Raw genomic sequence first — 71592 nt, forward strand, 5'->3', positions numbered from 1 at the left:
CCAAGGAGAATGCATGTTACAAAAGATCAAATGTAGGTACACGAAATAGGTTTTCCACGTGTCTGACGTAAAGAGATAGAAAATCTCATTCTAAGATCCCAATCAGAGACTTTTCAAATCAGATGTCAGAGCTATCTCGCCGAGGACCAATCACACGAAGGAAAAGAGAAGATATGAGCAAAGGAAGGGATACTCACACGAAGATTCGAAGGACCAGATGGGAGTACCCAGAAAGTCACCAAGGACGAAGTCAGGAAAAGCGAAGTAGGATTACTTGGTTGAAAAGACAGGTCACGAAGTAGATAAATTATGGAGCAAGAAAAGAGACAGGTGTTCCGACAAGTCCATGTGAGAATAGCGAAAGAGTAGAAAATGATCCGGACGAAGTAAAGGACACCTCCGCGAGAATGTGGCGAAGTAAAATGAGTTGTACTCCATTAAGGTTAGTTGGCCTATAAGTTGAGGTCCTTGGGCAAGATGTAGAGGAGAGATTTTTTGGTTGAGTGGGAGAGTTTTGCTTAGAGGAGATTAGAGTTTCCTTGTTTAAGAATTTGTACTTAGATTTCTTTGTATGATTCATCGATAAAGATTTTGGGTTCATATTACTAAACATGTCTTAGATCTTAGTTACTTTTCTTTTGGGGTGTACTATTGGATTTCCGGTAGTTACAGCCTTAATACATTAGAGATCCACAAATTCACACGACATTCACTCGAATGCTCAGATGATCCATAGAAGTGGTGCAATGTCCCATTCACAAATTTTGTCCACAAATGATTATTTGAGAAAGAATGAGGATGCAATGTCCCACCCACAAATTGTCCACAAAATGGAGGAATTAGGTAAAAGAAGGCAACTGCACTGGGCAGGATCACCGTATGTGTCTATTTCTTTGTCCCATCAAAGACTTGTCTTTCTTTCATCAACTTTAATTTAGTCATCCATGCACAACCACATTTTTTTTATCGATGACTAACATTAAATTGAGTCAATGGGAAAACAAGAAAAAAGAAAGAAAGAAATGCTTATTAATTCTGATTGCTAGGAGTATATTTTATTTTGTTTTTTGTGTATGGTCTGCCTGATTCTTGCTTGTATAAAGAATGGATACCATAAGAAACAACTAAAGCCAAGCACTATGGTGTCCCTTTTCAATTCCCTGTCCCTCATTTATAAGAAAATCGGTTTTGCCAACCATTATGGTTTCCCATGTTCCTATTTGAATAGGGATATCCCTTTCCTATTTAGCAAAGTGGATCAGATTTGATTTATCTAGTAGGAAAGGGAAATTACACGAAAACTATAAAATCATGCTTTACGAATTCTCAGTTTTCGTTTTTAATAGAAAGGGATACTGAGCATCTGTGACATTTTTCATAGAAACTAAGTATCTGTTTCTGGTTTTTTAAGTTTTACCTTAAAACTTTTCTTTTTCACATTTTTTTAAAACTCTTTTTTTACCTATTATAACTCTTTTTTACCTATTATATCTACTTTTTGACTCTAAATTATATTTTTTTACCTATATAAATATTTCAACTGAAAAAAAATTAGCAAAAAAATAACGGATACTAAGTTTCCGTTTGACACTATTCACAGTTTCCATGTCATCTACGAAAGTGATAAAAGGACACCATAGTGAGGCTGTCTTGTGATCCGTTTCTCTTCCCTACAAATGAGGGATAGGGAAGGGATGCCCTGCATCATAGTGCTTGGCGTAATGGCTTTTTCTTTGTGTCGTAGCTTTTGGTTTTGTCATGTGCAATAAACCCCATCATAGAACTGCCCCGGATACAATTTCTTTTGGTGATTCTCTAACGGGAGATCGAACTGTTATATCAGGGGGTGATAATTTTGCGTTGGAGATCAAACTGTTATTTATCGATGACTAACATTAAACTGTTATTTCAAGGGGTGATCAAAATTCAAACATGATATGAATGAGATATATTGGTCTTCGCTTATATTAGATTCCACATCAAAATACCAAAAAAAAGAAGAAAAAAAAAACAACAATTCGGGGATACGATACAACAACTTTTTTAAAATTTTCTGAACGGAGGATAGGACTTTAAATACCCATAATTTATTAAATGGTGTTGAAACTTTTTCAAAATGCAACAACCATACAAAATGATTGATCAAAGAGATAAATGACGTAAGTGTTGTAGGAGTTAAATATCGCACAAGTTAATAACTGCGCGAGGTGAAGAATACAACATATGCGAGGAGAATCGCACACAACAAATTGAGATGACACATCAGATGATGTCAGCAAAGTCACGGGAAAAGTGTGAAGAATTATGCGAATAAGTAAGTTATGCGAAGATGAGCGATTGTATATGAGCGAATATGTCGCACAGTGATCCCGAAAATAAAGGAATTCTTAGCTGTCATCCACTATGTAAAATCCTATATAAAGGAGAGAGTCATTGTTTCTGTGAGGATCCTAGGACAAATCTTGTAAGAGAGATTGAAAGAGAAAGAAAGTGAGTTTATGTTACAAGAAGTGTTGTTGTAAATTTCCATCTATCTTGTAAGTAATCTGAATATTCAATCAATAAAATAATTGTTCATGATGATTACATAGAAAGATAACCAGATTAAGTGGAGTGTAGTTGTAAGAAATCTTACAAATGCAAGTGTAACCTCAAATAAAGTTTGTTGGTTTTCTATAAGAGCAACTGCAGTGGTGCGATCAAAACCAAAGATCAAAGATCAAAAAAAAGACCAAAATTTGGGTTTAGTCCGTGTTGTGACGCAACGGTACATGATTAAAATTTCGTCAGGCGGACTTTAAAAGTCCGCCCCATTTTTATTTTGTAAAATTTCATCAGGCGGACTTTAAAAGTCCGCCCCATTTTTTGTAAATTTCATCAGGCGGACTTTAAAAGTCCGCCCCATTAAAATTTCATCAGGCGGACTTTAAAAGTCCGCCTCATTCTTTTTTTTTTATTATTTAATTAAAATTTCATCGGGCGTAATTTAAATCTCCGCCCGTTAACAAGCGTAATTTAAATTTACGCCCAGCAACAAGCGTACTTTAAATTTACGCCCGACTATATTAGAATTTGGGATTTGGTCGCGACCATATTTGGTCTGGAATTTGATCTTTGGTTGGGATTTGATCTTTTCTCCGTCCCACTATGTTACGATCTCATCCCAAATTTTTGGTTATACTCGCCCACTGTGAATGCTCTAATACTACTACGAAAATTAGCTAAAATATTCTCGTGGGGACTTTCATATATGTGTCTTCTTTTTCTTCGAGCTACCAACCACAAAAAAGTAATCCACATGACTTACTGTTTCGTTTTTATTTATTCAATGAGAAGATAAACCTTATTGTAATTGCTTTCCTGATATTTTCCTGATTACTAAAAGATGGATGCAATAAGAAATAATTCAGGGATTTTTCTCTGTGTTGTACTTTTTAGTTTTGCCATGTGCAGTAAACCCCATCATATAATTGCTGCGGATACAATTTCTTCTGGTGATTCTCTAACTGGAAATCAAACTATTATATCAAAGCGTGATAGATTTGTATTGGGTTTCTTCAGACCAGGTACGTCTCAGAATTACTATATAGGTATTTGGTACTCATACAATAGAGTCTCAGTTCAAACTGTTGTCTGGGTTGCTAACAGAGATGCACCTCTTCGTGATCCAACTTCTTCAATGTTAACACTTTTAGATGGAAACTTAGTTTTACTTAGTGGTTTTAGTAATACTCCAATTTGGTCTACTAATTTAGCTTCAAGGACTCTGAATACAACTCAAGTAGTTCTTGGCGACGATGGAAATCTTGTTTTAAGAGATGGGTCGAATCCATCAGTTGTAATTTGGCAGAGTTTTGACTATCCAGCATATACTTGGTTACCTGGTGCAAAAATTGGGTTTAATAAAAAAACTAACCAAAGCCAAACGCTTACTTCATGGAGAAGTCGAGAAGATCCAGCCATGGGACTTTACAGCTTTGAATCAGGGCCAAGTGGAACAAGTCAGTATGCTTTATACTGGAACAACTCCATAATATACTGGAACAGTGGGGAGTGGCATGAAAAATCAAAATTTTTTGTTTCGGCTCCTGAGATGAGATTAAATTACATTTTTAATTATAGTTGCGTTTCAAATGTAAATGAGAGTTATTTTACTTATTCACTTTACAACAATTCTATTATTTCTAGATTTGTTATGGATTTTACTGGACGAGTCCAGCAACTTACATGGTCACAGACAACGCAAAGGTGGGATTTGTTTTGGTCTGTACCCAAACGACCATGTGAGGCTTTTGGTAATTGTGGACCTTTTGGCTACTGCAACCAGGATACTTGGAGTTGTGAGTGTTTACCGGGTTTCGTCCCACGATCTCCTCCGGATTGGAGTCTCCAGGATTCAACTGGCGGGTGTGTTAGGAGCACGCCGTTGAAATGTAGGAGTAAAGATAGTTTCTCACCAGTGCCAGTATCAAATTTGCCTATCCCCCGGTTTGATCAACGAATGCTTACCGCTGAAATATGCAAGTCAGCTTGCGAGGATACATGTTCTTGTTATGCTTACGCTTTTGACTATGGGTGTGAATTGTGGGAGGATGGAGATATAATAAATTTAATTAATATTACATCATCTCGCACTCCACAACTTTTCTATCTCAGACGTGCAGCTACCAAAATCTACAGTCTCTCACCTGTCTCTAGCAGCCTCGAACCCGTTTCTACTTTTGAAGGTAAGTAATATGCCATGAGAAGAAGATATATACCAACAATATAGTCAACTATCACACTTTCACATGGGTTTCCTCAATACATAGATTGATATAATCTCCCTGCATCTCAGACTTAAAAACTTATATAACCAAGTGCAGAACCACGTAACATTTTAGCTACTTGCAATGTTGATAGCACATCATGAACTGACTATAAAAACTGACATCGTCTTCATCTGTGATGGCACTTAAATTACCATCCAAGGAGATCCCACCCGAGCTCCTCAAAGTTTTGTCTTACCATGTATGCCTATGTGAATTTGTGCTTACTACGTCTTCAAAATTTCCAGTCAGAAAGTCGATAGTTTGGAAGATCGTCGTACCTGTTTTCCTTTTGGTGGGAGTCTCAGGATACATTTATCTGTTCAAGAGAAATAAGGCTAATAAAAGAGGTGAAAATACTTTTTCTTTTCTTTTGGCAGGGGCTACTGCATCGTGTTAAGACGACACCGTTAATGTTGTACTCACGACTGTCACCAAGCCTAGTTGTATTTGTGGAGTAGGTTGCCTAATCATCTCTTCACTTTTTTCCTCTCTTCATGAATACCCAGGAAGTTTGAAAGGACTCCACGGCGTGCTGACTGATTTGTTGAAATTCAATCCTACATACAACGGCGTTCCAATTGCAAACATGTTTGATGATGGTAAAACAAAAGGAGAAACACAAGACTTGCAAATATTTAACCTTGCTTGTTTAGCCAATGCTACAAACAACTTTAGCTTGAAAAATAAGTTGGGAGAAGGAGGTTTTGGACCAGTTTACAAGGTAATTTTACGTGTGCTTTACTATTATAACAAAAGTGATTATTGTACATTCTTAATTGCTATATCCCCATTGGAGGATGGTTTTCAGGGTAAACTACCAAACGAGAAGGAAATAGCAGTGAAAAGATTGTCTAAAAGCTCTGGGCAGGGGATTGAAGAGTTCAAGAATGAAGTTTTGTTGATCTCAAAACTTCAACACCGTAACCTTGTAAAATTGTTGGGTTGCTGCGTTGAAGGAGAAGAATACATGTTAATATATGAGTACATGTCCAAGGGAAGCCTGGATGCATTTCTATTTGGTTTGTTTCTATTCTACCTTTCTATCAAATCTTCTTGAAGGCTGCAGGTGTAGGCCTTGCATGTGAAATATGCTGCAAATTTCTTTCAATTTAGCTCTATCCTCCAAATATTTTTACATCTCATCACGAATCAACTTTCTACTGCTGCCATTGTAAGGATGTCTGTTTTTTATGGTAGATCCAAAGAAGAAAGCACAGCTAGATTGGGATAAACGCTTCAATATTATTGGAGGGATTGCTCATGGTCTTCTTTACCTTCACCGTGATTCTCGTTTAAGAGTTATTCATAGAGATCTCAAAGTCAGTAACATTCTATTAGATGAAAACATGAACCCAAAGATATCAGACTTTGGAATGGCACGGATATTTGGTGGTGACCAAGCTATAGATAATACCAACAGGGTCGTTGGTACATTGTGAGTTCCATGTTTTCTTAATCGTGTTCTTAAATTTGAACAACACGCTTTATTTCCTCTATATTGTCTAACGTATCTTCACAATCAAATGCAGTGGTTACATGTCTCCGGAGTATATAACGAAAGGCACATTTTCGGAAAAGTCAGATGTCTTTAGTTTCGGAGTGTTGATACTAGAAATTGTTAGCAGTAAGAGTAATAACAGCTTTGATAACCCTGAACAACCCTTAGACAACCTTCTGCTTCATGTAAGTATTTACTCATTAGTATATTAGTGCGTATGGGTTATTAGTTTATAAAATTTGAAATTTGTGTTTCAGACTTGGAGACTCTGGAGTGAAGGAAAATGGTCAGAGGTTGTTGATGAGGGTTTGGGTGATTTATATTGTCCAATAGAAGTGATGAAATGTGTACATATTGGTCTGTTATGTGTTCAGAATGGTGCAATTAATAGGCCAACCATGGCTGAAGTGGATTTCATGCTCACCGGTGAAACTGATCGTCCAATTCCCAAAGAACCTCCATATACTTTCACAACATCATCAGATAAGCCAGGATCCTCAAATAACAATGTCACTTTAAGTTCGATTGAAGGTCGATAGGATGACAGATTTGTTGTTCAAACCTTGGAATATACTAGGTAACAACAGCAAAATTGTTACTTTGGAATTGCACACCATATTTTGAAACCAAGGTAGTCAGTAAACTAATGGATGCATTCAACACATATACCTCTCTATTAATGAATGATGTTAATTAGGTGTTAAGTTATTGGATTATTTGCAAAACAATGTCAAGTGTATTTTCTTTAATTCCTATTCACCTTGACCTGGATTTTCAGACAACCTCTTCACAGCTATTTATTGTCTAGATATGACTGTACCCTGAGTGACAACCACAAGATCAAAAGAAATGAATTGTAGATCCAGGGAAGGATATAAAATGATGTTGCAGTATCCTAATTTGTTTACACACTCATCACAATCCTAGCTCAGAGTACAAAGATTTGGTTTGTAAAAAATATATGATTTACATGTCTGCCATTAGTTAAAAATATCTTAGTCATTCTGTCAAGGTCGAATGCACTTAAAATGGTTGATTGTAATCAAATCAAATAAACTGTTTAAGATCAGGAAATTCCACGAAGATATCAAGGCATCTCATATATATATTATGTCAACCAGCAGCTTATATAGCCCTACCTGGTGGGCAAACTGATAATCATTCGGTGAGTGATACAGGTGCAACGCATCACATGACTTCAGATGTGAGAAACTTGACAATTCCATTCCACATGAGTATGATGGTACTGAGCAAGTTCATGTTGGTAATGGTAATGCCTTGAACATTGCCAATATTGGTAATGCCTCTTTCACATATAAATCAAGAGCATTTCTATTAAACAATATCTTTGGAGGAGTGGACATCAGCAAATCAATCAAAACACAGTCATGTCTCATCAACTTTCCCACTTTGGCACCAGCCACTAGGTCATCCTATGCTACTCACTGTTTCTAAGATTTGTCATGAGTTTTCCCTTCCTGTTTCCAATAAACAATTTGATTATTGTCACTCTTGTCACATTAGCAAGAGCAAAAAGTTACCTCCGTTTCACAAAGACAGTCCGTTTTGACTTTCTCAAAATATTAAGGAGACCATATTATTTTACTAGACTCCCTCTCATCTGAGATGCTACAAAACTTTTTGTTTCATGATTTTGGTGCATGCAAGGACAACTCGTTTTGCTTTAAAATTGGTCCAAATCGATAAAATTGTCCGCCTTAACCGCTAAAAATCGGAAATGACTTGGAATTGGAAATCACCTCGTCATATAGCTAATAGCGATTAGTCGGCAATCGGCCATGAAGAGCGATTTTAACTACCCTGGTCAAGTTCCAAGGCTGCATAATACGTTAAGATATAAAGCCATATTATTGAACAGAAAAAGAAAAGAGAAAAATACAATTAGTTCATAGACCTGAGTAAATTCATATCTGAGCTCACAGATTTAACACTTTTTATGCTATTTAAAGCGTTAAATACGTTATTATTGTAATACCTATTGTTGGACGGAATAAAAAGAGAAAGAAAAGAAAAGAGAACTTACTTGAGCATCTCTGCAAAACTCATAGCTTCATCAATTCCAAGTATGGCTTTTTAAGGCTCAAATACGAAATTATCGGATATAAGTGGAAAAAAGCAAAACGCAGTACCGTCAAATGCAATGTTAGCAATTGAGTTTCCTGTAACCATAGTGTTTCAAGTGAGCAACAAACATATATACACACCTGTGGGCAGCTATGTAGATCCTTATTTTTATTCAAAAACGCTCAAATTCATTTCGTTAAGCATGTATAAATTGTTATCAATGCTCAAACAACGTCCTGGTAGTATGGTGTTCTAAGTAATTCCTACTAATATGCAGCTACCAATAATTGCCTATTCGAGAAATCAAGACCATAACCAAGTAATTCCTACTAATATGCGGCTACCAATAATTGCCTATTTGAGAAATCAAGACCATTAACCTACAAACTGCAAACCCGCCAATACAGTTATTTTTTTCCCATAAGCTAAGACGGTTAGCCCATCCTGTTAATATACCCATTTTTTCCCATCTTCAAAGCATCAGTAAAAAAAGGTAAAAATTACACCCGACACATGCTTGAGAAAAGTTGGACTTCAATGTTTCAACTCGAGCTTTTAAAATCTTAATTCAAAGCAATAAACCATGCTTTAATTACCTACATAAAGTATGAATTAGAACTGCATTTTTTTTGTTTTGTATGCTTCATATATGAAATCTACTGAATCTCATCAAAAAGTAAAACTCGAAGCTGGCAGTTTGGTGATCTAACTCTCAACTAAGATTCATAAGAACCAATTCGGAGGTTCTGGAACCCCCCCAAATAGTGATCACCTCGTTGTTTTCAGTTCATGCAGTTTGTACCTTCATATTAAAGACATCGTCGTCACTTCGTATCGGCCATTATTGCTCTGTGTCATTCAATTACCGGGCGATACAGAGGGATAGGGAGAATTCTGGTACAGAGGATCTGCACCCGTAGACTGGAATCTAAAAAAAAAGTGAATGCCCCTGCAACTTTCAAGTTAACCCAATATATATGGAAACTGAAATGAATAACTGCCACACAAAAAAGCATGACTTAGTTACCTTTACTTGAAGCTTACTTAGCTGACTTTACGCAAGCTAACCAAGCAGCAATATAAAGTGGAACAATATTTAGTTCTCCTAGCTTGAAGCATTATACATCTGACGTGATAAGTTTTTTTAATGCAAAGAACCATATATGTAGAAATGCTAACCAAGTTCAGCTATGAACATCAGTTTTTTCCTCAATAGCATAGAGAATTCAATAATTTTTCCTTCTTCTTTCATCGAAATCAATTGACAGTGATTCAAAGTTTTCATATGAGCACACCATCGACCAAACCAATATAAAATACGCATACCTTAGTGCTACCCCACATGTGAAGATACTAATTATTAACTCGTTGGCTTCAACTCCATGAGATTCAAACTTCAGAAGGCCACATTTTGAGCACTGACACATAAACATTCTATAAAAAATAAAATAATGCCCATGATATAATTTTTCATGTTAACGATTTAAGGCAAAAAAAAAAAACATGTTTTATTTCTACCCGAGGTTCTGCAATTGTGTGATTACCTACCATTACTCCATTTATCGAGTTGAGATGGGGAAACAACATAAAAACCATTGCGGCATAACCTAAAATTTCTGGTTTGTTTTCTTGGAACTTGAACTTCCGAGGCTTCACTTCTTAGAGCTCGAGCAACGCAATTGCTGACAACACGTCCGTCAATAATATTCAATCTAAGGGTTGTATGTAATGAAGATCCGAGCAACTATGACCTGCTGCTTATAACAATCAAAAATCAAAGATTTTTCTACAGTTCCTCTCATCTTAGAAACTCCTAACATCAGTTGTATGATGTATCCCTTCACAATATTCGCTCTTCCTGATTCCGCTACCACTAACATTTTCCTTTCCATGCTTTCCGTGCCAATTCATGACCACTATTCTTTTTACCAAACACAAAGTAGTTGCTGATTAAGTGCCAAAAAACCCTAAATATTTTGGGAACACCAATATTTTTGTTACTGAATTAAAAGATCGGGAAACAAATTGCTAGTTAATTATACAACTTGTAAATATCAAAGGCAGGAGAATCAGTGTACGAAGCCATTAAACCAAGCATAGAACGAAAGCCAAAAATGATACACCTATGAGTATTATCTGCCACTGCTACTGCAAACATAGCAAGGAGCATAAAATTAGGGGCTTGCTATTAAAATTCAAACCATTAACTGAGATTATCTCTGTATTTGTCGTAAGACTTGCTTCCGATGCCACCACTACAAAGGCACTCTTATAAATTAATCAATAATTGTATAGAAGTGCGCTTACCGTCTTCATGTAGTTATTAGTGTTGGAGCAATTGTCGAAATCCTCCTGCAAAACAATCATAAAAAACAAAAAAAAAAAAAAAACGTTATGGCTGAGTCACGACCAGGTCGCTCTTTTTAAGACGTTTCGCGGCTCTGCCCAAATTGTGCAAACAGTTCTTCCATGTCGCGTCCTCCCCAGGATAAAACAGCCGATTAAATTCTCTTTCACAATCGCTCTTGCACTTGAGAGTATGTGATACTTGTACACTTCTATTCTTACTCATAATCACTAATTTTCTTTCTCTCAAAATTCTTTTTCTTTTAAACTCAAAAACATATAGAAAAAGTCTCCTTATTGTCTTCCTACCAAAAATTGATTTTTGTACTCAAGAATTTCAATAATTAATGACACTTAATTATTATAAAATTAACACCATTAACTTCCTAAATAAAAACGGTCAAGAGATTAATGACAAAATAAATTCCTTTATTAAAGACAATTATGACTATTAAAAATAATTTTAATAAGAATGGTAAATGGAAATAAATTTTATTTTAAAGAATATATTTCCAACAATCCCCCACTTATATTTTTTAAAACATTGAGCAAGATCATCTATATAGTGATGTGCATAAGTAAAGGTATATTTCGACTTTGTACCTTTACATAGTGCTAGACTCTCTAAAACTCTGACCATAAAGTGAACGTAAGTATTTGAACTCTAGGAGATAAGAAGATTGTCTAACACACACAAAACTATACTAGTGTAAAGTCTAAAGCCATCACATTACGGCCCTGTGCTTGAATCTCGGTTTAATGAATGATCTAGAGAACTGCCCATAATCTCATAGAAAGCGGCCACACTTTCACATCCATATAGGTGAGTCTATCAAGAGAACTCTTGTAGCTAAGTACCCCACTCTAAATAGAGATATAAATATCATTAAGAGTTTTAGAAACAAAAACTCAACCTTAACTCGCTTCAGAATATCATGCATGGGATGAATTCATAAAAGCATGATTCTGTGTCTACATATAATCCGCGACTTAGCCTCATTTGAACCTACATTTTGGGATCTCCATTCATAGGTAGGGATTACCTTTTGAACATATTTCTGGAATCTTGAGTTATAGGTTGGGATTCCATCACGAACAACTATGTTCATATCATTTGTCAATCGTTATTCCCTTTGAACCTATTTCTAGGTGGGTATCCAGCACAAATGACTCAATTCTCAATGGGATCAACATCATCCCTAAGATGTATTCACACCGTCTTATTAATCCTTTCGTCAAAGGGTCAACGATAACTCTTTTCAGACCATATATAATCCATTCTCATAGCATCAAAAATGCTTTCTATCACGTATATATGTTGACTCTACCGTTGTAATTAACGGTTCTCAACTCTTGCAATAGCCGCGGTACTATCGCATTGGATTTATATGTCTGTTCTTCCTTTATCTACTAGAGGACTGAATCACTACATCCCTTAGAGGAATCACTCCATCCCTTAGAGGATTCTAATATACATATAGTCTATCACGTAGCAGGAAGCAATGCCATGCTACCATACTCATTTCTAGGGAAATCACACACAATCTCAAAGAAAATTGGCACTAAATTAAATGAGTGAAAACTAGTTTACAGTTAGACTATATATATTTCTATATATTTCCATTGTATTAAATATATTCAAGAGAAGAACAAATTCAATTCAAGTATATACACTATCTTCCTTCGAGTCTTTCATGTCAAGTAGTAAACTAAGCATGTTCTCATTTTCATTAACATCATATAAGTTAGAATTTAAATTCCAAAAATCACTTATGCGTATACAACAACGAGCGTTATGCATTTCATTTTCAAAAATTCTGAAATTCTTCAAACTGATCAAAAAATTAATTTCGTCTCATTCAATTGTTTCAAAGTTTGCTTCAGAATATATATGATGATGACTTATCTAACTTATATCCATTTTGTTCTTGTAGAAACTACACAATTTTTCATGCTTGGTCTACATAGATTCTCATCTTTTATACATTCCATATATTTTTCTACATATGATACACAACAAATAACGCATCGTAGAAACAACATCACCAATCAAGAATGTAAATCAAGCGACATGAAAGCAAGTATTGAAATTAATTACCCTTTCTTTATTTTTCAAACTAAAATATTCGGTTCTTAAAACCTTTTTCCAAAGATTAAAATTATGAGGAAATAAGTATCTCAAACAAGATAATAATTATGACTAAAGTTTGTTTTAGTCTTACTACTTACACATCAATTCTTAATGATCTTGTGATCTCCATTTCTATCTAGATCTTTAATCTAAGTTTAGCAATCAAACATACATAAGGTAGAGTACCCCCACTATTTCTCGACCAAAGGAAACTTCAAATCAATACCAAAATATAAAATTGAGAAGTTACTTATGCAAATTCCATTTCTAGCCACGTTCATGCAAAAATTTCTATAGACTACGGTAGACGTCATATTTTGGTGTTTAATACCAATTCAAAAACTAGAAAAAGTATCCTCATTCATACAAAAATTAGAAATAATTTTTTTAAGCGCAAATAATTTCTCTAAATTCATATTTGACGTGTTATGTGTTCTTGCTCATTACTAATAAAGTAATTATCCAATTTCAAAATCCTTTTGGCACAATATAGAGGACGACCAAACAACATTTTTCATGAAGATATCATTTCATTATTCACTACTCAAAAGATCAATTTTAGTCACCAAGTTAGACTTCATGAAACACCAAAATAATCTTATAAAACTCTCAAACATTTTATTTCATCCGATGCTTTTGTAAACTAGCAAGATTGGGAGTTTACATGCTTTGAAGACTTGGATAAAATTTGATACATGTCACTTAAAAAATTCTAAGAAATTTTAGAGGAAAACACAGCATGCTCACTAACTCAAAAAATTTCATAGAAGCAGGATAAAATCACATATTTCAAGCACTTCAAAGCTTCAGTCATATCAGATAGATAATACACTAGTCCAGAAACGGCAATTAATCACGCTTTTAAACAACAGATTGATTACGTGATTAAAATTTTACAAACAAATTCCATTATATTATATGAAAATATATTGGACCCACCATTCAACGCAAACAACCTGTCATTCTCAAACGTTGTATTTATTAGGCGTGTGATTTAACGATGACCCATTAAATCACGTAATATATTTGTTAAATATTATATGTTTATATGCGCCCACCACCGTCTTCTGTTGCGCGCTCAAAGTGGCTCGCTATTAGTACATGCCTACGTTTCTAAAAGATTTAAACCGGTTAGCCTGTGTGCCATAGAAACCTTTCACCGGTTCGGTCCCATTTTAACCAGCCACAAAACAACGCTTAAAGATAAGAAAGTTCACGGCAAAAAGGGTAATTATATTTCTCCTTCCTCTCTTGAACTTCTCTGCTTCGGTCCCATTCTTCTCCCACAACCCAGATTTCTCAATGAATCCAAAGATGGTTAGCAGTGTTTTTCTCATTAAAAAAGACCCTTACTTCAAGTATGATTCTTCTTCGTTTTCTCTTGTTTAATTTGGATTTGATTAGATTTTTTTTGGTAAAATTCTAGGGTTTTCATAGAAAAATCAGATTTGATGTATAATTCCAGGTTTGTTTATGATTACATTGTGTTCTCGATTTTAATTTTCGGTTTTTTCTGGATTCGTAAATTGAATTTGGGATATCTTTTTTGGATTGGTTGAATTTAGGCGGAAATAATAATGAGGATTGTTCAAGAAGGAGCTTTTGAAGCAAAGATGTTGCTTCTACTGCTGCTGTTGTTGAATCGGTTGACCTAGATCTCAGTGCTTCAACTTCTAGTCTCCGTAGAAACGCCCTACTTGAGAAACTCAATTGAGGAGGTTAGTCAATTAGTATTTCTCAAATAGATAATGGTAGTGTTCATTTTTGTCTGAGTCAATCGGGTTCATTTATTAATTAGGAGCTCAGTCTAGGTTTTGGATTAGTTATGTTATTTTACTCAATCTGGCTCATCTGTTAATTGGAAGGCTAGTTTAGGTTTGATTAGTCATATTTTCTGACTCAAATATAGCACAATCAACATTATACTCAAATTAGTCATATATTTTAATTGGAAGGCTATTCAGTGACCTGACCTGGCTGAATAGGAGCAAGGTTTTGTATCAAAAACGGCCATGAAAAATGTTTTCAAACCTTGTAGAGGAATTGCAGGGGCGGATGTATGCACAGGCTTCCCCTGGCTTAAGCCAGGGGTCAATCAAACAAATTTTTTTTTGAAGGTAGTAGATAATAGCTTAGCCCAGCTACACATAGAGTCGAGCCAGGGTAGGAATTTCTGTCAAGCCAGGGTAGGAAATTCTGTAAAGCCAGGGTAAGAAATTATGCGACTATGCATAAGAGAAGTTATTTTTCTTTTCTTTTTTTCAATTAATTCCACTGGAACTCAGTATATGTGGTAATGGTTTTGTGAGTGATGTTTTCTATTGAATGCACTTATAGTGTTTGATAAAATTACTCATCCAACTGATTTTTCTTTGATGTGTAAATTTTTTTAAGTGAATTGCTCATCTGAATTACAATTAAAATGGCTCTTTATGCCTAAAGTAGCATCATTGGTTTTTTTTTTCTTTCTTCGTAGTGGTGTTTGAAAGATTATCAGTTGAGTGGATGTTACCGTTTTTGTTTTCTTTGTCTTAACTAGCTAGTAGATTTTGAAATTTATGTTTCTAAGGATGAAGTAGTGCAACATAGTGGGTCATTGAAGTTGCGTATGTCTAATTTTGGAGATCTCTGCTTAGATGACGGACATTATATCATGAAAGTAAGATGTTTCTGTCGTTTGTGCTAAAGCCAATGCCAACAGGACTTCTAGTGCCCTCTTGGACAGACGATTACAACCTAAATTATGAGCTTAAATTATAATTGCAGTTATATCTCCTTTTAAACATTATCTAAAACTTCAATCCATGCTTATTTATGAATCATGTGGTGTATGATTCAGTTGGAATCATCCGAGAGCTGATCAAGATCTGAAAAGTGGACACTGAACGTTTCTTCTGCGTTTTTCCTAGTCTTGGCACATGATAAAGTGAATTTAAAGGCTATTTGTCGATGGAGACAAGCTTAACGTACGGTTTCACGTGACCATAAATGTTGAAATGTTTAGGTTATGTCTACATATTGCCATATCTTGGTTAGTACATGAGTCGCCTAGTGGATTCTAAAGTTTCTCAGCTGAAGAACTATTAGTTTATGTTGTTGCAAACACATCGGCTGATATCTATTTGTTTATTACTTGTTTTTTTAACAGGTCATTTCAGAATATTTCACAAGTTGATCCCGACAGTCTGGTGGCTTTTGGTGGTTCAAGTGCCGAAGGTGTGTTACTAGACATGATTAAGACTGCCTCAAGCATGATTGGCCAGATATCACCCGAAGAGCTTTAGAAGATGACCCAACTGGCTACCTCATTTCAAGGTAAAGTTCCATTTCCATCTGTTACTTCATCTCAAGCCAAATCCAATGCCAACAAATACTTCCACCACCCTCTTAGATAGACACAAAAAAGTGATCTTTGCATTTCGAATTTTTAATAGAGAAAAAATGAAGACAGTGTAAGGTTTAGTAAGGAACTCATGTGTCTATTATTGCCCTTAGGACTTCCGATGTTCTTTTAGTGGCTAAATTTTGATTCCCATGGCATGTATCAGATAGCTGATGAGGTTTGTGATGTACTTTCAGGAGGCATAATTTAGAAGGGAAGGGGTTTTGCTGCAATATGCCAGCTAAAGCTTATGTATCCGATTTTCCTTGTTTACTTCATGGTGATGGTCGAGCTGCCAACAGCACGTTCGTCTTTTTAAGTTTGCTTTTTGAGGAACTTCAGGAAAGAACCGGCTGCATGTGCATATGTTGATAGAGCAAAGCCACCAAATGATGCCGAATATGACTGCAAGATTGATGAATCATGAATGGAGTACTTGCATATGTTTGAGGGTGTGGTGTGATTAAATGGCCAAAAGCTAACATAACTCCAGGAGCAGAGTGACCAAATTAGAGTGGCTAGGTGATAGTAGATTGAATTCAGTTTTAGTGTTCAATATGTGATTTCGGGTAGCCAGAATTTATTTTTAAAATTGTACCAGAGATTCTACTTTTTTGAAAATTAATAAAAATGTTATTTTGATTGAACTGTTGTTTTAGGATTTATTTTTTAATCACCTCAAGATTCAGCTGAACCAAATATAAGTTTTAAATAGACCACATCTCAGAATTCAGATCTGAAACTGAATGAACATCAGATTACCAAAATCTGAATTAATAACCGCGACACTAAACGCCTCCTTTATAATAGGCATCAACCGTTATTATATTTGACATACAATAACCGTGGTATTAAATAACAGTTTTTGTGTGTGACTTTAAACCACAAATATTATTCGTCATACTTAATAACGTTTTCTATTCGTCATTTATAAAAAGTCACACCAAATAAATAACACTTCGAGTAACAGATGAAAACCGTGATAAATCATGTTATATAACAGACTTCAATCATCATTTATAGCCCCTTCTGGACTAGTGATACAATATTTGGTTCAAACATTCCATTGATAACATATTTATTCTAGTAGTGCAATGATCAAGTTCAACAAAAATCTTAATCTCAATATTGTTAAAAACAAGATAGGCGGAAACTAGATTCTTTCTCATTTTGATGGTGTGAACATCTTTAACAAGATAGTTCTACCGGAAGCAAACTTTTCAGACCATACCAATACCAAGAATCCTAAAGATGTGAGTATAACTCAACACCACTTTCTTTCGAACGATTCCGTTCAACTTTTGAACCATAACCTATCAAACCAAAATGGTGTAAAACACCAATATATACCGACCTCTCACCATATCCACAATTCACATCAACTTAGCTTGAAAAGCATTGTTAATAATATTTGATATTCTTGCAATGCCCTGTCGTAAGGCTTGGTTTAATGCAAGCGTAGCAAATAACTTCATGATTAAAATTATGTTCATTTCTTGGTGAGATTTGGTATTCATATTTATTTTGACTACGGTTTGTTATTCTTTCGGTTTTGGTTTGGTATCAAGTTCTATCTCATAAGTTCCAAACTTGTATGAGTCACTCATTTATTGTCATAAACAATAATTCTCAATATTTAGTTTCCGTACAACTCATTCTAACATTGAAGAATCAATTCATTCTCAATGTAGAATGCAACTATTTGATCACTACAATAGCTACAAATTGTTCATCAAACATACCTCATTTTCTTTGAAATCTCAACTGGTCATAAATCAACGTCCATTCTTTCCACACCAACAAAAAAATCAGCAAACCATTGCTCCTTACGTCGATTAATCTCTAGTATTTACTCGCAAATTTTGTTTTCATTGGGAAACAAAAAACTTGCTCAAGTAAGTGAAATTATCACCTGTCACAATCATTTAAATGTGAGCATTTGTAAACCAAAATAAGTAAGGTATGCACTTATGTAAGTACTTAAAAATCAAATAAAAGTTAGAACTCCAAATATCAAACAAAGTAAAGTTTTATAGTTATAACGTCATAGATTATAACTTTCTACTAAACATTTTATCAAACATTTGTCGCACACTAGTTTGATTTCCAATAATGATGTTATATTTTCATTCCCAAAACAAAAGTAAAGTAATAAAACAAAACATTATTTTTATTCTAAGTTCTTACATCTCTAATCTCTAAACTCAAGCATCACATCTCATATTTTTAGACAAACAACGACTTTGAAATCACCACAACTCTCAAAATAAAAATTCAAATGGAAAATTTCAAAATTTGTTTCCAACATACGCTCATGATTTAAAACTTTCATGTTACACGCTAACCCAAAATATCAGCACAAAGATCAGAAAAACTAAATTAATCAATACTGAATTTCTAAAGGTATCATTTCATACGAGAATGCATCGAGAAGGAGGTCATTAACGTATCATTTTCGAGAATGCATCGAGAAGGAACTCACTAAAAATCCAATGTTTCATGGGAAGACGAAACACATTCACAAAAGGTATCATTTCATACGAGAATGCATCGAGAAGGAGGTCATTAACGTAGAACACATACCAGGAACTGAGAAGAAAGCAGATATATTGACAAAGGCATTAGCTCGGATCAAGTTTGAAGAAATCAGACAATTGATTGGAGTACAAGATATGTCACGGGTAAGGTTGAAGCTTAATGGGGAGAATGTTGGTTAATCTTCAATATAGAAATCACTAACAAGTTGGTTAGGATAAGAATAGGAAATACATGAAGTTCTAAGAATTAGGAGCTAGCTAAGTTCTAAGAAAAGGAAAGACATGTAATAAGGTAATAGGACTAGGAAAAGGAATTCATAGTTCTATATATATATATGATCACCAAAGTTGTGGTTGATCATATGAGCAAGATTAGAGCTTGTGTTTAGTTTTGAGAGATTTTCTAAACATCAATAAAGAGAGTTGTCTTTATATAAGCTAAGTTTCATCTTGCAGTTGCCATTAAGGCTAAGTTACCACGTATAGAAATCATATAATGTTTTCTGCCTATTTAATCTACTTGAGGGTGTGACTGTTTCAGATTATGAGTGAGTTTCAACACACGATTATGTTTCCAGTATTTTTTACTATTGGTGCGCATTAAGCAACTTTTGCACCAGTATTCATCTGTAGCTTCATGTCTCTTTTATAAATTTCATTAGATTGATGATTTTACATATCCTCTGTACTATTGATGGAAAATTAAAAATAGTTACGAAGTGTGCCGGTTAACCATTTTTTTCCTTGTATGGAGTGCTTTGCTTTACATATTCTGCATTACATATAAACCGTACTTTGCTTAATATTTTTTAACTGATACCGTGTTTCTCCCAGACACTCACACTTTCCCGATATTTTTTGGTTTCCTAGAGTAGTTTATAATTTAAAAGCGATTTTTTTTTATGATTTTCGGAATATGGATTTTCATAGAATTCTAAACAAGGTAAATCAGGCTTTCCTAAAAAAATTTTAACCAATCATACATTGCCAAGTGTCCTCACCACAATGCTCGTTTCACAAAACTCAAAAAAGACTTGTTTCGGCTAATAAGAAGCGATGATTTCCTCACCATTCAATGTGAGAGCTTTATTTGTCTAGGCCTTTAAGTCTTTAGATAGTATTTCTCAAGTGGGCTGCTATTGCCGGTAGGCTTGCTCAATGAAATCAAATGGGCTAATCAGTTTATGCATTGGGCTAAGTATAAAAATTAGGGGTGAGAAAAAAAGTCCGGAACTGCGGGATTTATCCGTATCCGTCCGCAAAATTGCAGGTGAAACCCAATCCGCAAGTTCTATGGGCCGGACACAGGTGGAATTCTCAAATCCGCACTATGCGGTTTGGCTACGGTTGGACTTTGAATCGACGAATATATCCGCACCGTATGGCAATAAGGTTTTATAAAAGCATCAGTAATAGGATTTCCTTGTTTTGTTTGTAACCACAACAATCTCCATGAACTACCAATGGCAATAACCTAATTTTGAGATAAACAGGTTCAGCATGATCAAAATTTTGCTGAGGAGGGTTATAGCCACCAGCATTGTTTGGTGGACAAAACTTTGTTACGGTGACAGTAATAGATCCCTTCAAATAATTTGGACTATCAACACATTATATCTCATAAAAAAATCCACAAGTTGAACAAAGCAGTATTTAGAGCTGGTGTGTTAGTCCCATAACCTTGAGTACATAAATTTTCATATCCACAAGCTCCGCCTGATGGAACCAAGCGCAATAAAGAACGTTGTTACTAATAATTAAGATTAGTAACTCTCGAAATACAACAAATGACAATTTGTCCAGCCCAATCACCCACAAATTTGACATTCGCGGATCAGTGGTTTATACGAGATGGATTCAAATTTGGCCTGTAATCCGCGGATTTAATCGGGACCAACCGCATTTTTGCGGATGGTTGCCCGAACCGTTCACAACTGGGTTGTGTGCAGATGGGATTTTTTGAATAAAACAATAGGCACAACCAATCCGTAATATTTTCGGTTTCCCGTAATAATTTTAGAGATTGCGTGAAAAAAATGAAAATTGAGCAAAACGAGTAGATTTACGCGGAGAAAATACAACAAAATACAACAAGAAATAAAAAATAAAAAAAATAAAAAAATAGAGAATTGCTCATGCTTCTCAAAACTATTTTTGTTTTCATCTCGTCTCCTCTCCAAAGGGAAAAAAAAAGCCGAACAGTAAACCCTAGATTAAGAAAGCTCCTAACGACGGCTATAGAGTGAACCCTCAGGGGTTTACTCTGGGGTCTCACATGGGGGTGATGAAGGAACAAGGGGAAGGATATATAGTTGATTCCAGATAGTTTTATAACTTAAAATGACTGATTTTTTTTGATTTTTCGGTTGGCTCCTTTCATGGTAATTAGATTTGATCTTGTTCTTTCATCTATTGATTTTTCTGATTAGACAATGGATACTGTTTGGGACTCTTGATCCCCTTGTTTGATTTGATTTTGGTGATGACCGTTGCAGTAAATCCCGATCTGGATTTTCTACAAAAAGAGAAAGAGGAAAAAAAAAATCTCTTATGTTCTAGTTTTTATTCACCATGTTGTTGAAAACCCTTACTCTGCTTTTGTCTAAAATTTAGCTTTCAAAATCACGATTTCAGATCGATTTGAAAATCCTTTTTCATATCGTATTCAAAGGAAAAAAAAAAAAGGAAAGGAAGAAAGAAAGAAAGGAAAAAAAAATCGTTTACTCTTTCTTCTTCCTGTTTGTCAAAAATAAATTCTTTAAGTCTTTATCCCCTTATTAGAGTTCAAGGTTTGTATTTTCTTGGTTTATGAAAAAAAATAAAAAATGTTTGAGTTAGTATCCATTTTCTAGAACGATTAGTTTTTCTTTCCTTGGATCTTTTTTATTAGTTGTGAATAATCCTAGCTTCAATCTTCATAATCAGCCTAACATCAAACCTGGTTGACCTATCAATTTATATCCTACCTCCTAACCTATTTGAACCCCCGATGTGCGACCTCAGGTAAACTCTATTTAATTTATGTTATTGTCTTAATTTGTAGTAGCAATAGTTTATTTGCTCTTTGTTAGTAGCTCTTTGGTATTATTAAAACTCTGTTGCTTGTTTCTTATTTCTAGCCATAGGTTTTACTTTCCCTTATTTCAGTGTATTACGGTGTTAATTTACGCTTAAGTGTAATAGATTCTTAGATTTAGCTCTTCAGTTCGGGCAGAAAAACAAAAGGGAACTCAATTTATAAGATTCACAATGGATGAAGCAGAAACAAAAGGAAATAGGATGGTAATATACAAGCAGTATGCTACAACAGCCGGATACAAATTTTTTTCTAGCATCTCAGGTCAATCGCTTCAGACCCCTCTACCATCATCTAAGTTCTTATGGGCACATTGTGTCTATCAAAAACACATCTTTTCTTGTGGAAAGCATTCACCGAAGGCCTTTCGACCTTTGACTCCCTCATCTTCCTCCGATGCAGCTCCGATTTGAAGATTGTTATTCAATTTATGTTCCAATATCATGTTACCAATCTAATTGTAATTCACGAATCTTGGAGTATCTTATACCCTCTTGTAATAGCCCTTTAGTTTTTAATGAATTTTCATGCTTCAAAAAAATAAAATAATAATAAATTCTGTTCTGGAAAAAATTACTTTTCATGTGATACTTAGAAAACCGCTAGTAAAAGTTATCTTACTTAAAGATTTATACTGGGATTTTTTTGGGAACATCAACTCCTAATGGAAGAGCGGCCTTCAAATTACGGTATCCTTGGAAAGGTGCTTGGTAGCTGTAATGCCGAACTCAACACACACCATCCCGTCCCAGCTCCTTCGGTAACACCCAACTCTCTAAAACCGTCCAGGTGTATGCTCGTATATCGAATATCCGTTGGATGAAATAATTCACCAAAACAAAACCCTAATAAACTTTATAAGATGTACAGTAGCGTTCTTCTGTCACTCTATCCATTTGTGCCGCCTCCCTTATTATTAGGAACAAAAACAGATCTGTCTATCATCTCATACACGGAAGACGAAGATCATGGTCGACTCCGTTGTTTACTCATTATCACAGACCACAAACGCATTTTTTTATCACAATGATTTCTCCTCTCAAAAATTGATTTTATTTTCTCTATTTTAGGTTTTGGTGTTTATTCATGGTTTCCTTAGACAGGAGTTTGAAATGTTAGTCTGGAAGTACTCATTTCAACTCTACAAGGAAAAATCGAATCTGTAGATGCATAGGTAGAAAAACAAAAAGAAAGACAAAATGTCTAATTAGGGAAGTTCTTTTCATTTCAAGAAAATATATGTAATCTGCGTGTAATTGTTTTTTCTAATGAGAAATATGGGTCTTCTTGTTGTAATCCATGTCTCTACTTGTTATTTGCAGAAGATATCTTTTTGTAATGTATGTGGGAGTTACAATTAAACAAGAAGAGGGTATCAATTTGGAAGTGGTTAAAATTTTGTTTGTTAGACCGAACAGCTTGTATTATTATACAAGATACGTGCACCAAAGAAGACCAAGTCAATAACAAATCTACCATTAGTGTAGAACCACTAGATCTTCAGTAAGACTGCTTCCGCTGAATGGATCAACTGGGAACCTGGAAAGATGACTTCGGATAACGGCACGATCCACTCTAACATCTGAAAAAGATAAGATGAGATCAATGGGTTTTCGCATGAAAGTGCGAAGACGTCCTGCGATTTCATCGCAAGACGACAATGTCATGGGGCTTTATTTTCGCAAGAATATTTAGGACTGTCATATTGTTGCAATATTCCTGAAGAGGCCATAATACAGAAGAAAAAGTTAAGGCAAGATCAAGGGGTTATTGCATGAAAATGCAAGGACGTCCTGCGATTTTGTCGCAATGACAAGAGGTGGCATAATAAGACCTTTAATTAGGAAGGCAAAATAAGACCACACGGGAATGAGATTTTGAAAAGAAACAAAATTTACTTCTCAAAAGGTTGCGAAATTATACAATAAGAAAAAGTTTATGATATCTCTCATTTGGACTCAAATAACAGAGGCAAGTATGGGAATGTATGAAACTAGAAAATGTTATTTGTCTACATATGAGAGATTTACTCAAAAATTCAAGAATTAATGATTATATTGATTAACTGTATTGCAAAGAAGAATTGTTTTAATTTACGCAGGTCAAAATGAAAGAAACACAAGTATACAGAAAGAAGAAATAAATGTACAAGTGTTACAAAGAATCAAAGAAGAAATAAAGATTATTTCTTGGTTAATCCTTCATTATCTTCATCAGAATTATTTCCTTCTTCACCTACGTCATAATCCTCATCACCATCAGAACTTCTATCACTATCAGATTCTTCATCGTCAGCTTCACTATCAGAGATAATCAAACTGGGAGTATTCTGTGGGATTTCTTCTAAAAGACAAGGGTAATCAGAATGTGGGATATTATGGTCATCACAAACCATCTGGATGGTTTGATTGCGAAAATGCATAGCGTCATTCTTAAAATTCTCAATGGTGATTTTGATTTGATTCTTCAATCTAGAATACTTGTCGTTACGAGAAGAAAGATTCTTTGCGAGTTCCTCCTTTTCAGCTACAAGTTCTTCAATCTTTTCACGATATTTATTTTCAGAATCTGCGAACAAAAGACAACCAATTATTAACTTGATGAAAATCCATAAGAAGCAAAAGATTAGTAAAGAAGAGCAATTAACAACCTTCTCTGTCAGAAATCATGTCTCTAATCAAGGCTGTATGTTCAACTTGGAGACTAACATTTACGCCTAAACCTTTTCTAGCATCATCTAAAATTTTCGCAGCCCAGACAAATTCATCCTCACTACTTATGAGAAGACGAGAACGAATTTGATTTTCCCTTTCGCAGAGTTCAGTATTATTGCGGTTAGCTTCATCTCGCTCAAGTTGAACTTCAAGAAGAGCCTCTTAGAATTTCGCTAAAGCCTTGGCACCTTGATCAGAGATACGATCTTTATCATCTATGAGACCGCTGATTTTGGTTCTTAATTCATTGGTTTTCTCTTTGGAATCAATAAGGAGACGCTTAAATCTGTTGGCTAATCCTAAACTGGATCTATGATCAATTTCTAAGAGGCGAAATTTCGATCTAAGTTCATCTAGATAAAGAGATGAAATTCTATCATTTGAAAAGATATTTAAGGAATTGTTAAGACGTTCAAGAAGGGTATCATTATCGAAGGCATTAGGAAATGAGCGAAGAAGGGTGGCTTCATCAGAAACACCATAGATGTCTGTAAAAAGGATTATTTAAATAAGATAAAACAACAGGATGAATGAATAAAGAGAAAAGAGAAAAGTAACATACCATAAAGCTGATTATTAGCTTGTTGAAGACTAGAAATTTTATTCTTATACGAGGAAGAATCAATTTCTAATTGTCTATTTTTCTCACGAAGACTTTTAACTTCAGCTTCCAATTCTTCATTCTTTTTGCGAAATTAAAGATTTTTCTTTTCAAGATTTTCGCGTCTTCTCTCCAGATCTGAGGCAACAGCAAAAGAAGCTTTTCCAGCCTGCGAAAAGAAATAAAAAATATTAATATAGAAAGAGATTTTGAGTTATAGCAATGAAAAAGTAAAAAGATAAAAGTATACCAGACTATTGAGAGAATGCAAAAAGTCGGGAGTCACGGATCTAGAAACTCCGCGAAGAGAATTATCGCCATCCAGCAAAGGGACATCACAAAGAGTAGCGAGAGCTTTGCAGGTATTTGCGAATTGGCTATCTCCCATCCCTTGTAGAGAATCAGAAAAGAGGCCAGAAATCTTAGCCATAGAAGATTCAGGTGGAGAATCTTCAGGTGCAGCAAGATTATCGTTATCATCATCACCCTTATCATTTTCAGAACTTTCGTTAGGAAGATCATTTGAAGGAGAAGGAGAACGAACTTTTATTTTCTTTGGAGGAGGACCACTTGATTTTTCCCTGCAAAGAGTACCTTTACCCTTATCATCAATCTTCGTAGCATCAACAGACTCTTCTACTTCAGCAATAACCTTCACACAAAGATAGAAATAATAAATGGAAGCATGGAAGTAACAATACTATTTAAAGTCATAAGAGAAAGTTTCTTACCTCATCTGTGTATGAGCGAAGAGCTAATAGAGTACTAGATTTCCCAGTCCTGTTATAACTATCCTTTAGTTTTTGGATCTGCGAAATGTCGCAAGAGTTAGCGAACAGAATAGTAAAAATCAATAAAGAAATATAAAATGAGTTAAAGGAGAGAAACATACCTCTTTCTCTTTCTCGGGCCAAGAGAAGACCCAAGGTTGATATGCAGCGAGATTCGCAGGAAGAATGTTTGATCCAGCAATGTAGGGACCCTTTAGCATTAAAGGAAAGACACACCATTTATCATCTTTGGACTGGCGAGGAGTTGTATTTTTACCAGAATGCCAGTCAATATCTTGCATAAGAATTTTGGCTTCATCAATGTTATCTTTTCTTCTTAATCGAATGCCCCAGCGAGTATTCTCCTTCTTCATGGAGATAAGTTCGTAGTTTTCAAAGAAATTTGCCACTGTATATTTCTCAGCAACTATCTCTAGGTCTGCGAATTTTGGATCTCTAAGTTCTGTGGAGTAAAGATATCCTCTACCAGCACCACGATTAGCGAACTCTAGCATCAGACGGATGCAGTCCCCACTTAATTGGAAAATGGCTCGCGAAAATTTCGGATGAGTGAGAATTTCATAAAATAAAGGAATGTCTGGGTTATAAAGAGGAATAGGGAGACCTGCGAGAAGTTGACCTAGCGAAATTATGATTGATTGATCATCACAATTTTGATTGGAGAAAAGATTGACATAAAGAATTGATTTAGCATTCACACCAGGAATGGGGGAGAGTGAAAGACCTTTATTAACAAGTTTTTTTTGGACATCTTGTAGATTCTTCTCATATCTATGACCACTTGGAGCCATGTTTAAATACAGAGTATGGGAATGTACGGAAAGTAAAAGAATTGAAGGAAGAAAAAATTACAGCAGCAGAATTTACAGAAGAATGACAGAGTTGCAGAGATGGGAGAATAAAAATAGAAGAGAAAGTAAAAAAGAAAAGTGGAAAGAGGGGGGGGGAGAAGAGTATATAAAGAAAATTTACTTCTCGAAGAAATAAACACCATTAAGACGAAGAGACGTGAACGGTTGAAAGGTAGCGGTTACAGAAGACGTGTCAAGAAATAAATGGAAGAGAGAGTACGTGTGATAAATGTGGAATATGAAAAAATAAGCAGTTGCGGCATTTCTCACACCATTCTCTACTTTGTAGAGAAGATATGAGAAGAGGCAAGATGTAGGATCAGAATCTCGCAACAATTATATCTCAGCGAAATTATCAATGGTATTGCACAATAGCGTCGCAGAACAATTTCAGAAACGACGTCAGCAAGGATCATGAGAAAGATGTGATAGTCTTGCGAAGATTAGAGATCTTGCGAAGATAATATTTGTAAGGTTGCGAGAATGTCGCAAACCATATCCGAAAATAAAGGACAGATTAGCTGTCATCCACTATGTATTTCCTTATAAATAGTCATTCGAGTCGTAAAGGAGAGAGAGATCTTTTTTGAGTAAGAGACAAGTAAATAGGAGAGAGAAAGTCCAGAGCAAAGTTCATTCTTGATTTCTTTATCTTTCTTGTAAGAACATTCAAAAATTAATCAATAAAATTAAGAGTGTAAAAACCTAACAAGGAGTTGATCAACAATGAAATCATATGAGAGGTGTAGTGTAGGATTTCCTGCAACTACATAACCTCTTATGCTTATAGGAGGATGAAGAGTTAGAGAGAAAGAAGAAAAGACTCCCGTTATGCAAAGCCTTTAGAGTGAAGGCAGATGCGCACTTTGATGCAAGTATGCAAGGCCGAGTAATTGTGGGTGAAGATGATTCACTGAACCATATTTATTGCCGGTCATGTCCCATGAAAATTTTAGACGATTGAATGGGCATGTGACACCAAGGGAGAGTATCGATCTTGAGTACAAAGACCTCTTAAGAGGTTTGTAAAGAGTTGTTTATAGCCAAGAAACAAAAAGTAGCAGACAATGGTTTGCAAAACATACGCGTCACATTAAGATATAAAATCGTGGTTTCTCAATTGAATCCTTTCATCTCAATTGAGCTTTCTTGTAGTTTGGCAGTAATGTTTTCATTCCCCTCTTGGTGCTGCTAACAATTTAACGAGCCGTACCCTTTCTCGTCACTCTTGCATCGTTCATCCCATTGAATAGCTAAGCAGCCCAAATGCTTCTTCATTTAGGCGGATTCATCTGTGTCATTGTGCCCATGTCCAATTTTTCTAGTCCATGTGCAAATCCAAAATTTTGTATTTTCAGATAGTCTTGGTATAGCTAAACGGCTAAACCTCAATTTTAGACATACAGAGACAAAAAGTGATACACAATGGAGTGGTTGAGAATTGATTTGGAAGTGGTTAAGATTTTTCTTTTTGAGACTTAACTTTGTATTGTCAACCAAAATCATTTTAAAAATGTCTGAAACCGCGCATTGTACATTTTCGAGCAGAAACCCAGACAGATTAATTTCGCATTCGATGGAGATTATTAATTGCAGGGAGTATAAAGATGTTCATTTGAGGTTCATTAGTTGACCTAAACATGTGTAGTAACTTTAATGGTTTTTGTGGAACCAATTCTTTATGAGAGAATGATTGCTAAGTATATGTTGACATTAATATTAGACTAAGACTAAGTATATGTTGACATTAATATTCTTCACTATCACCTTCGACACATCATGCGTAAAGCAATAACTAATAAGGGTGCATGTTCATCCTGCACTCCAACCTAATAAGATGCATACGACGTGTCCGGTTTGTTTTTGGAGGTTAAGAAAAAATATAAGAAATTTACTATCTAGACCCGGTAAATTTATTTTTGACACGGAATAAAGATAACATGGAATCTTACGAAATTTCCCGAAATTAAATAAATAAGTACCATCCCAAGATTCCGAACTGCTGTAAATAGGTGAACCGTCTATCTTAACCAAAGACAGGCCCTAACCAAACCTTCATCTTCTTTCAGAGAGATAGAGGCGGTGAGTTTAGTTTTCTGAGAAAAAAAAAAGAGATTCAGTATAAATGGTGGATTTCGACGTTTTAAACCCTAGAAAAAATTATTTATCTCTCTTCGTTTACATCTAAAAAATCAATTTCTCTAGGTTTTTTTCTTCAGTTTCTGATTCTGTCAACACACTGGGGAGATCCAGTAACTGGAGTTGTACTGATTGGATTCTTTACTTTTCTGGAATGGAGATTGATTCTTCTTATCCTTCTACGGGTCTTGCTGGTCTCAGCCCTCGAGATCGAATTCTACTGGTAATTTTATTTTTATTTTTGTGAAATTGATTTATGTGAATTTTGGATAATTTTTTTGATTTTTTCTGTAAATTGATTTGTAGAAATTGAGTAAAATTGGAGTACCAGAGGACAGAATTGAACAAGGTGAACAAGGTTTGGTTGCTTATTTGAAAGAAAACAAATCTAAATTGCATGATGTTGTGTTGTATGGTGTGTTACCTAGTGATGAGGAAGTCATTGAGATGATAGCGGCATCGAAAATTGAAAATGGAGAAGGTGATGTGGTTGTGAAGAAAGGTCCTAAGTTGAAAGAACTATTTAAAGAATGTATTCTTTGGTTAAGATGGTTAATGTTTGAAGACGAACCAGGGAAATGCTTAGAGAATTTGGGGAAATTGAGTGTAGGTCAACGTGGGGTATGCGGAGCTGTTTGGGGGCTTAATGACATTGCGTATCGATGTAAGACATGTGAGAATGATCCGACTTGTGCGATATGTGTGACTTGTTTTCAAAATGGGAATCATAAGGATCATGATTATAGTCTTATGTATACTGGTGGTGGGTGTTGTGATTGTGGAGATGAAACTGCATGGAAACAAAATGGGTTTTGTTCGAAACATAAAGGAGCTGAACAGATTCAACCTCTTCCGGAGGAGATTGCGTGTACTGTTGGACCTGTGCTTGACGTGCTTCTTGGTTATTGGGAAGAAAAGCTGTTGATTGCACAAGCGGCATATCTTAGTAAAACGTTGAAGGGTGGTCAACATGTGAAAGTTGAGCACAGTTTAACATCCACTGTTGTGGAAATGCTTCTTGAGTTTTGCAAGCACAGTGAGAGTCTTCTTAGTTTTATCTCTAGAAGGATTTTTTCATCTGTTCCTTTGTTGGATGTCTTGGTAAGGGCAGAGAGGTTTTTGAACAAGGGAGTAACCACAAAGCTACATGAATTGTTGTTGAAATTATTGGGAGATCCTGTTTTTAAGTATGAGTTTGCAAAAGTTTTTATAATGTACTATCCTGATACTATAAAAGAGTCTATCAAAGAGGGTAGCGATTCTGTATTGGGAAAGTATAAGTTGGTTGCTACTTTTTCTGTGCAAATTTTTACAGTGCCAACTTTGACACCTCGGCTAGTGAGAGAGATGAATCTTCTAGGCATACTTTTTGGATGCTTAGAAGACATGTTTTCATCTTGTGCTGGAGAAGAAGGGCATATTCAGGTACTTCAATTTGTTTCTCTTCTTTCTTAATCCCTCCTTGTCAATTTTATTCCATTCTGCTTGACACATTTTCTCTGAAAGCCGCGGCACTGCAATCCACTTTTTAAGGTCCCTAGGTAATATAGTGCCATGAATTTCGTCGTCATCTACATATTTTTCTGTAGTTTTGTGTTTCATCTTATGATTGTTGCTCTTTTTTAATTCTATAAATGTTTTTGCATTTGTTACATTATTGGATATGTAGTGTAGACAATACCTGTAAAGATACTTAAATGAAAGTTATGTCAAATAGACATATAACATAACAACAATTACACACACCGAGGAGAACAACTACCACTGTCAACCATAGGTCCATGCCTCAAATCTCATACTAAAATGAGCCGACACCCTGATTTGTGAATTTAGAGCTGATTGGTTCAAACTATGTCACTGACTCACCTCACCTAAGTCTCACGTATGCGATATAATGTTATTACTACATTTCTTAGTTTCTTGGTGCAGCCAGATTCCCTGGTCTGAACTAATTGTTATGGGATTTGAAATCACGGATCTTATTGACGGGGCTATATTTCTTGGAAATACATGCCAGTTGAATAAATTCTTGAACTCCACTTTTGTGTAAACTGTCAGCTTTTCTTTACCATATTATTATATCTTTTAGTGGTGAGCTGATTAGAACCATTCTGCAGGTTAGTAAATGGGCTAGTTCGTATGATACCACTGTTCGTCTAGTGGAAGATACACGTTTCGTTTTGAACCATACTGATGTTGCCAAGTATGTAACTCATGAGCAGCCCGATATCTCCAAAACTTGGATGCGACTTTTGGCTTTTGTGCAAGGTATGAATCCCCAGAAGAGAGTAACAGGTCTTCACGTGGAGGAAGAAAATGAGAGTATGCACATTCCTTTCGTTCTAGGTCACTCAATTGCGAATATTCATTCTCTCCTAGTGAATGGAGCATTTTCAGTTAATGAAATGAACGAAAATACTAGCAACTTACAAGATATGGATGAGGATGACGGGGATAGTCTCCTAAGACATGCTAAAGTAGGAAGGCTTTCCCAGCAAAGTTCTGTATGTAGTACATCAGGAAGAAGTGCACCGATGGATGCCACTTCACAGGGGGGCGAAGAATGTTTTAATAATGGAAATGGTGTATCAGTTCCTTCTACTGTGACTTGGTTAACATGTGAGTGTCTTCAAGCTATTGAGAACTGGTTGGGATTTAATGCTTTACAAATGGAATCCCGTAGTTCTTTGTCTCAAGATATTAGTAGAGGAGCTGTTGCTAATTTCTTATCTTTGAAGAAAACATTCTCTAGGATAGCAAAGCCCAAAAGTATCTCAAAGGTAAGCCGTTCATCTTCAGCCAGAGGCAGATTTGGCACTTCAAGTGAAAATCTTGGCAGGCATAATTTTCTGTCATCTTCGGGTTACATTGCTGATAAACGTGGCTATAGCTTGATGGGTACAAAAGAGACGGATATTTCTGTCCGATCAAGTAGCTCTGGGCTGTCTAATGAAGATACCATGGAAGCCGAATGTTCAGAGTCAGACACACTGGGATTATTGAGTTCGTCTGATTGGCCAAATATAGTTTATGATGTTAGCTCACAAGATATTTCTGTTCATATTCCTCTGCATCGATTACTTTCATTCCTCTTGCTGAAAGCGCTGAAAAAATGTTATGGAGAGACTGGAGGATTAGAAATTAGTAGCCCTAATTCGGCTCGTCTTTTATCATCTGGACACGACCAGGACTTTTTTGGGCAGATGCTACTTGGGTGGCATCCAGTTGGATTTTCTGCTTTCGTCATGGAACATCCTCTACGAATAAAGGTATTTTGCGCTCAGGTACGTGCTGGCATGTGGCGGAAGAATGGTGATGTAGCTATGTTAAGTTGCGAGTGGTATCGATCAGTCCGTTGGTGAGTCAGTTTTGAACTTCAACTTTTAACTTTTAAGCTTATTGAAGACCTGCTATTATTTTTGTTTTCTCTTATCTTTTACTTCCTCTAATTCGTTTCTTATGTTCCTACAGGTCTGAACAAGGCTTAGAGCTAGATATATTCTTGTTGCAATGTTGTGCTGCATTAGCACCACCAGACCTATTTGTTAAAAGAATTCTGGAGCGGTTTGGCTTATCAAGCTACTTGTCTCTGAACCCTCAACAGTCAAATGAGTAAGTGTTACTTCTCCTGAATATTTTCCAAGTCTTTTAAGTTCTACCAAAAAATTTGAGCCGAGTCATCACTGGACACCATGAGTATTACTTATCCAGGCATTGATTTGGCTTGCTGAATTCCATTTTAAAAAACTGTGTTGTAGGCATGAGGCAGTCCTGGTGCAGGAAATGCTTACTCTCATAATACAAATAGTCAAAGAACGGCGTTTCTGTGGACTATCAACAGCTGAAAGTTTGCGGAGGGAGTTGGTTTACAAGCTGGCAATTGGAGATGCTACTCGGAGTCAGCTTGTGAAATCTCTTCCTCAGGATCTTTCTAAAAATGGTCAGCTTCAAACGATTTTGGATTCTGTAGCAGATTATTCCAATCCCTCGGGGATGAAGCAGGTTTTGTGATCTCTTTAATGTCTCATCATGTTTTGCAATCTCTTATATGCATCAACATGTTTCAATAATATGCATGTTCTATTTCTTTGGTTCATTTCAGGGTAAATATTCACTGCGTAAGTCATGTTGGGAAGAACTTGATTTGTATCACCCACGGTGGAATTCCAGGGATTTACAAGTAGCCGAAGAAAGATACATGCGTTTCTGTAAGGTTTCTGCTTTGGCTGGTCAGTTACCTCGATGGACAAAGGTCTTTTACCCTCTGAATGGAATTTCGAGAATAGCTACTTCCAGAGCCTTGTTGGAAATTATCCGTGCAGTATTGTATTATGCTTTATTAAAGGATAAACAGTCACATGCGCGAGCTCCTGATGGAGTTGTCCTTATAGCTCTGCATCTACTATCGTTAGGTTTAGACATCTGTTATGTGCAAAGGCAAAGCAGTGGCCAGGAAGAAGATCCTCTTCCTTTGTTAGCTTTGGCGAGTGAAGAGATTTCAGGTGGACCTTCTGTTGGTTCTGATGCAGTGAAGCAGAAAACTTTGTTGTCTCTTCTAGTTTCGACGATGAGAATGTATAAAAATTTAACATTTGAAGCAGGGCAGTGTGATCTTTCTGCTTTGATTGCAAATATATTGAAAAAATTCGCTGATCTTAGTGTTTGCTGTGCGATTGAATTACAAATATTGGCACCAGAAGTGGTTCCTCATATGATGTTGGATCCTTCTCCAAATAGTGATTTTAGTAGCTCAAGCTCGAGCTCTGACGCTGAGGAGCGTAAATTGAAAGCTAGAGCCAGACAAGCTGCTATAATGGTAGATATTATGATCTGATTTTTTTATTTTAAATGCTTTTTAGAGGATTCACATTTCATTTTAGATAATCCTTTATTTGAGCATACTGCAGTTAAGAATTTTTTTGATTGGATCTTATTTCATGGCATGCTAGTTTCCTGTTGTGATATGCAAATTATAGTACCTTTTCTAATGAAGTATTCATCTAAAAGACTAGAAGAGCAATGGTGCATATTTTTTATGTTTGTTTTTATTTGTTTTCATGTGATCTCGTGGATTTCAGCAGTATATGCGGTACTTTAGGCAACTGTCTTGTTTCATGTACTCACCTTGGTTCAATATGCAGGAAAAGATGAAAGCTGCTCAGTCCAAGTTTATGGAAAGCCTTACACCCGAAGAAAATGTTGAGGCCGAAGTTTGCAGTCATCTCTTAGAGGAATCAACACCAATTGTTTGTTGCCTTTGTCGGGATCCTGATTCGAGAAGTCCCGTCTCTTTCCTAGTTTATCTCCAGGTAAGGGACTAATTACCCGTTTTCTTTCCAATACTTTTCTTTCTTCTCTCTTTGGAGAAGTATGCTGAATTAGGAGCGGATCATTACTTATTACAATTGTCACCACCATCAAGTTAACCTAATCTCGTACTCTTCTATATAACAAGAAATCCCGGCTTGCAAGTTTTGTGGAGAGAGTACCTCCGGTGTGGGGAAAAACAGACAAGAATTGTCTTTCGGCCACGATTGGTGAAATCACCGAACCACGTAAGCATCAGCAATCCGGTTTGGGGGCAACTTTGGCTTCCAATATAGAACAGTTGGTTCAGAATGCGATTAACGAGTTCAGTCATGATGGGCTTCCTATTGAAGTTGAAGGAATGGTGGAATTTATCAAGGCACAACTCGATTGTACTACCAATGTCCAACGGCCAAGTACGTCATATGGTGCAAGCATGGATACCTTACCTTCTTCCATTGAGATGATGGAGGTTGATATCTACCAGTCCGTTGTCAAAGAACTGCAGAATGCTACAGATGCTAATCAGAAATTTCTAACTGAACATGATAAAGAGGATTTAACAGAAAACAGACATGCACAATGCACTCTCCTTGGGAAGTATATGGCCTCTCTTTCAAGACAGAAGTCAGAGAAATCTCCAGCTTCCAAGAATTCTCGTAGTGAAAATGCATTGTCAAAAATCTCTGGGGGCCTTCCAGCATATGATGGATTTGGTCCGACAGACAGTGACGGGATCCATATCTCTTCCTGTGGCCATGCAGTGCATCATGAGTGTCGTAGCCGTTATTTATTATCTTTAAGGGAAAGGTAATTATTATTTCAGGCTATGTTCTGAAGCATGAATCTTATATCTGATTGGTGATTATTGGGAGTGCTGTAGCTTATTTCAGTGCTGTTTAATGTATGCTGTATGGATAGTCCTTGAATCTCACATGCTAATTCTATTTATTTGAGCTGCAAGTACTCCAAAAATAAGCTCTTACACACTAATTTCCATATAATGTAATCTTCTTACAATGTTTTGTCTGAATTATTGTTGCCACAGATATTTAAGGCGGATTACATTTGAAGGAGGGTCTGTGGTTGATCCAGATCAGGTAAGATAGTTTTTGCATATTGGTTTAATTTGCCTTCAGTTAGGGATATATTGGTTATCTTATTGACAATTGACTTCTTTCAGGGAGAATTCCTGTGTCCTCTATGCCGCAGACTTGCAAATTCTGTGTTGCCTGCAGTTTCTAATAATTTTAGTAATTTGAGAAAAGAGATTTCATCCACAAGCTCTGGTGCAGGACCAATTATAGGCTCTTTAAACTCATCAGGAACTAATGCTTTTCGCCTTTCCCTATCCCTGACCCTCCTCCAAAGTACTAGCAAAAATATTGGGGAGAGTAGAATGCATGTGACCAGTTTGGATCCAAACAGAAAAATGCAACCGACTCTAGATCCGGTCCTCAATATTCTTTGTAGAATGTATTATCCCGACAAAGACAAACACGAGCAGTTCTTGGCATCTGGGAGAGTGAGCCACTCTATGGTTTTGTGGGACACCCTCAAGTACTCCCTCATCTCAACAGAAATCGCCGCTCGTGGTGTTAGATCTGATATGTGCAGTGGAAATAGAACATCTACATCTGGTCTTGAAGTGTTATATGGGGAACTAGAATCTTCTTCGGGATTTGTTTTGTCTCTGTTGCTTCAAGTTGTTCTAAACACTAGAAATGAGAATTTGCTTCAGGTGCTTCTTAGGTATAGGGCTATTAATCTTTTTGCAGCCTCTATCTGCTCTGGTGTTTCTTTGGATAATGAAATTTCTCCCGCAACAGTTAGTGGAATAGGTACTTCCGTACTTATAATATTTCATTTATTGATGATCTTAGTTGCTTTTAGTCAAAGTGGTGTCATTTAAGTGGCACGGGTCATTTTGTCTTGCATCATAGAATCTGCAATTTATGACATGTGAAGTGTGTTTCTCAGGTGATGTCTCATCTGTCCTCAAACATGTGGACAAAGGAGCTGTCTATCCTGACACTCAGTTTTGGGGAAGAGCTGCAGATCCAGTGCTTTCTCGTGATCCTTTCTCATCTTTGATGTGGATTCTCTTTTCTCTTCCATCCCCATTTCTGTCATCCGAGGATTGTTTCTTGTCTCTAGTTCATCTCTTCTATGCTGTCTCTGTAATTCAGGTACTATGGTAGTTTCTCATTTTTGTGCGCAGGGCTTTTGACACCTTTTTTAGCTTTCTTCACCCTACCCCATATGGCGGCTTATCTTTTGGTTACTGCAGGTATTGGTTACATCCATAGGAAAAAATCAAACGGTTACCACGGAATTAGGGCTTAGTGACTGCCTGATCAGCGACTTATGCAAGAATGTAGAAGGAACTTTTGCCAAATATTATTTTGTTTCTAATTACATGGATGAAGCTTCTTGCCAGCCTAAAGATATGGTTCGCAGAATGAGTTATCCTTACTTGCGAAGATGTGCTTTACTCTGGAAGTTGTTGAAGTCTTCTACACCAGAACCCTTTAGTGACAGATCACATGAGAGGAATTGGGTATCATCAAATTTGAACGACAGTGCATTGGTCTCTTCGCTAAATGACCTTCCTATCGAGCTCAAGGAAGTTGAAGAACTTGAACAGATGTTTCAAATCCCTGACCTGGATGTTGTTTTTAAGGACAAAATGTTACGCACATTAGGTTTGAAATGGTTCAACCATTTCTCTAGGGAGTTCGACTCTCGCAATTATGGCCGTGTTTTCCACCCTACTCCCGCTGTGCCATTTAGGTTGATGCGCTTGCCTCTCATATACCAGGATCTCCTCGAGAAGTATGTCTCTCTCTCTCTCTCTCTCTCTCTCTCTCTCTCTCTAGTTGATCTCTATGTCTTATCTATCTATCTATCTATCTATCCACTTGTTTTAGAGAAGTCTCTCTCTTTTTCTCTTTCCATTAAATAGTATCTGCCACTGCAGGTATATTAAGCAAAAGTGCCCCGAGTGTGAAGCTGCTCAAGATGATCCCGCACTATGCTTGCTGTGTGGTAGGATCTGTTCCCCCACTTGGAAGCCGTGCTGCAGGTTTGTCTCAGTGCATAATTTTTTTTGGAAGTGGTGCTTTTTTTCTTCTATGAAATATGACATAATTTGTGTGTTTCTTGTGTTCAGGGAAAGTGGCTGCCAATCTCATGCAATGACATGTGGTGCTGGAATTGGAGTCTATCTGTTGATCAGGGTACCATTCGTTGTTTCACATATTTTTGTACTCTTAATAATATTGACGCATGCAATTAACAATCGTAGCTTTCCTGTTATGATAGAGAACCACCATCTTGCTGCAAAGATCTGCACGTCAGGCACCTTGGCCTTCTCCTTACTTAGATGCATTTGGTGAAGAGGTGAAGTATTTGTGTTTGTTATTTTATTAAGCTAGAACAGTGGAATGACTTGCTATCTATCACATTTCGATATAATAGTGAAATATATAAATTCCATTTATGATACGACCCCTTTCAAAGGAAAAATATTGTGATGTAATTTCACTTCATTATGTGGGGATTATACTCTGAACAGAAGATGTCCGGGGTTTATAAATAGCTTCATATATGGTTAGATGCATTTGGTGAAGAGTTGAAGTATTTGTGTTTGTTATTTTATCAACCTAGAACAGTGGATGACTTGCTATCTATCACATTTCGATATAATAGTGAAATATATAAATTCCATTTATGATACGACCCCTTTCAAAGGAAAAATATTGTGATGTAATTTCACTTCATTATGTGGGGATTATACTCTGAACAGAAGATGTCCGGGGTTTATAAATAGCTTCATATATGGTTAGATGCATTTGGTGAAGAGTTGAAGTATTTGTGTTTGTTATTTTATCAACCTAGAACAGTGGATGACTTGCTATCTATCACATTTCGATATAATAGTGAAATATATAAATTCCATTTATGATACGACCCCTTTCAAAGGAAAAATATTGTGATGTAATTTCTATGTTATATGATTTCACTTCATTATGTGGGGATTATACTCTGTACAGAAGATGTCCGGGGTTTATAAATAGCTTCATATATGGTTCTTAAGCTTTTGCTGCCTTTACTGACTAATTGTCTGTATATTCATCTCCTTGCTCATCAATATGAACTGCCTATATTACAGGATATAGAAATGCATCGGGGGAAACCATTGTTCTTGAATGAGGAACGCTATGCAACTTTGACCAATATGGTAAAGTTTCAGTTTCTTGTGTTTGCAGACACTTGGTGTTTTTGTCTGTCGGTGAATATTCTTGTTTAGGACAATTTCACAACAGCTCTTTTGTGCAGGTGGCTTCTCATGGACTTGATCGGAGTTCAGATGTGCTACGTCAAACAACCATTGATGGTCTCTTCATGATGTAATCAAGTTGTCCACAAGTATATAAATTTTTATGGAGGTGAGTGTTTGTTGGTTGGATTACTATGGTCTCAGCTTCATGTATTATTGATTTGGAAACATCAATCACTTATTCCATTAAACACTTATGTTATTAGTTGGCAGTTGATTTTTTAATCCACCAACGTGATTAGAAGGAGATGGAGGCAACCTCAGATTTCAAAGTAAATTTTGTTCATACTTAGAAATGGTCAGAGACAGCAGATATCTGATGCAGTTGGGAATTGGTACCAGTTATTTAGTTGCTGTGACTTTCATTCAGGTCGGTATGTTTTTGTGTTTTCTGTCCACCGTCTTTGTGATGTCGACACTGTTTTGTTGACATATTAAGTAGTTCTTAGAAATTTGCTAAACTTGAACTTTACAGGTTGTATAGTCCAAAATACAGACCCAAACTGCATCGGTTTATGTTCACCTGTAAATTGAGATCTTTGCGTGGTTGAAGTCTCTGCTGCATTTCCATTCTTGCTCTCACTGGAGTGTGCGTGTACAGGTTCAGTTCCTAGACGGTCTTGGGTCTCTGTTGTGATTTCTCTTGGTAGGGTCTTATGCTTGTATATGAACTACACATCATCGATGGTAGACGTGCTAATGCCTTTCTATGAGAATTACTTTGGCTAGGCGTAGTTGTAAATAAAATCTAGAGTTTTTCTTTATGTAGATTTGAAACACTTGGTTGATGGTCATGGTGTTGAGTCTCTATGGTGCTCAATAATCTGAAAGACTTCAGCCTTGGGTGCAGCCTCTTGCGCTCCTCTTAATCGCAGACTAAGAACAAGCTGTGTCCAGTGGCTTCATGAATTTTGGAGTTCTCCCTCCAAGATAGTCTTTCTTCTTCTTTAATTTTTTCCCTTCTAATCTGTAGCCTTTTCTTTCATGGTCTTGCCCGACATTTTTTACCCAGAGGTTCTGGTGCATTACTCATATTAAGCAGTTTTCATTGCACGTTTCTTAAGTTTTTTTTTTTTTAACCATACCTGCCACTCCAGAATAGATGAGACGACATGAGTCGATGTTTCTGCTAAACATTAAAATTGAAAAAAGTATTTCTGGGGAAAAATGAAAGAAAACAAGCACCTCACCGTCCCGAGGAAGTGCAAAAGGGAGAGGGGCATACTGAGAACCTTCTATTTACTGCATCCCGAAACTTGATTTACTATTTTAAATATCTAAAATGTAACCTTTATAATAAGCCGATAAGGTCAGACATCTGTGATAAGGCAAAACAATTCCTCAACTACCTTTCAATGGGAGTAATGTGGGAAGATGTTATGCCTGAAAACAACTATGTTACTCTTTGTAACGCTAAGTGGGAAACCTTCCACCAAGTTGGTCGGTTTTTTAATCAAATTGCTTTTCAAAAAACAAAAAAAACCGTCCCGAGTCAGATCCAAATCATTTGAGTCAGATCCAAATGAAAGAGTATCAAACTGGTAGGTATACCGCAAGTCACTTGCTATTTTATTTTCGAACTTATCCACCGAACCTATCAACAAGGCAAGTTGTCAAAAAGAAAAGGGGCATAAATAAAATCGAAGGTTATTATTGGGGCGTCATATTCCATTAGAGGGGCGTCACCTAATAGGACATAAGTGGGTCATTCGTAAGTAATTTCAAAAACCCCTTATCTCAAATAATTGTGTAATGACCAAACAACTCTTATTTTTTAGTTAATTTTAATTAAATTTAATTATTATCTAATTAAATTAAGAAGATGAATTTTGATATACATTGTAAAGTTTGGGACAAAGTTATGTGGGAAAAAAACTAGAAAGGAGGAAAAAGAAAAATTGGAGATTTTTTTTCAAAACCTAGATTGTTTGATTCATTCAACAAAAATGGATGAAACAAGTTACAAATTCGAGGTGGGTGAATCTTTGTATGATAGAGAAAACAAATTTGACATCCTGATATTGGAGACCAAGAGATTGATGATTTGTTAGATGGTAGAGAGGATTTAACACAAAGTGATGATGAATCTCCAACAATTGAAGAAATAAATCAACAAAGTGAAGAACCAATGGTTGAAAATCAACAGGTACACCTCTAAACTATCTCCTATAAGTTCAATTTCGCTCAAAACTAGCTTAAGTACGTAAAAAATTTCAGATTTTTAAACTTTCATGGCAGATTACGTCTGGGTTGGGCTTGGTTTCCAACCGTAAGTTAGTTTTACGCCTGAGTTTGGAAGAGGGTTTGGTCTTCGTTTCCGACCGTAAGTTGGGTTTACGCCTAGGTTTGGGATAAATCCGAGCGTAACTGGTTTCCAATAGGACAAAACTTGAGAATTACGTCTAGGTTAGATTCATCCAAAATACAGACGTAAATAATTTTTGCATGGGTATTTATTACTTGTTTTACGTCTTGGTTAGGATTTTGGATTTCCAAACGTAAGTGAGAACGTCTAGGTTATATTTTCATCGTTTCCAACCGTAATTGAAAACGTCTAGGTTAGAGGTTGAATTTTTCAACCGTAACCTTTCCTATGCCTAAAACGTCTGGGTCCGTGTACCTTATAACCTGGACGTAATTCTAGTATTCTTTCTTTTTTTTTTACTAATATTGTGATATTTTGGTTGATAGATTGTGCTTCCACCTAGCCCAATGCCTTCTCAACCTAATGCAAACGAAATTCTAACCAAAGATTCATCCCATCACTATTTGAATGACTTGGTAAGTGTTTTTTTCTTTTTTGAAACTAATGGAAAGATATATTGCTCATTCACTATGTTTTTGTTTTTTTACTAACTTTGAGTTTTTGGAACATGTAGAGATGGAAAGATAAAGAAGATGCAAAGAAATGGGCTAGAGAACGTGGCAAGTCAATTATGTGTGTTATAGTTTCTAATGGATCAACAAATGACCGCCACTTTCAAATGGTTTGCGAGTGTAGTGGAGAAAGTAAAAGTCATGTGAAAAAGGGTATCGTATATGAACCAAAGACGAATAGGAAGAATACTACTTTCACTAAGAAGACTAAATGCCCGTTCAAGCTTCAATTCAAGCACAACAAGAGAAGTGTGAAAAGTGAGGAGTGGTATTGGTATTTGGAGAAAGTTGTATGCGGTCGTCATAACCATCCCATACCGGATACTTTGCTATCCCATCCTTATGCGGCGCGGCTTAATGATGAAGATAAACTCATTGTAAGTTCCATGACGGAAAACCATATGAATCCTCTTGATATACTTGGTCATATAAAGCTCGTAAACCCAAAGAATGTTTCTACTTTGCCAACCATCTACAACGCCAAACCAAAATTGAAAAATCAACAATGGGAAAATAGAAATCAAATGCAACAATTAAGGCATTTGGGGGAGAAGTATAATTACTCGGTTTTTCATAATAAATATGAGGATGAACAAATAAAGAATCTCATATTGGCTCATCCCGAGTTTATACAATTGGCGCGGTGCTCCAATCAAGTACTTTTAATGGATTGCACGTACAAGACCAACAAGTATGAAATGCCGGTGTTGAACATTGTTGGACAAACTTCCACCAACTCTCCGTTTAGTGTCGTGTTTTGCTTCTTGGAAAATGAGCTTGAAGAGAGTTATGTGTGGGCACTAAAACAAGTGAAGTTATTCTACGTGAAGGGATATACTCCAAAGGTGATTGTCACCGACAAGGAACAAGCATTGATGAATGCAATAGAGAGGGTTTTCCCAGATGCTCATCACCTTCTTTGCACGTTCCACCTATGGAATAACATTGAGACTAAATGTAAGACCATCATTCGTCCAACAAAGAAAAGTCAAATGGAAAGAATAAAGAAACTACCGGTTGATCAACAAAAGGAAGCCAAAGAGAAATTTAAGAAGGATGATGGGTTGGCGGAACTAAGATGGGCTAGTTTCCAAAAGGATTGGGAAGCCATGGAATATTCTCTCACCGTGGAAGACTATGAACAACGATATCGTATGGTATTGTCTAGTTTGAGAAGTTATCCAACTATGGTGAAATACTTGGTGGACAATTGGTTGGATCCGCACAAAGAGAAGTTCGTAGACGCATTCACAAACCAATATAGACACTTCGACAACCAAGCTACAAGTACGGTGGAATCGTCTCACAACCGGTTGAAGAAGAAGCTTTATAGTGGTGATTGTGGATTTGTTACGGTATTCCAAGCCATGCACGCCTATTTCCTCCGTGATCTCGATAGAGTTAGGGAGTTTTTTTGAAAAAAACCGATCTAGTAGACACACTAAATGGAAAGACAATGCTTGGATTCATGGAATTAATCATAAAGTGTCGCGTCGTGCAATTGATTTGATCATGAAAGAAGTGATACAATTTGAGGCGGGTAACTATGATGGAAGAGAGTGTGTTTGTCCTAACATGACAAGTTTGGGCCTCCCATGTAGGCATGTCATAGCCAATTACAATGACAAATTTATTCCGATACAAGATGTTGATCCCTTTTGGAAACAATTATCATTCCATGAAACAATAGTCGATCAAGATTTTGGAGGAACATTTGCCGATACCGAGATCGGAAAAGCGCTAGCCGCGAAATATGATACATTAGCACGGGGGAAAAGGAAAATATGTTTGACTAACTTGAGTAACTTTGTATGCCCACAAACTAGGAACAATATGAAGGAACCACCTAAGAGAAAGAGAAAGAGGAGGGCTTCTACGAAAAAAAAGAGGAGTGTAGTAAGGAAAACGGCAAAGGAATTGTTGGAAGAATAAAAGAAAAGAGATCCTTAGGGTTATGAGTTGTTGAGAATAGCCTATGAAGCGGAGGATGAGATGGAGGAGGATGTTCAAGGTACAAACAAACGAAGAAGAGGTCAAATGGAAAAAGGAGAAATAGTCATCGAAATGTACAAGAAAAAGTTCTTGATCCTCCCTCTCAAGAAAGTTCAACAAGCAAAGTTGATTTTAAAGGAAAAGGTACGGTCTTCGTTCCAAACAACTAGCAAAAAGCGAAGTTGTTAAAGGAAAAGGTTCCAAAGAATGCGGAGCAAAAGTTGGGGGAGTTAAAGGAAAGAGTTCCAAAGAATGTAGAATAAAAATTGGAGAAGTTAAAGAAAAAGATTCCAAAGCATGTGGGACAAAAGACGGGGAAGTTACAGGAAAAGGTTGCGAAGTTCCCTCCCAAGGAAGCACAAGAAAAAAACTTGGCGGTAAAGCCGGTGTTAAACAATTAGAAAGAAATATAGGAAAAAGTCTGATTGTTGGAATATTTCCTTCAAATGAAAGGAACGGTACGGTTCGTATTCCAAACACAACTTACAAATCACCCCCTAAAGATGAGGAGGGTCGATATTTCCGGAATTTATATATCATATATGAAAATTACCTTCCTTTTTTCCCGGAATTTGTTCGTGACTATATTAAGGCCACGGATAAGGTATATGGAGATGGGAATTGTGGTTACCACGTCTTCGTTGACCAACTTGGTCCCTTTGAAGACACGACAGATTGGGATTGCTCACAAGTTGACTATGTAAGGCAAAAATGTTTAATTGAACTACGTGGGCACCGAGATTATTACATACCAATGATGAGATTTGAAAAAGACGAGTCCGAGACGGTGTTAAACAAAAGTTTTGTCGCATGGGAAAAGCGGTTACACGACAATAAATGTTTGACAAGTGAGTATTGGATGTCCATGCCAATAAATGGCCAACTACTCGCCAATGCATTCAATTGGGTTGTCCATTATATCTCAAATGCATTGAGTTTCACATTTGCACCGACAAGGATACCATTTGACGAAGAATCGGATAAAACAAGAAGAGTGGTGATGGGTTACGTATGCAGAAACCATTTAGTCGGCCTCCAAATGAGTGAAGGATGCCCTTTACCTCCATTATTTGATTGTAACGAATGATCCAAGTCTTGATGTATTAGATTCGAGGAGAGTTTTGAATTTTGGAAGGCATTACAAATGTCAAGGAGTAATGTCTCATTTGCATTGATGAGTGATGATGAGGATGACTAAACGTTCGTGAAGGGTGGTGAAAATATTTTGAATGACTCACTGGGAATAAAAGATTTTGAAGATATTCTCTTAAGTATTTTGTTGAATTTGTTTTTTATTGATAAATGTTTTTCTTGTTTCATTACTAACCCCATATTACAACCCATCAAAATACATGACATTACATAGAAATTGCAACCCATTAAACCACATGAAATTACATAGAAATTTCATTACACGAACCTAGACGTAAGTATATGAGCCAAGCAAAGAAGGCTTTTTTTCATGGTTACGTGCAGGTTGGATAGAAAATAAACCAGGGCGTAACTATGAGAAACACTTTCTGTCAGGCTTACGCCTAGGTTTTTTCTACCCTGAACCTGGGCGTAAACCTTCAAAAATCCCAAAGCCGGTTGTGTTCAGTCTTACGTCTCGTTTTTGCCTACCCAAAACCTGGGCGTAAATGTTCCTGAGTACCAAATTTTGATTTTGCATTTCACTTTAAAACTAGCAGCACAAATCCAATTTTTGGACTTATTCATTCATTCTGGCTAATACTAAGCAAAATTTGTGCATTCACTCAAACATAAAGATACGTAAATAGAATTCATTCTATCTAATACAAACCAAAGGAAAATTTCATTCTTGAAAAGAAAACTTGTTCATAACAACCAAAGAAACAACCAAAGGAAACTAAATAGTCTTTTACACCAAAGGAAACTTGTTCATAACAACCAAAGAAACAACCAAAAGAAACTAAATAGTTTTCTACAATTATGACATTGATAGAGTTTAAGGACAATTACGACCACGACCTCTTTTGTTGCTTTTGTTACCACCTCGAGTACGAGGACCGTCACGACCACCATGACCACGACCCCGACCTTGACCCCGACCATGAGCATGCATATCCTCTTCATTGGTTTCAGAACTACTAGGCGATGGCTGACGTTGACTAGTACCTACATCTCTACTCCTCTTCGTGCCCCTCTCTAAACTTGTTGGAAAACCTTTACTTGTGCACTTGTGAGGCCCTCACCTTTTTGGACGCATGGAGTCAATGTTTGTGCCAAGTGAAGGCATTTCTTTTTCTATTTTACATATCAAAATGAAGCATATTAGTACAAACAAATATAGTTTTATGAAATGGCGTCATGAAAAATAACAACTTTACTTACCATCTTGAAATATAGCGCCTTCCAATCCGTATCAAATATACTTCTATTTTCGGCTTCACGCTTCTTCTTTTCTTGAGCCTTTTTGATATATGTTGCCGCTTCCGGATCATTATTAATCAAATGAGGATGACCAAAATGGTAATACCATTCCAAATAACCTTCTTCCGCTTCCTTTGTGCCTAGAATAGGAATGAGCTCCTTCATGCTGACTTGGTATAGTGCATTATTACAGTCGTTCCAAACATCAATACTTGGCTCTGGGATGTAGTTGAGCACGACATTGGCACTTTTTACGGAAGAAGCATTAGCCAACAATTTGAACGATTTATGAGTGACTTTTTCTTGCACATAACCATATTGGCGGAGAACTCGACGTGGATTGGCCATTACGTACCCATGAGCATGAAACAAAAGCCCGTTGTAAGATTCCAAACTTGAAAAAACATGATGATCAATCTCTTCTCCAACCCTCGAAGCTTTTCGAAAACTATCAAGTAAAAAAGGGAGGGTGGCAGTTCCCCAAGCATACTTTTTGGTCTCCTGGAAATTTTTCAACCATTGTAGATAGTGAGCATCAACTCGATTCCTCGAGTTATCAGGAAAGAATATGGTACCAAGGGAATGCAATAGGAATGCGGTGGCTGTACGACGAGCTCTTGTTTCATCTATCACCTCATGACGTTCTACTATAGCCTTTTGTGTTCCTCCAAACATATCTTTCAGATTCTTCAACAGTATCTTTTTGACAGGTATAGCTGGACCTTCTCTTGGTTCAGTTGGTTTATATCCACCAGCCCACTTAAAATGTTTCTCCGTCTCAGCTTTCTCCCACCCAAGTGTGTCTTTAACAAGGACATAAAGGTCTTCCCAACTCATATTGTTGTCAAAACCTTTAGAAACATATTTTCCTTCAACGTTTAAGTTCAAGATTTGCTTCACATCATCCGGCGTTATTGTCATCTCGCCGAATGGAAGATGAAAGGTATCGGTTTCTAACCAATATCGCTCTCTAAAGGCACATGCAGTAATAGAATCAAACTCATGCTGATAGTTGAGAATTCCATCACCTAGCCCTGTATCCACTACAAGATCACGAACCTCTTTACATTCTTCACCAAACGACCAATAACCAGCCTTTTTATGTTTCAGTTTCTTTATCGCAATTTCATGATCCTACAAAGAATGTATAAACAACAAATTTGTTAAGAGAAAGTTGTTAAGGCAGTAATAGAATCAAACTCATGTCTAAATTATACCAAATAAACAATATATCAAGTTGAACAAAATCATGCAAAATAAGAGAACGTTATAGATTATTACCCTGCTTTCGCAAACTTTAGCAGCCCATGAATGTGGATAACCGAATAAGACCGCAGATTTATCGGGCGCCTTACCCCAAAGTGCACCATTCTTCTTCTTAGGCAACAAATTACTGCCTTTAGGAATATGCTTGCCTTTTGGTGAAGGTTTCTTCCTCGGCTTCTTTTCCTTCACTTGAGGTTTAGGTGTAGCTTCAGGTGAAGCAACAACAACTTGTTTCCCTTTTCCTTGAACAACAACTTCTTCTTTTTTCTTGTCGATTTGGTGTATCTCTAATCACGAGTGTACCTCCCGATATCACCGGTAGTTGAAATTGTTCCCCTTCAATTTCTAGATCTTGGAAAACATTATCTTCCTCTTGAGATGCTTCAGGACATCTTTAGCTACTTCCTTGAGTCATATCCTTCTTCTTCTTAGCATCCTTGTGGAGACCTCTATGTTCTACCCCACAATGAATTTCATGGTGAGGTGTAGGAGTATCTTTTGGCGTTAAATCATTTCCTCTCTTCTTTTTATCCTTTACTCTATCAGGATTCCTGCAAATTACAAGAAATAGATCTTACAGAATTAGTTTGAAAAAATTTTAGAGGATTCAGGATTAGTTACGTCTGGGAAAAATACTTCAAAAACCTAGACGTACAAAATTACGTCCAGATAAAAACTTCACGAAACTGGACGTATCAAACTACGTCTGGGAAAACAAGTAAAAAACCTTGACGTACAGGATTACGTCTGGAAAATAGCTTCAGAAAACCTAGACGTATTCCAATCTGAGCTTTCCTCTAAAAAAGATACAGGAACAATTACGTCTAGTTAGCCTATAAGATAAACCTAGACGTAGAAAATTACGTCTGGGAAAACAAGTCACGAACCTAGACGTACTAGATTACGTCTGGAAAATAACTTCAAAAAACCTAGACGTATTCCAATATGAGCTTTCCTCTCAAAAGATACATGCACAATTACGTCTAGGTTAACCTATAAGATAAACATAGACGTAAATTCAATTCTACGGTTGAAACTAAGGGAACCCAGACGTAAACCAACATGCAAGCTATTTCTACGGTTTGAATTAATCAAAACCTGGACGTAAGTTATTCAAAAACTGAAATTACGGTTGGCGAACCTAGACGTAGCACTAGCAGTTTAGAAACTGTAACTAAATAAAACCCTAATTTTACTCCTATTTCATTCAATCTTCCTATTTTAAGCATAAAAACGAGTAAACAAAGATGGGTTTGTTCGATTATTACCTAACATACACCATGGGTTATTGTTGAGGAGTTAAAAATTGTAATTATTGAGATGCTTGAACCGGTTGTTGAAGATGAAGATTTGGGTCTGGTGGTTGATTGAGAGGCTGATTCCCATCACTGGAATCAGTTTGCTTCGTCCTCATCTTTAGTAGAGATTTAAATCCGACGATGTTGAGTTTTCGAATCGCCGATTAATCGAAAACGATGAAGTGAATTGAAGTTGAATTGAAATTGACTGTGGAGGAGAGGAAGAGAAGAAAGATGAAAGAAGGAAGAGGAGTAGTTTTTTTCTAGGATTAGATTAGAAAAGATTAGTTTTTTATATTTTTATTTTAGCTAAAGGGTATTCTAGACATTTTATACGTAAGTGAAGGATATCCCATAACCACTTTTTTGGACACTAAGAATCCAAGTGAAGCCCCTGACACCCAGTAATAGCTTTCTTAAAATTACAATTAGGTTTTTTACCAACGGACACAATTATCAAATTTCTCTCTCTCTCTCACACAGTCTCTCTGCTTTCAACGGGAAAGAGTGGCTCCCCGTCGGATCTCTCTCCCTCCCTCAACCCCGATTCAATTCCCGCCATCAACTGAACCAAACTATTATCACTCTCCCTTCTTCGATTTTTCTGCTCTTCCAGTTTCACTTTGAACCTTCAATTTTGAAAAAAATTGAGCGGGTTTTCATTTCCATTTTAGGGTTTTGAAAAGGGATTTTATGTATGGCTGCAGCTAAAATTGATGTACCTTATCGTTCTAAGAATAAAGAATCAATTATTTCCGAAGAGGAGGAGGAGGAGGCTAAACGGTAATAGTTTAATCATTTTCTTTGATATTATGGTTTGATCATACGGGGCTGATTTTTTTTTTGTAGTATATCGAAGACAATCAGGGGTCCGATAAGGCATCGAGAGGGCGGTTGGACTGCTGAAGAGGTAAGTAGCCTCTTTTATGGTTTTGAATAGCTCATATCTGTGAACAATTGAGTCATTTGTGATGTGTTGGGGCTCTGTGGGTAGATATGAAAATTGAGTTTTATTCGTCATGGTCTCTGGAAGTGATTGAAGTTGTCGATGTATTTGTGCAGATTAGTGTTTGTTGGGGCTCTGTGGTAGCTATGAATCGAGTTGTAACTTGTATTCATCATGGTCTCCGGACGTTTTTGAATTTGTTGATGTATTTGTGAACAATTGAATCAATTTTAGTGTGTGTTTGTGGGGTTTTGTGGTGATTTTGTATGTATCATGGTTTAGTGGATGTGCTTGAACTTGTTATTGTATTTGTTTTGTGCACAATTTAGTCGTTTGTTTGGTATGTTTGCGATTGTAGTTAAAATGCAGTTTAGGGGTTCTTAATTACACGATCTCTGGCGCTAGATTTTGAGTTTGTTATTGCAGGATGATTATTTGAGAAAATGGGTTGAAGTTTACAAGGGAAAACATTGGAAGAAAATAGGTCAGTTTGTTTTTCTCTATTTACTCTGGTTCTCCTACAGCTATATTAGTTGGCAAAGACCCAGATATAATGCCTAGTACCGGTTTTGGGTGAGAGTTATATACACTCTGAGTTCATTATAATGCTATTGTGCCCTTAACACTGATTTCCAGTTATAATCGTCTGTGCGGAATAGCTAAAGATGGTGGTGTTTATAGGTCATATTTTTTTTTTCCAATTTAAAGAAAGAGCTAACTAAGCAAGTTATTTTAATTTACGTGTGCAGCCTCAGGCTTACATAATCGAACGGATGTTCAATGTCTGCATCGATGGCAAAAGGTTCTTAATCCCGACGTAAATAAGGGTCCATGGTCCCAGGAGGTGTGGTGCCCAGTCCTTTTCTTATTTTATCAGTTCTCATATAATACGCTAAACATAATTCTTGCTTTCTCTTATTTTTTCCAGGAAGATAGGAAACTCATTGAGCTGGTATCCAAGTCTGGACCCATTAAATGGTCTGTGGTAGCAAAATCCATTCCAGGTCGCATAGGAAAGCAATGCCGAGAAAGGTAACCTAAACGAGTAGTAATAAATTTCCACTAGGTTGTGTTCATAAGTGATCATTTATTGCCCCCTATCAGATAATGTTTGTGTATGTGTTTTGCCAATGCCATGGCCCATGGAAACTAATTTATTTCCCGTTTTACAGATGGTACAACCATTTAGATCCAAATATTAAAAAAGATGCTTGGACCAAAGATGAAGAACTTGCAATTCTGAGGGCCCATCGGGTTTATGGAAATCAATGGGCAGAAATAGCAAAGTTCTTACCTGGCAGGTACTAGTTCTTTCTTTCGAATCTTCGGGGAATGTGGTTTGTATATAATTGTCTGTAAAACAATAATTCAACTGTCAAAAGTGTGAAGCATATGATGGTTATCCAATAAGTTTCCTTTAGTTGAGCCATTCAATAAGATAGCATCAATTGTTCATTTGGCCTATTTATTTCTCTTACACATGTGTTCCTGTGTATCCAGAACTGATAACGCAATAAAGAATCTGTGGAATTGCTCTCTGAAGAAGAAGTTAGATCTCTACCCATCTGACGACCAGTTGCCACCAGTTCTGAATGCAGATAATGCCAAAAATATACCCACATCATCAGAAAAACTTAGGTATCCATCTATCTACTGGGAAGATAATCTCTGGAATACCGCTTTGCAGAAAAACTTAGGTATCCATCTATCCACTGGGAAGTTGCCATCATTTGGTTCAGTTCTGAAGACAGGGGAAGATAATGTAAAAAATGCAACCAAATCATCTGTTGGAAACTCTGCTGTGTCTAGTAATAAAGGATTAAACGCCATTGCTGGAAGTTGCTTGGTAAATGAAAACTCAACAAAAAATCTCTGGATTACCCCTTTGCTGGAAAACTTAGATATCCATCAATCTACTGAGAGCTTGCAATCATCTGGTTCAGTTCTGAAGACAGGGGAAGCTAATCCAAAAAGTGCAACCAAACCAACAGCTGTTGGAAACTCTACTATGAGTGATAAGAAAGGGTTTAGCGCCGGTACCCGAAGTTCCTTGGAAAATGAGAAATCTATAGTGAATATCAGGAATAGCTCTTTGAAGACTTTGTTAGATTTCCATCGATCTACTGGACAATTGCCAGCAGTTGGTTCAGTTCTGAATACGAGGGGAGATGATGAGAAAAAGGTAACCACATCATCAGTTGCTGGAAACTCTGCTGTGTGTAATGATAAATTTTTTAACACCAGTACCCGAAGTTGCTTAGAATTTACTGGACAACTACCACCAGTTGGTACAGTTCTGAATACCGAGGATTACGCCCTACAGATATCCATATCACAAGCTGCAGGGAAGATCAGTGGGTGTAGTAATGAAGGGTTTACTGATGGTACCCAGCGTTCCTTGGGAAATGAAGAGTTCTATAAAGTTGATGAGGGTTGTATGGATCCGGTAGAGCCTTCGATCCCAGAATCCTTAGATGCGGGGGACCCAACAGGTGTACTAGTAACTAAATCGAGTAGCTCTGTTGATCTTGGGTGCAGACAACTAGCATCAGATCATGAGTTTAGCAGAACAAATTCAAAGGCAAACTTGGTCAACGATAGCAGCATTGGCGATACTGAGAGAAGCATTGCTGGAACACTGTTGTCATTTTCTGTTCCAGTCACTGGTTCCTTAAATCAAGAAACATCGGACTTAACATCAGAAATTGGAAAAACATGTGTACTAGCAGCTGACTTGAGTAACTTTGATGTTCTTGGATGCAGACAACTGGCATCAAAACATGTGTTTAGCAGATCCAATTCAAAGGCAAACTTGGTTAAGTATAGAAGCATTGGTGATATAGAGAGAAGCATTGCTGGAACACTACTGTCAATTTCTGTTCCAGTCGCTGGTTCCTTAAATCAAGAGACGTCAGGATTAACATCAGAGATTGGAAAATCAGGTGTGCTAGCAACTGACTCCAGTAATTCTGTTGGTCTCGGATGCAGACAACTTGCATCAAAACATGAGTTTAGCAGATCAAATTCGAAGGCAAACTTGGTTAAGTACAGAAGCATTGGTGATATAGAAAGGAGAATTGCTGGAACGCCATTGCCAATTTCTGTTCCAGTCACAAAGTTTAAAAACAGGAGAGCAACAGCTGTAAAAGAAAGTAAGCCGTCAAAGAAGTAAGTCTCACATATCTCATTTAACCTTGCATAATGATCATTCGGTTGGTTATTTAAGAATATCAATTTGGCGACAAGGAACTCATATGTGTAACTTTAGTTCATGGTATTGATTCTTCTTCAAAGTACTCCCTATAACTTTTTTTACCAAGACATATAGGATTCAATCACAAGTGTTCTGTATTCATCTAGTTGTCGTGAACCATCTTTTTACGAAATTTAAAAGATCAGTTTTGCTAAATCACTTTGCAGGCCGGAATTTCTTTTTTCTTTTCTTTCTTGATCGGCAAGCCTGCAGTCTTCTCTGCACCTTGCTTGTTACTAGTAAACGTGCATAGCCATTTTATGAAGCTTTTTCTAGTCACCATCTTACTCTGAGTAATCTGTATATACTGACAAGGTGTAACTTATATTAATACTCTTTGCTTAAAGGTCTGCACTATCAGATGCAATTCGGTCGCAGTGGGAGCTTCAAAGAAGCCTTCAAGACCAACGTGAGGTGCCACTCTCTCCTTCATAATTCATATGCATGCTACCATTATATGCTGTGTTTTCATTTGTTGACTTGAAGATGCATCTGTGATGAGATTTGTCATCTGTTATTCATTTATCTGAGCAGTTTCCAAGGGAGCCGCAGATACGAGCTGTAGAAACTGCACAGCAGCCACAAAAGCTGTTTGAGGAAAAGAAGAAAGTGGGAGAAGCATTCATGCTTGCCAACCAATCCTCTTGCTCAACAAATCCGGCAGTCAGTGCTGTTCCCTCATCTACCCGTTTGGGTCCGGATCTGTTGAATGTTGGAAGCAATGATGTGTCATTGAGAAATAATCTCCATGAGGGTGTGTTGGAGCTTGGAGTGACTGGTTCCTTAAATCAAGAAACGGTGGTTTTAACCTCAGATTTGTCACCTACCATTTGCTTACCTCCAGTTTGTAATGACAATTTGGTTGATCAGAGGGTAGAATCTTTGTTTAAGAATGTTGCTAAGAGCTTCTCAACCCTTCCTTCCATACTAAGAAAAAGAAAGAGAGAAGCTGGTGGTGCCAGGAATCAAGATGAACATATAAAGGAGGTACAAGGTGAAGAAAGTTTGCATTCATTTGAAATGCAAAAAGCTGATAACAGCAAGGAAAAGCCTGGATCGATGGTGAATTTGGAGAGTGACAATATTTCTTTCCGTGGAAATAACACTGTTAGGCAGTTTTATTCTAGGAAGGCTTGGAAAAACAAATCTGAGGTTTTCAAATCTTTAGAGAAACATCTGGATGGGGATGAGCATACAAATGAAGTGATGGATGAAGAAGGATTACATTCACCCGAAAGAAAGAAAACAGATTCTACAGAGGAAAAACCTGGATCAGTTGATGTGAATTTGAAGAGTGATAATTCTGTTTGTGGTGGTAATAGCACTGTTAGGCTGTTTTACACCAGGAATTCTCGTCCATACAGATTCAGGCAGAAACAGTCTGAGGTGTTTTATACTAGAAAGGTTCGTCCATATGGTTTAAAGAAAAACAAGTCCGACGTTTCCGTGTCTCTAGAGAAGCAACTGGATAGACATGTGCATACAAGTAAGCTACAAGATGAAAAAAGTTTACTTACAGTTGAAAGAAAAAAAACTGATAATGGCGAAAAAATGGCTGGATCAGCTGATGTGAATCTGAAGAGTGACAATTCTGTTTCTCGTGGTAATAGCACTGTTAGGCTGTTTTACACCAGGAATGCTCGTCCATACAGATATAGGCAAAAACAGTCAGATATGTCTTATACTAAAAAGGCTCGTCCATGTGGTTTAAGCAAAAACAAATCTGATGTTTCCATGTCTCTGGAGAAGCAACTTCATAGGGATGAGCATACAGATGAGGGACAAGATGAAGAAAGTTTTCATAGGGTCGAAAGAAAAGAAACTGATAATGGTGAAGAAATGGCTGGATCTCCGGATGTGAGTTTAAAGAATGAAAGTGCAGCTTGTAGTGGTAACAGCACTGTTAGGCTGTTTTATACTAGGAAGGCTCGTCCATACGGTGTAAAGCAAAAACAGTCGGATATGTTTTACACTAGAAAGGCTCGTCCGTGTGGTTCAATGCAAATCAAGTCTGACGTTTCCGTGTCTCTAGAGAAGCAACTTGATAGAGATGAGCATAAGAATGAGGTACAAGATGAAGAAAGCTTACATACAGTCGAAAGAAAAAGAACTGATAATGGAGAAGAAATGGCTGGATCACTGGATGTGAATTTAAAGACTGAAAGTTCAGCTTGTCGTGGTAATAGCACTGTTAGGCTGTTTTATACCAAGATGGCTCGTCCATACGGTTTAAGGAAAAACAAGTCTGACGTTTTCCAGTCTTTAGAGAAGCAGCTGGATGGGGATGATCTTACCGATGAGGTGAAGGATGAAGAAAGATTGTATGCTCTAGAAAGAAAGAAATTACATATCAGGGAGGAAAATCCTGAAATATGCAGACTCAGGCAAAAACAGTCAGGGATGTTCTATACTAGGAAGGCGCGACTGTATGGTTCAATGCAAAAAAATTCTGATGTTTCTGTGTCTTTACAGAAGCAACTGGATAAGGATGAGCATAGAAATGAGGTACAAAATGAAGAAAGCTTACATTCAGTCGAAAGAAAAAAATCTGATGATAGCGAGGAAATGGCTGGATCACTGGATGTGAATTTAAACAGGGAAAATTCTTCTTGTCCTGGTAATAGCAGTGTTAGGCTGTTTCATACTAAGTCTTCTCCATATGGTTCAAGGCAAAATAAGTCTGACGTTCTCAAGTCTTTAGAGAATCAACTGGACGGGAATGAGTACACAAATGAAGTGGTGGATGAGGAAGGATTTGACTCACTCAGAAGAAAGAAAGTAGATACCAGGGATGAAACTGCTGGATCAGTTGATGTGAATCCGAAGAGCGACAAGTCTGCTTATCGTGGTAACAGCACTGTTAGGCTGTTTTACACTAGGAAAGCTCGTTTATACGGATGCAGTATTAAACATTCAGGGCAGTTGTATGCTAGGAAGGCTCGTCCATACAGATTTATGCAAGAAGAGTCTGACATTTCAAGATCTGTGGAGATGCAACTGGATAGGGTTGAGCATTCAAGTGAGGGACAAGATAGGGACACAACCAGATGCAGGCTTAAAAGGTCAGGGATGTTTTATACAAGGAAGGCTCGTCCAAACAGCTTGAGGCAAACTAAGTATGACATTTTGAAGTTAATTGAGAAGCAACTGAATAGGGATGAGCATGCAAATGAGCTAAGAGATGAAAAAAAGTTGCCTTCATTTGAAAGAAGGGTAACTGATACTAGTGAGGAACCTGGACCTGGGGATGTTAATTTGATTACTGATAACTCTGCTTATCATGCTCATAGCTCTGTTAGGTTGTTTTATACTAGGAAGTCTCGCACATGCAGCTCAAGTCGAAAAACGATCTGACATTTTCAAGTTTATGAAGAAGCAACTGGATAAAAGCCTGGATCAGCAGGTGTGATTGACAATTCTGGTTGTCATAGTAATAGCACTGTAAGGCTGTTTTTTTCTAGAAGGCTCGTCCACATGGATTAAGGCGAAAACATTTGAAATTCACATTCTATGGTGTAATTCATTGATGATGGCCGTTCCAAATCAAGAAAGTGAGCCTTATCTTAACGAGGGGTTTTCCATAGCAATGATGATGGCTTTGACCTAGTTCAAAAACTGTAAGTAGTTTCTGGTTTTAAATATAGCTTTAATGATATAGCAGCAGGACTGAAGTCTTTTGTTCAGCACTACTGCATTTACTCTTTCATCTTATCTTAGTTGTTTTCTTCTCCTCCTTTCTTCTGAATTAGCTGTAGCCATTTAAAGGCAATGCTAAATATGGAGGGTGAAGATTCTTAGTAAAAAAACTGAAACATTCATGCAGAATACTCCTGTAATTTTGAAAAGTAACGTGCAGCGACGAACAAATCAACTTGACATGAATTATCAATAGTGCGCCTAACACATATTAACTGTTTTTCGTTTCATACATCATCATGTTAATGTGACCTTTATTATGGTGTTTTCCTTCTTATATGATGATGATGCCAATTAACTTCTTCATAACTATCGGTTCTTATGAAGTTTTCAGGTAAAAATACTTTCTCGCTTTCTCATCTTAGTTGCAGGATGATGGTAGAATCATCAAGTTGGTGTTGAAGTATGGACCCAAAAATGGACTGTTATAGCTAAACCCTTGCCATCGCTTAAGAAAGCAATATAACAAGAAAGGTAATATTGATGAGTGTTACTTATGTTCTAACTAGGTTGTATCTGTAAGTGGCCATTCTTTGGCTCGTGTGTTGTCATAATGTGTCTGGATGTGCCTTTTGCTATAGAAATTAATTTATGTGAAGTTTGCATATGGAACGACCATTTATACTATGAGATTAAATGAGTGCTGGGGCTGTGGAGGAAGAAATTGCGGTAGAGAATGCTCAATATGTTATGGAATACACGGGTAGAAGTAGTGAAGTTTCTCTAAACAAGTTAGCTTTTATCCGAGTGAAGTTTCTCAAGAGTGAGTAGGTTTTACTTTTGATATTTGCAGACGTGCTGAATGAAGGATAACCCACAAATGAATGGATAATGTCAACAAGTTAGCCTTTATTGAAGTCATGCAATAATAAAACATTGATGTCTTTTTCCCTGTTTTATATAAGGTTTGTTAAGCATGTGCTCTTATGTATCCAGGACTGAAAACTCAATAAAGAAGTTCTGGAGTAGCTTTTTGAAAAAAAAGTCAGATTTCCACCTATCTGCCCGACTGTTACCACCGGTTGTAGACGGGGAAAGATTGTGCCAATATAACCAGTGGTTGTAAGTGAAGACTTCTCTATGGTTGATATTGCAAATGATGGTGTTACATATAATCCCTTGTTTACAATTAGAATAAATGCCACTGAAATTTTTAGTACTGTTTTTATCATTGTTTACTATTTTTTCCTGGAAATCAATTGATTTTGAAATGTTACATATGGACACATCTGTCGATTTTGTTTTCATATGTTTTCGCTTGCTGCTTTCAACAGTCGATAGTCATTTGATAGAGATGCTTTTCATCTCTAAATAATTGGTCACATATCTTAGTTTTTAATCCTTTTCATTCTCAGCATTCAAATTTGGCCTCCAAATCTTATTTAAATAATTTTGGGACTTGTAGTTTTGGATTGAGTTTTAGTTTTAGGGGCAATTTTACGGATTTTATAGTTTCCTATCACGGAGCTGATCTATTGGGGTTCTTTAAGGTTTCACTATTTTTGATTTGAAGCTGAAGAAACATATAGAGATTAGTATAATTAGGACGGCAGAAGGAGTATAAGAATTTCGTCTCATCTAATATGAAGTGGTGTATTTGTTTCTTCACGCAAAAATAATTAATATGAAGTCGTGATTAGTATTCTGGTATCATGAGCTATTTTTGCAATCCGTTTGAGTAAGTTTTTGCTATGGTACTTCGCTCTTGCAAAGGGTGGTTTGAATCCTGAAGAGATGAGCAAGTTTTCAAATAAGCTCTTTGCTATGCCTTCTAATCAATCCAGTGGCCAAATTAGAATTTTCTAGCGTGCAATTTGTGCTTACTGCTTATTGTATGCGTAGTTTGTTCCTAGTGGGACTCCATAAAATGTGCTGATTATGTACTTTCATTGTTATGCAAGCATGCCGTATTGGAACTGTGTTCCCCAACCACCACCACCCCACTGGTTTAAGATATCTGTCTTTGTAGTCATATTGCACCCTTGGCATCATGATAAAAATTCTCGTGCTAACTTTTAGAGTTTTTTACAGGATGAGAATTGAGAAACGCTGCTGAAGACTTCAGTTGAAGAAACTGGAAGAAAGAGGTTGGTCTATTATCCGTCTTTGTTGTTTCATCTTTCCTAGTATGCCTCATCCTTTCAGTTGTCACGACATGGAAAAATATACCAACATGTTTCCCTTTTCGGGTCAGAGTTGTCTATAACGAAAAACTCGTGAATTTAATGCCATTTAAATCTCAATTCTGCTTTCCAGTTATGACCACATGAGGCTTTCTCTTTCTACTAGTTTGCTAAAGATAATGTTAGGAAATCATAATTTGGCCATTTAAGAAAGGCCTGATACAAACCTGGAAGACGATAGAATCATCGAGTTGATATTGACTTATGGACCCAAAAAGTGGTCTCTTATGGCAAAATTCTTGACAGGTCCTGTAGGAAAGGAACGAAGAGAAAGGCAATCTTGATGAGTAGGAAATATATTTCCACTACATTATATTTCTAAGTCTACAGTTTTCACTTTTGGATGATGGCCACCATCGAAATTAGAAGTACTTTAGACTACACAACCATTTAAAACCCAGAGATTTAAAACATCCTTGAACTTTGTACCCTGAAGAGCACCATGGAAAGTATCTGAGCTTTTTCCAAGTCTCTCAGGGTTTTCACCACGGCTATGGCGGTTGAAGAACTGCATTTCCTAACCAAAATTAAGGACCCATGATTTCGTATTTGTTTTTTTAGTAATTAAGTTTATCTTCTTGATGTGCATTTAATAAGAAAATTGCTATCGTAATGCTATAGCTGGCCCTTCATCAGGTTAATGAATTATATGATTTTTCCAGGGAATCTTCCATCTCTGCATGGAACTTAAAGGACACTTCATTTGGGCTATGTTGAGCTTAGGAATTAAGGGAACCATATCCGATCACTAGGTATGCCTTAAATTGTATATGTGCTCTGGTATATTGAATTTTGATAACAAAACTTCTCCTCTTGATAATTTTATTTATTGGTAATTCGTTCACATACAACATGATAAGTAACATTACTCATGGATGTTGAAGACTTCAATATAAACAATCATACATTTTTTTCTTTCTTTTGTAATTTCACTAGTAATATGTAAAGTAGGTCACAACAAAAGGATATCCTCTTTTTCTTTTGCATCAAAAAAAAATAAATATATGTAAAGTAGGTCACAACAAGAGTAATAACAGATCTCTTACAATTCATAATTTCATTTTGACATAGGTAGAGTACCAGAAAGCCTCACTAATTCATCAGCTTCTCCTTCTTTTACTGGAATTATCTGCACCTTCCATTAATTATCTCTTTTAGTTGGAGAACTTCTGTTATTGCTAGCTTTTGTTTCTCTTTTAACTCAAGAGCATGGGTTACAAAAACAAAGAGCAATGCAGAGGCTGTGAAGTTGAAGGGTTATTGTAATTTGAGTTAGTCTGGAGGTGCTCATTATCGGAAGCAGCTTGTATCTCCATGAGTCTTCCATTTTTCTTCATTTTCATTTCATCCCATACTGATTTCTTGGTAAGGAACAGATACTTCAACTGTTGCAACCATCTCATCAGAAGTATAGATTCTGGCCATACTTCCATACTCCTAGCTGACCCTTTCATCAGTTCAATGCATTACTTTATGTGCATCAAACTTGAGTACAATATTATTTTGGAGCCGACTTAAACATACTTCTCCAGCATTTCCTATCAATTCTTTATCCCTGGGTCGTGTTTGCGGGGGATGTTTGTGATGTTTTTCAAGAAATAGGTTCCTAAAGTAGACCATTTCTAAGCAGCTGGTATGTCTTATGAGGCAATTTTTCTTTGACGTCCATTCATAAAATTGTAAAATTACCAATTATTTTGATTAATTGCACTCACTTGGAGGAGTAAAATGAAAAAAAGAAACTCAAGTTGTGAAGGGTATTTTTCATTATCTGCAGAAATCAACCAATTCCATAAACACAAATGAAAAAGAAACTCGGAACACACTTTTCTCACAATGTTTTGCAAACTTCAAATTTATCAATTTTGTTAATACTGTGCTCTTACAAATTCTTTTCCAACATATGCTAATTCTTTGAATTCCTTATTCTGCTTGTGAAGATATTGGTTGAATTGAATGATAAGCAAAATGTTATCCGGCTTCAGCATAAAATGAGAGAATTCAGATCCAGATCCACATCCATTAGATTCCTTTCAAAAGTAACCTGCCAGTTTTAGGACTAGCAGATCCAGTTTATCTCGAGAAAGCTAAATCAAAACTGAAGGATTCCTTGAAAGGAAAAATTAAGATACTGAGAGGAGAAATCATAATGCTTGTTGTTGTTGGTGGTGCTGCTGTTCCTGAACCTCAAACCACTTGCTTTTGCCATGATTGTGTTGCCGTTGATGATAGCCAAAAAAATGGTTGAATAAGGGAACTGTGATTGTTTGTTTGATTTAAGGGTTAGGGTTTGTTTCTCTCTTTCCTTTGCGCTTAGACACAGTTTGTTTGGACCCTTTAATAGGTAGGGATATTAGGGTTACATAGATCTGTTATAGATTATGGTTATCTTATTACCATTGATCTCAAATCTTTTACCATTTGATCTAGCGGCTGAATATAAGAACTTTACCACCCGTAATTGCATCTGTTTATACGGCTGTGATCAGCGTTTACATGTGGAGAACTGTAATGCGCTTTGAATAGGAAATCGAGTAACTGGTAGTCTTGAAATGCAACTGTCATGTCGATTCTATCAAGTTGAAAGGAACGCAGGTTAACAATCTGCATGTCTCATACTGCCTGGATCATGACTAATGGTAGTTCTGCAATCACTACTACCATTTGGTGACAACATTTTCTCCCTCATTGGTGGTGCTATATGTGCAACTAGTTTCGGCATCTATAACTTAAGAACACTGAAAATAAACTTCCTAGAGATCATTCCACGATTTAGGAGGCACATCAAGCTAAATTTTCCACACGACCCGGTGTCAACTCGGATGAGTTTATAGACAAGCAATACATTACATGAAGCAAATATTTTAAATAGTCGGTTCCATTTGTTTCTTCATATTCATTGCATCCCATACTGATTTCTTGGCATGGAACAGATACTTCAACTGTCGTTCGCCACAATCTTATGAAAAGTAAAGATTTCTGGCCATACCTCCCATATACTCCTAGCTGGCCCTTTCATCAGTTCAATGCATTACATGGTGATTCTGGATTGAAATCATCCATTATGCGCATCAAACTTGAGGACAAGATTATTTTGAGCCGACTTAAACATACTTCCTGCATTTCCTATCAATTCTGAGACCTCGGTCGTGTTTGTGGGGGATGTTTTTCACGAAGTCAGGTTCCTAAAGTCGACCGTTTCTAAGCAACTGGTACGTCTTATCAGGCATTTTTACTTTGATGTCCAAAGAAAAAGAACTCTTGATAATTATGGAAAACTGAGAAGAAACTCGACAACAACAGACAAATATCATCTACTGATTCTATTGCCTAGCAAACAATTTTAGACAGAATCAATTCAAGAAGTTGTGAAGGGTATTTTCATCATCTGAATACCCAAAGAAATCAGCCAAATCTATGTAATACTTCAAATTTATTAATTTTGTTTATAAGGTGCTCTTACAAATTCCTTTCCAACATATAAACTAATTCTTTGAATTCCTTCTTCTGCCTGCGAAAGCAAAATGTTGTCCGGCTACAACATAAAATGGGAGAATGTCAAATCCAGATCCAGATTTCCAGAAAATATTGTTAAGAAAGCATATCCCCACAGAGAATCTCATCCAAAGTAGCCTGCCAGGTTGAGGTCTAGCAGATCCAGTGTATCTCGAGAAATCTAGATGAAAAATCAAAGGATTTTCGGAAGATGTCTGAAGTGAAATCTGAAACTATCATATTGAGAGGAGAAATCATAATGCTTAGTCGTTGTTCATGAAATGCTGCTAGCTTCTGCAATAATTGTGTTGCCGTAGGTGTTGATAACCAGAGATGGATCGAATGAGGGAACTATGGGTTAGTGTTTGCTTTCTTTTTTGTCTCTTCACAGACAGAGGCGGCACAGTCTGTGTTATATGAATCTGTTTTTGGTTATGGACCTTAGGGTTAACTTATAACGGCTGATCTAGATTTTCACCATTTGATCGAACGGCTGAATATAAGTATTTGACCGCCCGTAATTGCTGTTTTTTTTTTCCGATCGACAGCCTATGGGTTCTTTGGAAATCTTAGGCCAGCGTAACACTATCCTAGAGACCCAAGGAATCCCATTCCCACCACAAGGGAGTCTATGAACACCTCTGGAGACCCTAGTTGTAACGTTTACATCGGCTATAGTTACAAAATTGATTAAGCATTGACATCGAAAAAACTTAACAACCACAGATGATTATTATGTGAAAATGGCACGGGTCATTCCCCAGTTGCTTATCGGCTATTGGTGACAACATTTTCTCACCCATTTGTGGTGATATATTATGTGAATCCATTGTCTGTAGGGTAAAATATTGAGCAACGAATTTCGATATGCTAAGCATTCTCTTGTTCATAATGCGAGTCTATGGTTTTGGGTGATCAAAAATATAAACTTCGCTAGCACCAAATTCGCTTCAAGGGTAGTTAGGTAATGTTGACACGTTGTATTGACTTTCTCAATGATTATAGACCGAGTTAGTGGGTCCTGACGGAATATCTAACGGTTGTGGCATTTAATAAACTCTATAGGCTCGTAGAGTTAAAATAAAAACTCCAATTTCATCATTTAACCTAAGGGCTGTAAATGGCCGACGGCGTTTTGCTTATATATCAGACGGCTGTCATATGTTGTGTATCAATAGAGTACCAAACTACAGCATTAGCATAGTTGTTATTATATGGGTGAGTGGCGAATATGTAATTTGAACTATCCCTAATCATCATCATACAGTATTTCTCCTATAAAATCAGTCGGCGCCTCTCTATTTTCTTCTTCAGCTCCGTCCGGCGTAAATCTGAGGGATCTAGTCCTGCTTGATCCACTGCCCTAGTCTTTTATACTTTGCTGATTAATTGTTTATTCCGTTGGGGTTGTTGTTTATGATTACCGTTCTTCGCCGCTGCACACACATATATATAATCGATGTGTGTGTTCACCTTGTGCAACCGCTAACAGTATCATACAGAACTTCTCTAATTCATGATTTCATATATATATATAACTCAGTAAAACATAACTCACTTATTTGTGGAAATTCGTTTCTATTTGAATTCAATCATCAATTGGCCACAGTGTAAATGAGAATCCTTAGCAGAAACCCATAATAAGTTCCTTGGAAATTTTCGCCATGAGTTGAAACCTGGCTTTGATTAAGAACACGACTAAACTTTAATTTGGTTATTTTCTTTGGTTCTCTAATTTGGGTATCACCTAACTCATCTTAACCAGGGTTAGTGGATGGACTTGTTTTGTCATGAACGCAGCAAAGCTAAAATAAAAATTCACATCATAACTATTTCACTCAAAAGACGTACATCAACATGAACTAACCACATAGGCAAAACATAAGACATCCACAAACATGCGTCATAACTATTGCACCAAACATAGTAGACAAGATAAGCAATTTACTGTCCTCTTGCAATGTAAGTCGCAACAAGGATAGTGGTAGCAGTAGATACCAAGGCCCAAAGTTTAGAATTCTTCTTAGCAGACTTGTTCAGCTTCTGAATCTGTTGAGTCATTTCTTCCATTTTCTTATCCTTGTTCTTGAAAGCATTTCCAATACTTTCCAACTCAGATGCAACTGTTAGGATATCTTCCTCGATTTTCTTCATATCAATATCTGATTCCATAGTTGCATCCTTCTCTTCATCTTCAGCCCCGCCCATTATTCCTGCAACATCCTTCAACATCAACAAAGCCTTCTCAGCATTCAATTGAGCAGACATCATCTTTGAAGTCAAACTTTTGTTTCCCATCTCAACTTCAACCAATTTCTTCTCCAGTAATGACTTCTCTTGGATTAACATTTCAGACAGAGTTTCTAACTTCTTCATTTCAACAGCAAGCAAACCTGTTCCTTTCTTTAGCTCCTCAATCTCCTTCATTGTGTCATGCATGCACAACCTTTTGCAGTTCCTTTACTTTCAAACTCAAACTCAACTCTTCCATTTTCTTCAACTCAAGTTCCGTCTCTATTTCACTCTTCTCAGCAGCAACACTATTGAGATTACCATTCAAAGACCCAAACTCTTATTCCAGTTGCTTGTTAGCGTCCATTTGATCTCTGTAAGACTTCTCAAGCTGAGAAACCGACATTTGAAGCGCACCCAATTCATTCCGAAGCTCTTCAACCTCATTTTCCATCTTCATCTTACTTCTCTCAATGGCATCCCTCTCTTCAACAATTTCCTTGACTTTCTTTCTTTCGGAATGCAATTCATCTCTCAACAATTGTTGTTTCTCTAAAGCTTCAGAGTAGCCTTTTCTCCAATTTACGTTCTCTAAAGCTACTTTGACTGACTGATCGGCCTTGTTCTTCCCAATCCTGTATTTCTCAATACTGTTCTTCTCAATCTTGTTCTTCTCCGCAACAATTTCTTCCTTCTCCTGTTTCAATTCTTCAAACATCTTCTCCAAATCAACCAATTTCTGCTCAATCAAATTTTTCTCGCCCAATAAACCTTTAAATGCTTCATCCCTTTCCTTGTTTTCTGCGACTTTGTTTCTCAGCATCTTATTATTCTTCTCCAATGAAGCGACTGTTGCAACAAGTCCCTGAACATGTTTCTCCAAATCTTCGATCTTCCAAAACTGAGAAACCCTGTTCTTCTCCAATGAAGCAATCTTTGCAACAAGTTCCTGAACCTGTTTCTCCAAATCATCGATTTTTGCCAACTGATAAAGTCTGTTCTTCTCAATATTCTCCTTTTGCAATACAATCCTTTCCTTGTCTTGCTTCAAATCATCAAAAGCTCTCGAAGTCTCAGCCAATTTCTTCTCGGCCGCCTTCTTGTCACTTTTCACAGATTCAAGGGTTTTCTTTAGTTTGACAAGCTTTTAGTCAGAATAGGATTTGGTGAATATCTTCCACAAAAATACTGTAGAGATTGGTTATCTTATTTATACTGAATGAAGCGCATCTTAAGGTTACAGAATATTTCAAAATACTGTTTAGAAAAACAGATTCTTGACTGAGCTACAGCTAACAAGAGATACTACTTAATAGCCTTACGACTAGATTCAGTTGTAGACGTGTTCAGTTGAGAGTCTTGAGAAGAACTCGCAACAGTATGACTAACACCGTCCCTCAAGTTGTACTGGAGTTGACGAATGTGCAACTTGTGTCTGATGAACTGAAACTTTGGTGAGGCTAAACCTTTGGTGAAGATATCAGCTAGTTGATCACGACTACTGACAAACTTAACATGTAACTGTTTGCGTGCAACTCTTTCCCGTACAAAGTGATAGTCAATTTCAATGTGCTTTGTACGAGCATGGAAAATAGGATTAGCAGTAAGATACGTGGCACCAATGTTGTCACACCAGAGAGAAGGTGTAGGAGTTGAAACACCTAACTCAACGAGCAAAGACTGAATCCATATGAGCTCAGAGGTAGCAATTGCAACACCACGATATTCAGCTTCAGTGGATGATTTTGAAACAGTTTTCTTTTTTCGTGCATTCCAAGATACAAGATTGCCTCCAAAGTAGATATAGTATCCACTGGTTGATCTTCTGTCATCTAAACTTCCTGCCCAATCAGCATCGCTATATGCATTTAGTGTATAATCTCCTCCAGGAGTAAAGAACTACCCATAGTCTATGGAGTGCTTCAGATAGCGCAAGATTCGTTTAACCAGCTCCCAATGTTCTATATAAGGCTTGTGCATATACTGACAAGCTTTATTGACAGCTACAGAGATGTCTGGTCGTGTAATGTGAAGATACTGCAGTGCACCAACAACACTGCGATAGAGTGTAGGATCTGTAAACTTCTCAGAACCAAGCTTCTGAATTTTAACGTTGGCTGCTAGAGGAGTGGTCACAGGTTTGATGCCATCTAGCTTTGTGCGCCGCAGCAGATCAGAGACATACTTTCTTTGGGAAAAGACTAAGGACTGCCCCTGGTGTAAGACCTCAACACCCAGAAAATAAGATAAATTCCCCATATCCTTCACTTCAAACTCAGACCCCAAATCAGAAACCAAATTGTCCACCATGGTTGAGTCCGATCCTGTCACAATGATATCATCCACATAGATCAACACATAGGCAACAAAAGCTCCAGATTTTTTAATAAATAGAGAGGAGTCTGCAATAGATGCAGTAAACCCCAGTTTGAGAAGATGATTGCTGAGACGTGAAAACTACGCACGTGGAGCCTGCTTAAGTCCATACAAGGACTTATGCAACTTACAGACGTGATTAGGATAGTTTGGATCAACATATCCAGAAGGCTGCTTCATATATACTTCTTCTTCAAGAATCCCATGAAGAAACACATTTTCAACATCTAATTGACGTAGTTGCCACTTGTTATTAACTGCAATAGAGAGGACTACCCTTATGGTGCAAGGTTTTATTACAGGTGAGAAAGTTTCCCCATAATCTAAACCTTCTTGCTGGTTGAGACCCTTAGCAACCAAATGAGCCTTATAACTCTGAACTGAGCCATCAGGATTACTTTTAATACGAAAAACCCACTTAGAGCCAACTATGTTCATACCATCTTCATATGATACCAGAGAGTATGTGCCATTCCTGAGTAATGCATTAATCTGATTGTCCATGGGATCCCTCCATTCTGGAATTGTACAAGCCTTGGAGTAACATGTTGGTTCCATGAATTCAGCGTCACACATCAGGTGTTTTGAAGCAGTGAGACAAAGTCTTTGGATAGGTTTAGTGATTCCTGCCTTGGCTCTAGTAACCATTTGATGTCCTTGCTGCAGCGATAGATCTTTTGACTGCACTTCAGGTGATGCAGTAGTCAGAGATGTCTGCATATTAGATGAAAGATCTGAAGGCAGTAGAGACACATTGTTGTGATCATGAGAAGACGAATCTGGAGAAGAAGACGCTTGTAAAATAGGCTCCAACGTCTGTTGCTGCTGCAAAGTAACAGCAGGGGATGACTGAAACACAGGAGAACTTAAAAACTCTGTGCTTGTAAATTGAGTTGGAGAACTAACCTCAGGAGATTGCTGTGGAGGAGGAGAGAACGGGAATGTATATTCTTCAAACCTAACATGTCTTGAAATATACTCCCTATTTGTAGGAATGTGAAGACACGTATAACCTTTATGAGATGGGCCGTACCCCAAGAAAATGCATGGTAAAGACCTAGGTTCTAGTTTATGTGAATTGTAAGGTCTGAGACATGGGTAGGCTAAGCAACCAAAGACTCGAAGGAAAGAATAATCTGGCTTTTTGTTGTAGAGAAGCTCAAGAGGAGTTTTTCCTTCTGCAGAGGACTTTGGTAATCGATTAATCAAATAACAAGCAGTGGGGAAAGCATCAGACCAAAATTCTGATGGAAGTTTAGCATGAAATAATAGGGATAGACCACTTTCTGTAACATGTCTTATTCTACGCTCAGCAAGACCATTTTGAGGTGAAGTATGAGGACAAGAAAATCGATGCTGTATACCTGAATTGTTTAGATATGAAGTGAGTTTTTTGTATTCAAGAGCATTATCAGACTGAAAAACTTTGATTTTATGGCCAGTTAAATTCTCAACTTGCTTATGAAACTGAGTAAAAATAAGGAACACATCTGATCTTTTTATCATTGGAAAAACCCAGGTATAATGAGAGAAAGCATCCATAATTAATAAATAATAATGATATCCAATTCTTGAAATTTTTGGAGAGACCCATATGTATGAAACTACAAGACTTAGTGGTGCATATTCAGCGGCACTACGAGAAAAATGTAAACGCTTACTCTTGCTAATGTGACAGGAGTGGCAGAAACCAAAATTCTTATTCAAAAAGGGAAGGGAAAATTTATTAACTATCTTAGAAACTGTGCTCAGCATAGGATGGCCAAGCCGCTGATGCCAGATAGGTATGCTTGCAGAGAAAAAAGAAGTTTCTTGTTTGTTTAAGTCTCCCACTCCATCTAACATGTACAGTCCATTCTCATTCCTCCCCTTTAGCAGCAAAGCTCCCGTGGTTTTGTCCTTCACAACAAAGAAATCTGTGTGAAACTCAAAACAAACATGATTATCCTTGCAAAATTGATGAACAAATAGTAGATTTGATTTTATCTTTGGCACATGGTAAACATTATTCAGGCAGAACTTTCTATTGTTAGAAGTAAAGACAGTGTTGCCAATATGAGCAATCTGCAAAGTATTACCATTACCAACTTTAACTGTATCAGTGCCATCATATTCATGTGGAATACATAAGTTCTTGACATCAGCAGTCAAGTGGTGAGTAACACCAGAATCTGTGACCCATTGAGCACCTGAAGAGTCACCAGGAAAAGCAAGGTATGCTGTTGGAGGCTTATGCTGAGGAACCTTTTGTTGGTCATAACGAAACCAACAACGATCTGCTGTGTGATTCCGCTTTTTACAGATCTGACAGGAGACTTCTCCATTAGCTGGACTTCTGTTGTGCGGCATTTGGAGACGATTGTTATTTGGAGGAGGTGGTCCACGATTTTGGTTATTGAACCATCGTGGTTCATTCTTAGTAGTCGCAGTGGAACTAGAGGCAATAAAGTTGGCAACAGGAGCTTGTATTTGTGCAAGTTGTTGTTCAACTCTCATTTCAAATGAGAGCAGGTGTGAGGTGTAGGTCTGGATATCCATCCCTTCAACAGTGCCAAGAGCAGTGACGATTTGATCATAAGTTTGATTCAATCCATTGCTTATACACTGTTTCTTTTCTTCAGTTGAGACAATATAACCAGAAGCAGCTAGCTGGTCAAACAAGTGTTTTGCATCATTGAGATAAGATTTCAAGGATTTGTTACCTTTGGTCATGCAGTGGAGTTGATTCTTGAGGCAACTCTGATGAGCAAATGTTTTTGGTGCATACTCAGCTTCGAGTTTATCCCAGATTTCCTTGGCAGTAGTTAGTTCTGAGACAGCGCTGAGAACTTCAAGTGTAAGGGTTGAATTCAGCCAACCAACGATCAATGAATCTTGTGATTCATAAGCTGTGAATGCTGGATTTACATCTTCAGATTAAGGAAGATTACGTGGTGGTTTTGGTTTTGTGCCATCAACAAAACCTGACAGATCATACCCTTTAAGTATGGGTCTAAACTATGCCTTCCACAGATGGTGATTCGTCTCTGTGTGCTTCAAGGTCACAAGATGATGTATCTGAACATTTCTGAGAGTTTTTGTTGTATCTGCCATTAGTGATTTGTGTTTGCAGATTTGTATATTTTTTTTTATGTTTTGATAGGTGTTTGATATGTGCAGAAGCGACTGGATCTTTGGCTGATACCAAGTCAGAATAGGATTTGGTGAATATCTTCCACAACAATATTGTGGAGATTGGTTATCTTATTTATACTGAATGAAGCGCATCTTAAGGTTACAGAATATTTCAAAATACTGTTTAGAAAAACAGATTCTTGACTGAGCTACAGCTAACAAGAGATACTACTTAATAGCCTTACGACTAGATTCAGTTGTAGACGTGTTCAGTTGAGAGTCTTGAGAAGGACTCGCAACAGTATGACTAACACTTTTCATTCTCCATTTCTACCTCACTGAGTTTCCCCTTTTGTGTTTCACTCTCAATAGAGGCTTAATACTCTTCTTTTTTACATTTTTTATGGAAATTCCCAAATATAAATATGTCTATATACATATACCAAGAGATGGAAAACCAAAAAAAAGCCTTGGCTATCGCTAAGGTTAGGCACGGTAGGGGCAATCGTCTACTTCATGCTTTTAGGGTTTTTTTTTTTCCTTCTCTACACAGATGAGAATTGAGATGAGGGTTTGGTTGCCCCAGTTGAAAACAATAAGGGTTTGAGATTTTCACGTCTAGTTTTGGAATAAGTTATCCACGTTTATTTCAGATAATTTGATCTAACGGATGTAAAAAATTCAATGACCGACCGTTGTGTATCACTAGATGTATATCCATATAAAAAGAAAAAACCCTAGCCTCTTATCTCCAATATTTTCATCTTAAACCCTAAAACAAAATTCAGTCACAGCAGCAACAAAAAGAAAGCCATCTTGAAAAACCTAAAAAATAATCTCAATGAAAGAAATTGAAAGTCCGGCTGATGAGAAACTAAGGAATAGGAAATCGTTAAATGGAGAAATCTTAGTGAATGAACAGTTGAAAACAGAGAAGAATCCAAAGAAGAACCTGAGTCTGAGATTACTAATGAAATTGGAAAGGTTAAAGTTGAAGTGGAATAGAAAGTGAAAGAAGCGGATCAGGTGAAGATGAAGATTAAAGAGTTGGAGAAACAAAATTCTGATGAAATCGAAAGCTTGAAATTGAAGATGAAATCAACAAGTTGAAGAAATCTGTGGATCTTCTTAATGGAGATCTGATTATTGGAGTTTACAAATGAAAACATTATTCATTTCACAAGACTTATGGGATTTTGTAGAAGATGGTTATAAGGTACCCGAGTCGGCAGAAGCTCTATTGCCATGGACGGATGCAGAGAAAAAAGAGTAAGAGGAAAACAAGAAGAAGGATGCTAAAGCACTACTATTTCTACAACAAGGGGTAAGCAAAACTATTTTTCCTCGAATTTCGGTGGCGAAAACTTCGAAGGAGGCCTGGAATATTCTTAAAGTAGCATTCCAAGGATCAGAAAAGGTAATCTCCATTAAACTACAAAACTTATGGCGAGATTTTGATAATCTACTTATGAAAGAAAATGAAACTATCAAGAATTTCTTTTCAAGAGTTACTGGTATAGTAAATCAAATTAGTAGTTATGGAGATACCATAGAAAATAAAAGAGTTGTAGAAAATATTTTAAGGAGCTTACCGTTCAAATTCGATCACATCGTCGCTGCCATTGAAGAGTCCAAAAATTTATCGACTCTCTCGGTACACGAATTAATGGGTTCACTCGAGGCGCACGAGAAAAGGATAAATAGGTTCGCGGAGCAACCGTTGGAGCAGGCGTTTCAATCAAAAATAAATTTCAGTGAAAAGAAAAATACGGAAGCCAGAAAAGAAAGCTCCAGAGGGGGATTGTCATCAACATCACCTCACAAGAAAGGGTCGACATCAAATCAAGGGCCCAAAAATT

General features: G+C 36.9%; 3 protein-coding genes and 1 long non-coding RNA gene across 13 annotated transcripts; all 4 read left to right on the top strand.

Moving 5' to 3' along the window:
* The first annotated feature begins 3267 nt into the window (after positions 1-3267).
* LOC113310475 (G-type lectin S-receptor-like serine/threonine-protein kinase At1g11410) lies at positions 3268-7091 on the top strand. Of its 3 annotated transcripts, none has more exons than XM_026559165.1 (8): positions 3268-3566; positions 3756-4727; positions 5057-5158; positions 5318-5532; positions 5620-5830; positions 6009-6246; positions 6341-6494; positions 6567-7091. In XM_026559165.1, the coding sequence occupies exons 1-8, from the start codon at positions 3386-3388 to the stop codon at positions 6846-6848; spliced, it is 2355 nt and encodes a 784-aa protein (XP_026414950.1). In that variant the 5' UTR covers positions 3268-3385; the 3' UTR covers positions 6849-7091. The 3 variants fall into 3 exon arrangements, with proteins under 3 accessions (XP_026414950.1, XP_026414949.1, XP_026414951.1); XM_026559166.1 differs by having other exon boundaries at positions 3433-3566; positions 4189-4727; XM_026559164.1 differs by having other exon boundaries at positions 3268-4727.
* Positions 7092-14097: 7006 nt separating this feature from the next.
* Positions 14098-16900, top strand: LOC113309430. Of its 3 annotated transcripts, none has more exons than XR_003340595.1 (5): positions 14098-14229; positions 14437-14589; positions 15711-15902; positions 16020-16186; positions 16451-16900. It is a non-coding gene; the product is annotated as an uncharacterized LOC113309430 (long non-coding RNA). The 3 variants fall into 3 exon arrangements; XR_003340597.1 differs by having other exon boundaries at positions 15711-15837; XR_003340596.1 differs by lacking the exon at positions 15711-15902.
* An 11948-nt stretch (positions 16901-28848) lies between these two features.
* On the top strand, positions 28849-39596 carry LOC113309318 (E3 ubiquitin-protein ligase PRT6-like). 2 transcript variants are annotated; one of them, XM_026557743.1, is made up of 19 exons: positions 28849-29185; positions 29269-30387; positions 31080-32320; positions 32434-32574; positions 32721-32964; positions 33065-33778; positions 34104-34271; positions 34418-35079; positions 35318-35369; positions 35453-36110; positions 36250-36458; positions 36560-37104; positions 37250-37354; positions 37442-37508; positions 37594-37671; positions 38444-38512; positions 38611-38720; positions 38818-38981; positions 39087-39596. In XM_026557743.1, exons 1-17 carry the CDS (start codon positions 29117-29119, stop codon positions 38683-38685), a joined length of 6216 nt encoding a protein of 2071 aa, XP_026413528.1. In that variant the 5' UTR covers positions 28849-29116; the 3' UTR covers positions 38686-38720; positions 38818-38981; positions 39087-39596. The 2 variants fall into 2 exon arrangements, with proteins under 2 accessions (XP_026413528.1, XP_026413530.1); XM_026557745.1 differs by having other exon boundaries at positions 38825-38981.
* A 9309-nt stretch (positions 39597-48905) lies between these two features.
* LOC113311019 lies at positions 48906-60276 on the top strand. Of its 5 annotated transcripts, XM_026559860.1 has the most exons (15): positions 48906-49221; positions 49288-49348; positions 49811-49868; positions 50134-50228; positions 50313-50416; positions 50557-50685; positions 50885-51768; positions 51817-52552; positions 52985-53051; positions 53172-56254; positions 56661-56807; positions 57270-57395; positions 58365-58420; positions 59179-59268; positions 59588-60276. In XM_026559860.1, exons 1-10 carry the CDS (start codon positions 49136-49138, stop codon positions 55989-55991), a joined length of 5040 nt encoding a protein of 1679 aa, XP_026415645.1. In that variant the 5' UTR covers positions 48906-49135; the 3' UTR covers positions 55992-56254; positions 56661-56807; positions 57270-57395; positions 58365-58420; positions 59179-59268; positions 59588-60276. The 5 variants fall into 5 exon arrangements, with proteins under 5 accessions (XP_026415645.1, XP_026415641.1, XP_026415643.1 ...); XM_026559856.1 differs by having other exon boundaries at positions 50885-52552; XM_026559858.1 differs by having other exon boundaries at positions 50885-52552; positions 59592-60276.
* The last annotated feature ends 11316 nt before the right edge of the window (positions 60277-71592 follow it).

The sequence above is a fragment of the Papaver somniferum genome, chromosome 9 (genome assembly GCF_003573695.1).
Source record: "Papaver somniferum cultivar HN1 chromosome 9, ASM357369v1, whole genome shotgun sequence".
Taxonomy (NCBI): domain Eukaryota; kingdom Viridiplantae; phylum Streptophyta; class Magnoliopsida; order Ranunculales; family Papaveraceae; genus Papaver; species Papaver somniferum.

Excerpts from the sequence above, each read along its gene's own strand:
- LOC113309318 (XM_026557743.1), top strand. The coding sequence starts at position 29,117 with ATGGAGATTGATTCTTCTTATCCTTCTACGGGTCTTGCTGGTCTCAGC. Across the intron at positions 32,321-32,433 it reads TGGTATCGATCAGTCCGTTG|GTCTGAACAAGGCTTAGAGC; the intron begins GTGAGTCAGTTT and ends ATGTTCCTACAG. Across the intron at positions 32,965-33,064 it reads ATCCCTCGGGGATGAAGCAG|GGTAAATATTCACTGCGTAA; the intron begins GTTTTGTGATCT and ends GGTTCATTTCAG.
- LOC113310475 (XM_026559164.1), top strand. The coding sequence starts at position 3,386 with ATGGATGCAATAAGAAATAATTCAGGGATTTTTCTCTGTGTTGTACTT. Across the intron at positions 4,728-5,056 it reads ACCCGTTTCTACTTTTGAAG|TCAGAAAGTCGATAGTTTGG; the intron begins GTAAGTAATATG and ends CAAAATTTCCAG. Across the intron at positions 6,247-6,340 it reads AACAGGGTCGTTGGTACATT|TGGTTACATGTCTCCGGAGT; the intron begins GTGAGTTCCATG and ends AATCAAATGCAG.
- LOC113311019 (XM_026559856.1), top strand. The coding sequence starts at position 49,136 with ATGGCTGCAGCTAAAATTGATGTACCTTATCGTTCTAAGAATAAAGAA. Across the intron at positions 49,222-49,287 it reads GAGGAGGAGGAGGCTAAACG|TATATCGAAGACAATCAGGG; the intron begins GTAATAGTTTAA and ends TTTTTTTTGTAG. Across the intron at positions 49,349-49,810 it reads GCGGTTGGACTGCTGAAGAG|GATGATTATTTGAGAAAATG; the intron begins GTAAGTAGCCTC and ends TTGTTATTGCAG.